Below are 72,089 nucleotides of genomic sequence, written 5' to 3'. Positions count from 1 at the left end.
TCCTAGATCCCACATCTAGGTGGCGACTCTGTCATTCTCTTTCGTGTGGAGTTCGGATTGCCTTAGTGATCCCAAGTTCACATGAAAGATGAATTCAAATCAATATTAAAATGCACACGCCAATCACGTGGATACGAGAGACCAAGAAGAGAGAGCGCGGCGGCTCGCCCCACGCCCCTCTAGCGGAATCTGGGTACCACAGAAAGAAACATAAAAAGGATAAAACGAAGAAGAAAGAAGAAAGTGAAGTAGAAAGAGGAATAAGGTGCTATAATTGCAAGAAGGCCGGACACAAAAGACCGGATTGTCCACTTCTCAAGTCATCTTCCTCAAAATACAAGGGAAAGAAGGAATGGAAGAAACATAAAGCTCTTGCCGCCGAATGGGATGCTACTAGCACCTCGGGAAAGAGTTCAAGCGAAGGGGAAGAAAAGAAAGACGATCTTTGCTTCATGGTACTCACCCATGAAGACGAGGTAAACTCTAACCCTTCATGTTATTCATCTAGTAGTGATAGTGAAAAAATATCATATGATGAATTGTGCTCAACCTTGCACTCTCAAATTTCTAAAAATAAAGTTCAAAAGAAATCCATTTCAAAATTAGGAAATGAACTTAATTTTCTAAAAAATGAATTTTCTTCCAAATCTCAAGCACAACTTGAAAATTTTAAACTTGAGATTGAAACCCTTAAGGGTTGTTTGGATGAGAAAACTTGCCAAATTGCAAAACTCCAAGATGTGGCAAGCTCTTCCAAGTCGTATGAAGATGAATTTAATGATTTTCTAAATCAAATAACCCATCTTCATAATGAAAATGAAAGGTTAAGATTATGTCTCCATGGATTCTTAAATGGTGACAAAATTATTGACATAATCTTAAAGAAGACTAGTCAAAGACCTAAACATGCATATGATAGGACTAACGTATCTAACCCTCATGTTAGATGCCATTATTGTGGAATAAATGGTCATTACCAATTCCAATGTGCATCTAAGATTAGGGAAAGTGTTGGAACCAAAAAATCTTGGGTTCCCAGAGCTCCCATATGATTTTCATCATATGTGATTAGATTAGGGGCTTGCTCTAAAATTGAATATCTTTTTCAAAGTTAATTAAATATCCCCTCTTATGTTGAATAAAAATTCTAAATAGGGGGAGTTCTAGGTTTGTCTTTTACCTTGAAAAAGGGGGAGCATTAAATTGAATATTTCATCCCTTTGTTTCTCTTTTACCCCAATCTTTTTGATTGATGCCAAAGGGGGAGAGAATTTAGTATTAGGAAAAATATATGTGCTTTTTATTGGAAAATCTCTTGTGCTTGTCATCATAAAAAATGGGGAGATTGTAAGCCCAATGGTTTCCACCTTGGCATTCCCATCTTATTTTGATGATTCCAATACACAAGTGATTTATGATCACTAATGTGTTTGATTATCTAAGTTGTAGATCACATTGGTGCTAAGACAACATTGCTTGGATTGAGGCCAAGAAGCACTCATTGGACCACTTCATGAAGGCCAAAGACATCAAAATCCAAGACAAATGAAGACTTGAAGAATCCATTGAAGATCAAGTTATATTAGATTGTATTAAGATCCAATCTTAGTTTTAGATTTGAAAGGCATAATTAAGTAAATAAACACACACCCTAAATATATAAGTGATTGTCTTTGTGGAGTTCCAACACCTTGGAACCCTCATAGCAATCCCAACTTGGTGTTAAGTTGGAAGCCTAAAAACATGAAGTGAAAATCTGCTCTTCATAGGCTTCTCGGAACTCCGAGAGATATTCTCGGAACTCCGAGAAATGGTCTAGTAGACTTTTTTTCATCTTCTGTTTGTATTCCCGGAACTCCGAGATTTTTTCTCGGAACTCCGAGATTTTTTCTCGGAACTCCGAGAACACTATAACGGTCATATTTTGAGCCGTTGGGAATTTTGCTGGAATTACCACAATGCCATTGAACGGTCATATTTTGGTTTTTCTATATATATGGGCATTCTAAACTTCAAGACTATCAATCCTAACACTCTAAAAACCTTCTTGAACATCCATAGAGTGAATCAAACTTGTTTATGCCTCTCATTATCTAAAGATTAGGATTTGGATCATAGGCTCAATTTGTACATCTTCTACCATCTTGTAAACCCTTGTCAGGGATTGTTTTTGTTCTTTCTTTCTTTTCAAGAACTTGTATTGGGCGAGTGTTCGGAGAAGCGTAGCCCACTCTCCGTGGTGAAGATCGCCACCAAGGTTAAAGGCGGTTGGAATTTGTAATCGGCATCGATCTTCGCCGAAGTTAAGAAGATCACATAGTGAAGCCATCAACGGGTTTGGCTGGTGGAGTGGAGTAGGCCTCACGTTTGGAGGACCGAACCACTTTAAATCTCGGGTGCAATCTCTCTTACTCTTGCTCTTTATTTTGCATTTGCACTTTAGATTTAACTTGCGTAGTTGAATTTAATTGTTGATCTCTTAATTTCTAAAATTGGGTTTGAGTTTTCAAAAGAATTAAAACTTGTTATCAAACTAATTTCGCACTCCTCATAAGTTGCCGTACTCGGGACCACCCTTGGAATTTTACTCTTGATTCATGGACGAGCCCGGAATCGAGACGTACCTAAAATAACTCAGAGTAACCATCCAGGGAAGTTGGCCCTGGAACCCATACTATGCTCTGTTGCAATGGATAACCAGAGATATAAAAGGTTCGTGCCTGGTTACGAATTTGGAAGGTCCGAAAAGCACCTCATCCGCCCAAGTGCAAGCACCTGGTCTCTTATGCCATTTATTTATTGATTTTGAAGAGTTTTGGGCAACAATCATGTGAAATGGGAACATATATCTCCGAGAAGACGTCTATCTAATCATGCATGTTTCGGAGATGAATAATAAGCACACACAAAAGAAATGAAAGAAATGTCACCTAAGAATAGCTAGGTTATGAGTGTCATGCCTAATTGGTGTCTAAGTTCAGATGGGCAAATACATGCATGCTACAACTAAAGGTATAAGGTCTGCACAGGATGAGAAATCTAAAACTAACAGTTAATCATGAAATGAATTAAGAATGTAAACGAAATAAAGAATAAACAAAATGACAGGCAGATAAAAGAATAATGAAATAAAACCTAAGGCGAACACATAGGACCTAATATAATATAAGATCATAAGACATCCCATCTACAAAGCAGTAAATGACAGGATAAGATAAGCAATAATGAAATAAAACCTAGTACGAACACTTAGCACCTATCTACAGTACGGTGAACACATAGCGCCTAATATAATATAAGATCCTAACACATCCCATTTTAGAAAGCTGTAAATGACAGATAGGATAAGCAATAATGAAATAAAAACCTATGGTGAACACATAGCGTCTATCTACATTAGGGCGAACACATAGCGCCTAATATAATATAAAATCCTAACACATCCCATCTAGAAAGCAGTAAATGACAGATATGATAAGTAGTAAAGCGCTACAGTTAACTGATAATCAAAGCAGGTAAGTGCTACAGCTAAGCATGTAATCAAGACAAATAAGTAGATAAATGCTATAGTTAAGCATGTAAGTAAGCAAAGAAATGAACACACGGAATCATGATCCTATGCAAAAATCATCATCAATATACAAACACAAGCCCTAAAGTGCTAATAACAGACCCTAAGACTCTAATGCTTAAGCCCGAGTCTTTAGATGATCTGATGTTCATCCAAAGAGGCCTACGTATCCCCACCTCTTACAAGAATCAAGACGACGTAGTTCTTCCCCCTATTCTAAACTATGATGCCTAACTCATTTAGGATTGCTATCCTAGACTCGATCAAGAAGACTTGACCTGTTGTTAATAGCTTCTTTTGCGATTATTTAAATTCAAGTAAATTTTGAATTTTAAGGACTTCTTATAGGCCTTAACTAGATGCAAGTTAACCTAGTCTAATGCAGGTGGGCCATACATCTTATGTATAAATAGGCTGTGTCCCTAGGGAAAATAATGGGATCACTAGTGCATCATAGTCTAGTCATCTGTCGGCGATGTGGATCGCCAATTGACCGGACAGAGGCGTAACATACTCCTAGTTAGGACAGACTCCTAACTCTAGAACAAACACAATCAGGACAGACTCCTAACTCTAAGACACCCCAAACATCTACGACAGACTTCTAACTCTAGGGGAAGATCTTTTTGAAAAGGTTTTGAAGAATTTTTGTATTTGTGGAAGGTTTAAAATGTTTATTTTTGAAGGTTTGAAATATTTATTTTTGAAGGTTTAATTGGACCTGGGATAAGAATCCCAAGCTGCCTACGTACCTCCTGGAAGAGAATCAAGCCAATGTAGTTCGGAAACAGACTCTCCTAACTACTCCTAATGACTCGAGACTTTTGAGATATTTTTTGGATTTTATTTTAGAAATATTTTTGATATTTTTGACTCAAGAGGACAGATTCCTATCATCATAAGGGTATGACAGACTCCTAATATCTCGCAAAGGTTGGACAGAATCCTATACTTTGCGGGGGGGGGGGGGGGTGTGGACAGAATCACGACTTTGCAAGGGTTGGACAGAATGCTATGCCTTGCAAGGATTGGACAAAATCACATGACTCTCCTAACTACTCCTAATGACTCGAGACTTTTGAGATATTTTTTGGATTTTATTTTAGAAATATTTTTGATATTTTTGACTCAAGATGACAGATTCCTATCATCATAAGGGTAGGACAGACTCCTAATATCTCGCAAAGGTTGGACAAAATCCTATACTTTGCGCGGGGGGGGGGGGGGGGGGGGAGGGGGGTGGACAGAATCACGACTTTGCAAGGGTTGGACAGAATGCTATGCCTTGCAAGGATTGGACAAAATCACATGACTTATGAAAGGTTGGATAGAATCATAACTCCCTATGATGATTGGACAGACTCCTGAAACTGAAGGACTAACTCTTATGCTAAAAACTGACTCTCTAGCTAATGACATACTCATATACTAAAGGACTGACTCCTAGTGCATAACCTAAAGGGGAGTGCTAATGAGGGTGGGCTAGTCTCCTAGAAGAAAAGGATAACTGGAACAAATGAGACAAAGCCTATCTCCTATGGGGGAACAACTAACTCTAATGAGATTGAATGTCTCCTATGGAGGGCTCCAAGTAGCTTTATCATTGCCCTTGCAACGATAAATGGAATTGGCAACTTCAACTAGTAGAAGATGTTCTATTTAAGACTTGGACTATCTCCTATGGGTAGACTCACTAATGAGACAAGGCATGTCTCCAAAGGGTAAGCTTTCTATGAGACAAAGCATGTCTCTCTTAAGGGTGTGACTTTCTATGAGACAAAACATGTCTCTCTAAATGGTGTGACATTTTTACACAAGACATAGCTTGTCTCCTAAAAGGGGTTTGATTTTTCTGTTGAGACAAAGCTTATCTCTCTAAATGGTGGGCTCTAGATAACTCTTTCATTGCCCTAACAATGAGAAGGATAATCTAATTATTTAAATGTATCTAAAAGACTGGGCAAGTCTTCCAAATTAAAGAGGGGAGTGCTATTTGGACTGAGCAAGTCCCCTAAGGATGGGCTTGGGCTAACACCTTCATCGCAGACTAGGCTAAGCATGAATCAAGCATCAAAAGCACACATTTGCATTTTATATGGAAGCTGAAAATTTGTATTTAACATTAAACCATCCAAATGGCAAAACTAACAAACATGGTACACATCAAAGTTGTAGGGGACATATCAGGAAAAAATTGATTAGTTATGCACTTCGGCCGGTTCTCGCAGGAAGGGGCCAGAAAATGACCATCGCCGGGCAAATTTCAGATTTCAATTCTGCAGTTTTTTTTTTCTACCTGTAATTTAGTGAAAATTTTAGAATAAAATCTAGACAGCATATAATTTAACACAATTTCATGACATTTCACATCAAAACTTCATTCAAACACAAGATCTATGAGAATTTGACACATATATATGATAATACATGCTGATTAGGCTTAGATCTAACCATGTTAGTTTTAGTTTTGAAGATCTTTAAGGAATTTTTATAAAAACACACATAGATTCACCATTTTGGACCGAATTTTGAGCTGAAATCTTAAAACGGCCACAACTTCTTCGTTTCTTGGGCAATTTTGGGCCTTTATACGCCAAATCGAAGATCTCAACGAGTACTACACCTTCACCTGTGAAATTATTATGAATTTCAACAAAAAATTGAGGAAAGATGGCAAAAATGAGGCTGGACAACACTTAGTTTTGTCATTTTTACATCGAAATTCAACTATAACTCAAAATTTGAGGTGAATTGCTTTAAATCTTCAAATGAGACATGTTTTTAAACATATTTTGGTAGATTTTAACCCTAGGTTGCCAGATCCAACCATTTTAAAGCATTTTTCACTTAGATTTTCCATTTTAGGCTAGATTTTCAAAGAAAACACAAAATCAAACTCAAAATCTACTAACCTTGAGCTCTTCTCATGGATCTCTTCTTAAAAGCTTCTTTCTCTCTCTGGTTCTCCTTCTTTCTCTCTCTGGATCTCTTTCTTTCTCTCTCTAGATCTCCTTCTTTCTCTAGAATTCACTCTCTCTCTTTCTAGAAAGCTCTCTCTCTAGAATCGTCTCTCTCTCTCTCTCTAAAAAGCTCTCTCTCTCTCTCTAGAAAGCTCTCTCTCTAAAATTAGAATAAAAGCCCTAATTTCTTTCAAATGAGAGCCCAAATGCTTTATTTATAAAGTTTTTTCTTAATTTTTGTCCCCCATTAGTTTATAGGACAACCCCTTTTTAAAAATTTTCCTTTGGTTTTGGTTGCAAAAGGGTGGGCATTTGGAAAAAAGTTTAATGAAAAATTAACTAAAAGAAATTTTTCGCCCCTTAAGTTACCTTGGATAACCCCCTATTCATGTATATGTTGTATTTTAACTAAATGAGCGGTATTTTCCAAATAAAACTCTTCATGGGCGACATTACAGGGATAATGCACCCCCCGTTTTACTCTAGTGTAAAAACTGGCTGCCTTACAGGATATTTCGATCTCTTTTCGCACTACAATTCTAATTTGGCTCGTCTTATTACGTATTTTTGCTCGGATTTTGGTGAAATTTTGCAGCGACATAGTTGGGACCCTAACCTATCCTAGGGTGAAAGTTGGGGCCCTAATTCATTGATTTGAAGGGTTTTCTATTTACACAAAAAGGTTTAGGACACGGTTAAAATGGGGTGTCTACAGATGCCCCTCTTTAGTAGAGCGTGCTTGTCGCGCGAATGTCAAACCTGAACAGACATCACATTTTGACTGGCCCAAGATTGGTTAAGGAAGAAAGAATAAAGGAAAATGATTTTGCATAGATTGAACTTTTGAAAGGATCAGATACCTCAGGGGTCTTGATATGGAATGGATGCCCCAGGTGTATTCAAATGGAATAGGTGCCTCAGGGGTCTTCAAATGGAATTGGTGCCTTAGGGGTCTTCAAATGGGATGGGTGCCTCAAGGGTCTTGAAATGGGATGGGTGCCTCAGGGGTCTTGAAATGGAATGGGTGCCTCAGGGGTCTTCAAATGGGATGGGTGCCTCAAGGGTCTTGAAATGGAATGGGTGCCTCATGGGTCTTGAATGGAAGGGATACTCTGGTTGTTTGCTCAGGGTAGGTGCTCTCAAAGAGAATTTGGTTCTTCGTTTAGGGCAGATGCTCTCAGGGAGAATTCGGTTCTTCCCTCGGGGCAGATGCTCTCACGGAGAATTTGGCTCTACGCTCGGAGCGAATGTTATCAAGGAGAATTTGGTTCTACGCTCGGGGCGAATGGTCTCAGGGAGACTTTGGTTCTACGCTCGGGGCGAATGTTATCAAGGAGAATTTGGTTATATTCTCGGGGCGAATGCTCTCAAGGATAATTTGGTTTTATGCTCGGGGCGAATGCTCTCAGGAAGAAATTTGGTTCTATGCTCGGGGCGAATGCTCTCAAGGAGAAATTTGTTCTACGCTCGGGGCGAATGCTCTCAGGGAGAATAAGGTTTTACGCTCGGGGCGAATGTTATCAAGTAGAATTTGGTTTTACGCTCGTGGTGAATGCTCTCAAGGAGAATTTGGTTTTACGCTCGAGGCAAATGCTCTCATGGAGAATTTTGTTCTACGCTCGGGGCGAATGCTCACAGAGAGAATTTTGGTTTTACGCTCGGGGCGAATGCTCTCAGGGAGAATTTGGTTTTTGCTCAGAGGCAGGTCCTCTCAGGGAGACTTTGGTTTGGGTGCTCTTAAGGAGACTTTGGTTGGGTGCTCTCAGGGAGACATTGGCAGGATGCTCTCAGGGAGACTTTGGTAGGAATGATGAGATAGACTCTCACTGGAATGATGAGACAAACTCTCAATGGAATGGTGAGACAGACTCTCAATGGAATTGTGAGACAGACTCTCAGTGGGATGTTGAGACAGACTCTCAATGAAATGGTGAGACAGATTCTCAATGAAATGGTGAGACAGATTCTCAATTGAATAGCTATCTCTTGCTGAGAATAATTGGGAGTGCATGATATATGTTGAGAACAGAATTCATGTAACTTGACGGGTTTTCAAGTATTGACTCTTTTCAGAAGGTGAACAGCATTCTGCTTAGGTTTTGAAGACTGTGGGAGCTAATTATAGACTCCGCTAGAAAAATTGATTTTCTAAACATTGACTTTGCTGAGGATGATTTCAATTGAGAAATTTGGCTCAAAGTAATGTACTCAAGCTTCTCTTGTCTCTATCTGCTGAGAATAGAAATCTAGTTATCTTTGTGTACTTAGTATCTTTTATGACCTGATAGGTCATAAAAGATGCCCCTAGCGTGATGTACTTCCATGACAAAAGTCTTAAGAAAGCAGAACTAGAATATGTAGGAAACTTTTGTGTTTGCATGGGTTTTTTCTTTGGTTTGGTGGTAGGACAGTCACCACAATGGCTGAGTCTAAAAATTTTCTTCTGTTACTGCTCACTGCTTGAGGCTCAGATGTTTTTGGCAAGTCTGAACAAGATATCTCTTGGCTCTTTAATTGCTGAACCAGGATCTATTCTGGGTTTTTCTTTTCATTTCAGAAGGTATATACCTGCTCTCCTAGTGCCAGACAACTCTTGACCATGAAAGAAACAAATAAGAATGAGGAACAGACTTCCAATGACTCAATCAAAGAAGACTCAGATGATTCAAGGGACTTGACTCACTTTTGATTCACCCTTAGATATGATGTGTTATTTTTTTATGGTGAGGCTAGCCGCTCTTGGAGTAATATCGAAGACTATGTCAACAGGCTCTAATTTCTTCCATTGGGATTTTCGTCATTGTTATTACCCCCTTTGGATTGCTCAGTTTCGATGCCCCTAGTTTAGAGAGGTATCAAAGTAAGTCATGTTGACACTACTCGGATTCCGAGATTATACCCTATGTAGAAGACTGCTTCTCCATCTCATTGATTTCTCTCTTTGCAGGAAGTCACAACTGATATCTCCCAAGTTTTCAGTCTTGCAGACTACTCGTCTCAACTTTCTCCTGGATTACTTGTACTACTCGAATTCCTGAGTTCTTCATGACTGAGGAACTTCTTTTGTATCTCATTAACTTTTTGTCTATGGGATCTTGCCTTGCTTAGAGATTACTTCTCCATCTCATCGGTTCGCTCCTTACAAGTACTCATGACTCTTGCTTCCCAGGTTTCTGGTTCAGTGAACCACTTGTCTTAACTTTTGTTTGTACTCTTTGCACTGCTCAAACTCTAGAATTCTTCTTGACTAAAGAACTCCTTCTAAATCTCATCATCTCACTCTTCATGTGAAGTCCTTGCCCCTGACTAGATTGCCTTCTCAGGTTTTCAATCCAGTAGACTGCTACCCTTACTATAGCATAAGCCAATCCCTTTGGTTATTGACTTAGCATGTACATGACTTTCACTTTTCTCTAGGCCGCCCTTTCGGATTTTCAACCTAGTAGGTTTTTAGACTCTCTTTATTTTCTTTTATTTTCTGTTTTTTCTTTTGTTTGCCTTGAACATTTGCACGTTTTAACAGGAGGACTTTCTATGTAGACTTGGGTTCAAAAGAGTAGAATATCTTTTAGGTTCAAATGATTTCGACCGAATTTGGTCTTGCCAGATTGCCTACGTACCCCAAAAATAGAGGATCAGGTCCGCATAGTTCGCTTTTTGGGGTTTGTCAAAGAATGGTTTAGCTTTTAGCTTCAAATGTTGAAAGGGAATAATTTGATTTTTTTCCAAAGGTTGACCGAACATGAATTGATCAGCCTGTCTACGTTCCCCTGAAGAGCTGGGGATCAGGTCTGACGTAGTTCGGGTGCATAATGCCCCCGGTTTATAATGTGATTGAAAGAAGTGTTTCGTTGTACTTTCCGGCTCAAAGGTTTACAAACGAATTTTTAGACGTCAAGATTTTGGCTATAAGGGCTCAAACGTCCAAGGATGGCCTCCTGGTATTTTAATGTACAAGCTTTGAAGAATAAGGTTCAACGGCTTTGAATATTTTTGTCGAGGAGTCTGGCGGTATGCATGGCAAGACTTCAACCACAATGCTTCCCTTGAATTTACACTTGTCTCGGAGATCTTGACATTATGTTCAAGACTCTACAACTCTCATTTGTCTCCAAATAGTGAATACGATTCTCATATTCTATCTATCTCGTTGACTTCATCATTTGGGTCTTTGGTATTCTTAAGGAGTTGTCTTAGGGACACATTCCCTTCTCATTCTTGTCTTTCTCTCATATTCCTCTTTTTCTTTTTTAAGACATTAAGAATGTTCTTACTCTTGAAGTATTCCACCTCGAAATCTCATTGAAAACATGCAGCCCAAGTGCTCTTTTAAGGCTCAAATCTATGACTTCATTTTCTGAAAGTCTTCTCTAAACTTGTCATCAGCTCGACTGGATGTCTGATGCTTCACTCTCTTGAATTTTGCTTTTCGACTGATGTCTAAAGCTGATTGAGTCTTGCTTTGCTCAATGACAGGGCATTCACCCGGTTTATCCTTATAGGATCAAGCAAGAATACTCTGAACCCCTCTAAGCAAGTTTATCAATTCCTCGCGCTCCTCGGGAGATAAAGTTTTGCCAATCATTCTTTCCCGAGTTTCGGATTTCGATACCACTATCGATAGCTTCGATTTCTTCTTTGAGTGGCTATGCATGACGCTCTTCCTCTCGCTTGACCATCTTTTAGATCTTGAGGGGAATTTCGTCCGCATTCTCATCCGAGAAGGGTGTCTTTATTTTGTTAGACATTAGATCTAAGAGTGAATCACAAGAATACTGATGATGCTGGAACCAAGAGTTTATTTCAATAGAAATTTCAAGTACATGGATGATGATTTTTTTACGTGTCTCAATGAGCTCTATATTGAATTTTGACAAAGGACTGGAAATTGACTCAATGAGAAAGACTGACATAAACTTCATGCTAGAGTTGACATTGACATATCTAAACCTTACAACTCTGATAGTACAGGGTTGGTGTATACTCAAGCAAAGATAAATTTCAAAAAACACAGGACACTTTTTCAAAGGTAATGAATTGGCACTGAAGGTTCACAGGTAGCATGCCTTCCTCTATGATAATGATGACTAAAGAGTTCGATTCTGGAGTAGGAATCGAAGAAAAGGTAACCCCACTAGACCTAGGTTAAGTGAGGCAATAAAATGCTATGCTGGCAATGTAAGGGAAGCAATAAATTGCCTGGATGAAATGTGTTTGGAAATGGTTAGTCTTTTGGATGGATAGTCATCTGCTGGAGTCAGACTTTTGAATTTGAAGCACATACACTAGATCCATAGTCATGGGATAAAATTCCGAACAAATCGAGATAAGAGCGAACTTAAGCATGTCTATTGGTATTTTGAGTTGGAAGGTCAAAGAGAGACTGTCTATGAAGATTAAAGGAAAAATAGGCAGTGATAATACGACCTACATCAACAAAGAAATTCTCAATCTACTCCTTTAAGTCTTCCCTGGACATGACTGTTCTCTTTTAGGTACAAAAGAGTAGGAACAATTAACACCCTTATTGTAAATGGGTTTTGATCTCAGTAATAATAATCATGCACTCATGGGATAGATGGGCAAGATTTAACTAATCCACTAGTGGCCACGATTTAAGAGTGGTACATCTATGATAGAAAATATGGATCAATTTATGTACAATAGATCAAGGAATAGATTATGACTAAAGAGCCAATAATCTAATTGTAATCCACATAATGGATAGATAGAAAGAATTGACTAGATTAAGAGGGAGAACCTAACTAAGAGATAAGCCCTAATATAATAATGTAGAATATGGATCAATGATACAAGTATGAATCAGATCTATGAACAAAGGATCAAGGAATAGATCATAGCCATAAGGATGGCAAATAGAAACCACTGACCTGATCTAAATCTGAATAATGAATGGATCTAATAGATTATATTAGATAAGGAAACCTCATTAAGGAGTAGGTCCTAATCTAATAATCAATATACATAGATATATATATATCCTAACCAGGGACACCAGCTCTACTCTAATCTAGCGAAGTCAAGGAGGTCTTGACTTATGACAGACTGATGAGTGTACTAGAACCGTCTTGTAACCATATAAGGTGAACTACCCTAGTCTATAAATAGGACAAGGCTCCTAACTCTAGGCTCCACATGTGTAAGCAACACATGTTCGTCTCTACATGCAAACAAAAGTACAATGCAATATATGGAGGGGGTAAGGCTGCGAGGTCCACCTGGCCGGGTGCATAGTTACTTGTACACTGTGAAATAGAGTCCAGTGCACGAACTATGTCTGTTTTACACACGAAGTGTCCAGGTGCTGAGTATACTACTGGTACGGTGGCACTAGAAGGCGGGTATAGCCCTCACGGCTCCTACTCATAGTATCTTACCGAAATAGGTCAATTTGATATCCATCCACAACAAACCATAGCAGAAAGTAACCACAAAACAGGATATAGGGATGAGAGTGAGTGTGTGATCCCTTGCTTTATTTACGCACAGCCCCTGGATTTCTAATGAAAAGATTCCCATTTAAGATGATTTTGGCCCAAATTTCTTCGAAATTAATTAAAATGGCATTTTTATCAGAGTTAAGCAATGTTTCAAGAACTCCCTAGCAGAGTCGCCGGCCTGTGGACCTTGATCCCGAAGACGGTGGCGAGGACACGAGATCCACGTTGATCCTTTGAGATCTCCACATGTGAAGGAGATCTCTACAAAGGAACTCTCGAAAGAGTGCCCCTCATAGCATGAGTGGCGATGTGAAATGAGATACTTCTTGATTCAGGGATGAACCCAGAACCGAGACGTACCTAAAATAACTCAGAGTCGCCATCCAGGTTCGTGCCTGGTTACGAATTTGGAATGTCCGAAGAGCACCTCATCCGCCCAAGTGCAAGCACCTGGTCTCTTATGCCATTTATTTATTGATTTTGAAGAGTTTTGGGCGAAAATCATGTGAAATGGGAACATATATCTCCGAGAAGACGTTTATCTAATCATGCATGTCTCCGAGATGAATAATAAGCACACACAAAAGAAATGAAAGAAATGTCACCTAAGAATAGTTAGGTTATGAGTGTTATGCCTAATTGGTGTCTAAGTTCTGATGGGCAAACAAATGCATTCTACAACTAAAGGTATAAGGTCTGCACAGGATGAGAAATCTAAAACTAGCAGTTAATCATGAAATGAATTAAGAATACAGTAAACGTAAAACAAAATGACAGACAGATAAAAGAATAATGAAATAAAACCTGCGAACACACAACGCTTATCTACATTAGGGCGAACACATAGCGCCTAATATAATATAAGATCCTAACACATCCCATCTAGAAAGCAGTGAATGAGAAATAAGATATGCAATGATGAAATAAAACCTAGGGCGAACACATAACGTCTATCTACATTAGGACGAACACATAGCGCCTAATATAATATAAGATCCTAACACATCCCATATAGAAAGCAGTAAATGACAGATATGATCAGCAATAACGAAATAAAAATCTAACACATAGCGCCTATCTACATTAGGGCGAACACATAGCGTTGTGGGACCTGATCCCGCGAGAGGGGTGGGGCGCGAGCCGCCACGCTCTCTCTTGTCTCTCCTACCCACGCGATTGGCGTGTGCTTTTTACTATTAATTTTAATTACCCAATCAAGCAGGCAGCAACCAAGCCATAGGGTACAAACAAACGTGCAACCTAGTACCCATAAGGGCAGGGGTAAGCCGCCGAGCCTAGCGAGGTGTGATTTAATTCATCTTTTCCGTGAACTTGGGATCACTAAGGCAATCCGAATTCCACGCAATAGAGAGTGACAGAGTTGCCACCTAGATGAGGGATCTAGGACCCATAATTGACCAGAAATGTAGACTCGTTACCTGGTTACGAGAATGGAAGGTATGGGGAGTTACCACCACATGCATCATTCCTACCCGATAATCGGTCTTCAATTCCAAAAGTTAACTCTTTTGAATTTCTTTTAAATAGCTCATTTAACTCTATAGTAATGTGCGAACTATGTGACATGCATCCTAAGATCTAATTTCAATGTAATTCCTAAATGTGTTTCTTAATTTTCTTAATTTGTTTGAATTCAATCTAAGTGAAAGTTCTCCTAAAATTCTAATTTCATGGAAAGTCTTAAGTGATTTAATTGCTTTTAATTTAAGGATTAATGTACAAAACCCCACTTATGTGTGGAGCCGATTCGTGATTGGTATGCCATCAAGCATCCAAGCTGCATACGTACCAAAGCCTCACTGGGATCAGAGTCGATGTAGTTCGGTGCACCTGAACTAAGCTACTTATGCCTAACTCATCTAGGACACGGATCTAGACTGGATTGACTGTTTCAACAGTTTTAAGAGAAATTATTTAATTCAAGTTGAAGATTTTATTATCCTAGGACTTCATCTAAGATGCTATATGGTCCTATCTAAGTGCAAGACATCCCTTTGACTAATGCAGGTGAACCTACATCCTAGGTAACTAGGCTTGTCCTATGAGAAAAGTGAGGTGACTAGTGTAACTAGATCTATGGCACGGTTGCTATCCATAGCAAACGCCCGTGATGAGGCTGGACTCCTAACTCTAGGACTCCCTAAAACCTAGGACACGACATGACGCAAATGTTCCTAAATAGGGCTCTAATGGTTCTTACGATGGAAACCGCAATCCAACGGTTCCGAAAGACATGATGTAAATTGATTCAATTTGCTGAAGTTAATGATTTTCATATTTTAAGGATTTTCGGTTCCTAAACATCTAAGGAATACCAAAGGCTCTATGGTTCGCAAGTTTCGACCTCGAATCACAACCATGGAAGGGAATCGTGCTCTCAACCCTTGTATAATTTAGCACGTAAATTATAGTATCTTATTGCCTGGCATATTTCTCAGGATTTCTGTGGACAGTGGACATCGGAGCCAATATCATACTATAATTTATGCACTCCAATTATCCTGGATCGATCGCAATTAGTATACGATTATGGTTACGATCTCGGCAGTTAAATTGTCACAGCATAGCCAATTTACAAAGGCAATCTATGAACCCTAAAGTTTCTGTTTCAAAAAGTTAGGGATTAAATTTATGATGAAAAGTTAAGGTTTTTTGGAGATTTTTACTGACTTTTGTATTGATTTGCTATTAAATTGTGATTTAATATCATTAAGACCAGATTGTTAGGAATACACAGTAACCCTAAGCAATCAAACTCCAAAACAGTTAAAACTTTTCCAGTAACAAGATATGGGTAATTGTAGCTTACTGGAAAATTTGTATGAATTATCATTAAGATTTGATATCAATTTCGGATTTTCCAAAATTTAAATCAGATTATAGTAACACATCAACGTTTAGCATATCAATTTCAAATTAATCCAAACTTTCACAGAATAAAGATAATCATGAGATTAGACTATTGTATCACTTTCATGAACTTTTATTAGGATTTGATGCCAATTGAAATTCACACAAAAATCGGATGAAACCAAAGAATTACTTAAAAAGCAAACCTAATAGTATCCTAAAATCAAATAAAAAATTCCAGTAGATATATAATAGATTATACAATTTTCTATCAAAATTTCAAAACTTAAAAATTAAATCTCCTCCATAAAATCGATTTTTAAATAGAAAAGGGGAATTTGTTTCCTAGAAATTGAAACCCATTTATTAAAATAAATTACAAAACCATATTAAAAGTTTACAAAACCAATTTAAAATTTTTATCTGATATTCCAGTAACTTAAGTTACTGGTTTGTAAAGAGAAATTTCAAAAATTTACTAATTTAATACGAAAAAGAATTACGGCACGTAAAACGAAAAAATGATTAGAAAACAAATAAAAAAACCCTTTTTCAAAAAACAAATCTCATGAAAAATTCAATTTGTTATTGAAAATTAATTCTGGAGAGTTTCATTAATTTTTAAAATATTTTGATATTTATTAAAAATGGCCGAAATTTAAAATAATTTAAAACCGGATTAAAAAAATTCAAAAAAATCCGAAATTGTTTGGGTATTCTGGAAATCAAAACATTAGTTTGGAAATAAAATTTATAAATTTTGGACATGGTTTGATATACTTTTGGATTCGTTCATTGAGAAATAACCCCTTTCGGGGTTATTGTTTGAAAATTAGAATGAAAATTAAAACAGCCAAACCGTGATTGAAAATTAAGTTTCCAGTAGTATTTTATTTTATAGAAATTCCAAAAAATATCAGTTTTTAAAGAAACCCACGTTTTCTAACACTTGCTTTGATAATCTGATTTAAATCCATATTGAATAAAATACGAAAGAAAATCATTATTAAATGGAGGAAATTTAATTTTTGGATCAAATTTTGGATTTTGAAATTTTGGATCAAATTTAATTTTGGAATTTTAAGAAAAATTCATTGATTTGATCTATCAAAAGTAAAACCGTAGCATGCTTTTCTATTTTTGATATTACAAAGATAAAGATCCTACCGTTGATCGCGCTCCTTGTCTCTAGGGTGCGTAGATCCGAGGTATACGCTTTGTCGCACCCTTTTATATGATGAAGAAGACCCAAAGAACACTCCAATAATTCTTGATTATGTGATGCCTTGGAGAAGAAGAAGGAATTCAAGAATTCCTTTTGTGAAGAACACTTGAGAGAGAGATCACACTTCAAGAGAAAAGAGATTTTTTTTTCTACTTCTTGGGAGGAGAGAGAAAAAATGAATTTTGATCTTTTTCCAATATTTTTTAGGATTGTTTGCTTTGATTTTTATACAAAAAAGCTAGGGTTAAGAGAGAAATAGTAGTTCCCAATGTGAGAGCTCTCATTTTTGGCTTGTTTCCAAATTTCCCCTCTTGCTTGCTTTCTTTCTTGTTTCCAAATTGGATTTGATTCCAATCTTAATTTATTGTCAATCAAGACATGCTATTCTTTATTCCACATTGCTTCTTTGAAAGAAAACCATTTTTAAGCAATCATTCATCTTTTCCTTCTTTCCTTCTTTTCTTTTTTTTTATTCTTTTTATTTTTCTTTTAACAAATATGATGTCACCATTGTGACATCATCAAGGTTGGATGCTCAATTCATGTGGGTCAGCCATGTGGGACGCCCACCATGGTGGTCGACCCATATGGGTGAACCCACATGAGCTCCATCTTTACGGGCTTTAGCCCAATGGGCCATTTCACACGGGTTTCGGGTTTTTCCGTAAAAATTCAATAAAATCTTTCTAAATTCAACATTCTATATATGGACCCAACCCATTTGACATTTATGGTGCATCCTTCACACATGATCGAACCATCTTTTTTTGGGAAAATAATTTTTCGGACCAAAATGCCCCTATTTGACAATTACACATCCAAATGTGACCAAAATAACCTTAAATTGGTTCATCCCTAAAGGGAAATGTTAAAAATGGAATGTCTTTGTGGTCAAGCTTAAAAAATAGAAACTTTTAAAATTGGGTCCTTTCGGTGAGCAATATTAAACAGAATCATTTGGTATCCCCTGAAAATACTCAAAATGCCCTCAACACTTAGAATTTCCAAATTAAGCGAAACTCCTGATAAATTCTAAATTTAGCAGGTTTTTCAAAATTCAGGAAATCCTTCATAATCTCTCAGACATATTTCGGTGATCAAAAGAAATACACAGGAAAAGATCAAATTACCCCGAGGTTCTAGAATTTGGCGAGACTAGGGAAAACCCTGAGAAATTCTAAAAATAACAGATTTTCGAAAATTTATGAACGGACTCAAGATTTCTTAGACACAACTTAGGGACCAAATATGATATGTTTGGAAATGTCTAAAATACCCCCGAAGTGCAAGACTAAGAGAAAATCTTGAGAGATCTAAATTTAGCAGGTTTCTCAAAACTTACGAAATTACTCATAATCCATCAGCCGTACCCTCGAGATGGTTTTGGACATATGAGAAATGATTGAAATATTCATAAGATGATGAAAATGTGGAAGCCCCATGATTTTCTAAAAATAGCAGCTTTTTCAAAAAATTGTAAAATCACTCAAGATTTCTCAAATATAACTCGGGGGTCAAACGAGACACATCGGGAATGACCAAAATACCCCAGCAGTGCAAAATAGGCAAAAATGAGGGAAACCCTGAAAATTCTAAAAATAGCAGGTTTTTTCATTTGCTTGGAAACTTGAACTTTCATCTTTCAGAGGCCAAAGGAACCCCCTAGAGACCTTCGGGATTGCGAATCAACTTCAAAACTCCCATAATGAGGTGAAATCTATCCTAAAATGCATAGATGCCTAATCTAATGCTGAATACGGACTCAAGACTCGATGATACTACCGAATCTTTCACTTTTTAAAGCATAGAAAAATGGGGGTGTCTACAGATGCCCCTCTTTGGTAGAGATGACGTAGTCATCGAATACCAAAGCAAAAGTGACAGAGCCATTTTGCGCAGCTTTATTCAACAATGGATTCACTAGGCAATGCAACCTAACGTAATGCAAGACCCTAGATGAAGTCCTAGAACATAATCACGATCATTTACTCTAAACATCGTAACTTGATGGTTCAGACTAATAAAGAACTGGATTCAATCTGGGTGTAAAAATCATGCAACCTAGACGTGGCGCCGTTTTCAAACGGGCAACGACGGAAGGAGGCACCGTTCCTTGAACGGGCTCAGAGAAATCAGAGAATTAGCCTATTCGCTAGTGAGATGGGGGCTAATGGATTTAAGATCGGATTTGACAATTGAGAATGAGACTGGAAATGATAATTTAATAACTGGAGGACTCGATTACCGGAAAATTAGAGGCTTAAGGACTTGAGAACCGGAGAATTGAGAAACCGAATAATCCAACAATGGGTGGACTGGAGAATTGGAAGATTGGATAACTTGAAATTGGAGGATTGAAGATTTGATGAACTGAAGAATTGAAAAACTGGAGAAGTAGAAAATTTAGGGACTGGATATTTGCAGAGCTGAAAATTGGAGAACTGGATGATTAAGGGACTCAATAGTCGGATAACTGAAGAATTAAAGAACTGAGAAGTTAAAGAGCTAGTTCACTGGGAATTGTAGAACTTGATTACTGGAAAACTGGAGAGTCAAAAATTGATAATTGGTGAACTGTGGATTAGATTGGATTGACATTTTGATTGATTCAATTGGGATTGGAATTTGATCACTAGATGTTAGGACAGGAAACTGGAAACTGGAATCTTGATCTAAACATCGGGAACCGGGAATCTAGAACGAAGACATACTGGTTACTAGAATTAGAGTACTGAAACACTGGATTTTCGGACACTGGAACTGGGTGTTGGAATTGGAGAGTCGAAATACTGGGAACAAGAATACGAGTAAAGGAAAATTGAACAATGGAATACTGGTGATAGGGATACTGGACACTAGAACTGTGATACTGGAATATTGGATACTGGAACTGGAGACTAGAACTGGCATAGTGAAATACTGGAATACTGGAATTGAAACTGGATACTGGATGCTGGAACTGGAAGACTGGAATTGAAACTGAATACTGGATGCTGGATGCTGGAACTGGAATACTAGAGTACTGGATATTGGAACTGGAATACTAGAATACTGGATACTGAAATTGGAATATTAGAATACTGGATACTGGAACTGGAACTGGAATACTAGAGTACTGGATATTGGAACTGGAATACTAGAATACTGGATATTGGAACTGGAATACTAGAGTACTGGATACTGGAACTGGAACTGGAATACTGGAATACTGGAATCGGTGAACTGGTACTGGCGAATTAGGAATTGGTAATTGATGAACTAGTAAACTGGTTCTTACACAAGTTTATTAGCATTTTGAATTGTTTACTGGGGATGAACAAGAAAGTCTCACAGGGCTTGAAATTTCTTAGATCAAGATCTTCTTTACCGGGGATATGAATTGGGACCTCGGAATATTTGGACACTGGTACAGAGGATTCTTCTTTTGACAAGCATTCAGACAAATATTCAACTGACTGGAAGGAGATTCCGATTCGTAATGGTTCATCTTTATGAGAAACTGGCTCAACCACCATTGTATCTAAGGCTCTTCCAAGCTCAAGGTGCTTTTCTAGGGTATGATCTTCTTATGGGAACTGGTTTTTCAGATTTTTCTGCTTCTGGATTCTTCTGGAACTGACTTTGCTTAGACTGGATTTTTTTTCTTAACTCCTGAAATCCTTGCCTGCGGATTAACTTAGCTCTGGAACAATTACAGGGGGTTAGCTACACCAGGCATCTTTTACCGAGACAGTTGCAACATTTGACTAACTGGACAATGATCGACTCTACCCAAAAGGGAAAAATGGTAAAGAAATTATTTGAGGAACGGAAAGTTTCTGAAAGAATGAGCTAAAACGAACATGAATGGATTGACTGGACTGATATAGAATGATGCTCCTGACTTAATTAACATTTTGTTTGGTAAGTCTAGCCTTTCAAAGAGTAGTTTCTCAATCGATAAACACTGGACTTCTTCTTTAAAACGGCAAAGCCTCAAGGAGTTGATTACAACTCATTCGATTGCTTGGTTTCAATGCCCCCAATTTCTAGGATGACACTTGAACTCGCTTGAACTTATTTTCGATCTTCAGTCTTAATACCGGCTGTAGCATTCTTATAATGATTCTCTTATTGTGACCAAGTCACCTTTTTAGAATTTTTAACTTGGCGGACCGTGTTAGCCTTAACTTTTGCCTGAACCACCTTTCTAGGTTTTCGATCCAGCAGGCTATCCCCTTAGCTTTTGCCTAAGCCGCCCTTTCGGATTTTCAACTTAGCAGGGGAATGATCTTAAATTTTGCCTATACCACCCTTTCAGGTTTTCAACCTAGCAGATCTTCAAACTCCATTCTTTTTTTTTCACTTTTTGTGTTTCGGGACCTAGATCATTAATTTTGAACACCGGAAGGACTTTATAGGTAGGATAGGGCTTTTCAAAGAACGGCTTAAGGTTCAATAAAGATTTTGACCGAACCTGTGAACAGGTTGCCTACGTGTCCCAGGGTAGGAATCAGGTCGTGCGTAGTTCAGGGCGAATGCCCCTAGTTTGAAGATAAATTGTTTGAAGGTTAATTGATTTTTCTTTTTTTTTCTTTCTGGAATAATTAACTTCCCTTCTTTTGGAACTTGTCGCTCTTTTTGTTGAAAGGATTGAATTTCTTTTTTTTTTTTTGAATCGACTGAACTCGGTTTAACCGAGCTGCCTACGTACCCCAGTGTAGGGATCAGGTCTCGCGTAGTTCGGGGCGGATGCCCCTAATTTGATGGGTTTTCAAGAAAATTTCATTCAGGCTCGAAGGGTTTGCAAACCGGTATTCTTTTGACGTTGGGTTCTGATTTTGGAATTTATTCGGCCAAAGGAGGCCTTCCGATGTTCAGATTGGGAATCGATATAGGTTACTAGAGTCCCTCTGGTACTGATTATTTATTCTTTTTTTTCTTTTTTTTTTCACGGAGTTTGACGGCATTTCCCGGTAAGAGATAATGATTCTTCTTCCTTTTGGATATTGATAAGTAATTTGACCTTGAGGGTGCATACCGATTTTTGGACATCATTTCATCCTTGAATCGGTGGCCCTTGATATTTTGATGATCGCTCTGAGATGATTGCTCTTGCACTTTTCATATTAAATTTGATGGCTTTACATTGTCACCGGTGAAACCTGTGACCGGGGCCATTGACTAGAGATATGGAAGTTGTTTCGAATCCATGTCCCTTATATAGCATGTGACATTTACTTCATTCTTTCTTGAACCTTCTATCTGGGTCTTTCTCCTGGCATTAATGATAGCGCTTACTGGACCATCTCTTTATTCTCGAAATAAGTTTATCAATTCCTCACATTCTTCAGAGGGTAATGTATTTTCAATCGGCATTCACTGAAACAAAGTTTCAATGCCAGTTGTAGACACCCCATTTTGACTGAACCCTAATAAGCGTCGGTAGGATGAAGACCCTATCAAACTAGTGTTTTAGTGTCCCAAATTTGTTCCCAAGCCAGGTTAGGGTCCCACTAGAATACCCATAAAATTTCATCAAAATCCATCGTGGTCTGCCTAGCAAGCGGACAACATTTGTAGAGTAGTGTAGTGTAGGAATAAGGGTGGCGATTCAGCCAGAAGCGGGGGTGTGCAGGAATCTAGAAAACCAGTTCAAATTTTCTGTAATAGGTTGTCCAGGCAGAAGCAGGGGTATGCGGATTAGTGTACAGCTTAATTGAGGGGTGCATTATCCAGAAGTGGGGCAATTATGTAATTAAGAAAGATTCTTTTCTTTCTTTTCAAGTAGTGTTTAGGGCTTAATCTAGCTTAAGGGGGGGAGTTAAGGACTAGAATTAGTCAGAGAAGGAATCCTAGGCAATTAGGCTTCCTTTGATCCTAGCCCTTAAACAAAAGCGGATTTGAAGGGCTAGGATCAAAAGGAGGGAGATATTTTCCATAAAATTTTCCCCCTCCGCCATTGCCCGAGACCCCTTGTAGGTTAGGAAATGTACGAAATGCATTGATAGGGGGCTGTCCAAAGGAGAGAAGGGGGGGGGGCAGAATATATCATCTTTTTCTGGACCATTTCTTTCCTGGGCCCCCCTGTTGAGAAAGGAGTAGTCATAAATATGCATAGAGGGTGGTTGTCCTGGAGGAAAGGGGGTCGAATTTATTATTACCCTATATAATCACCTAACGAATTAGGGCTACAGGGAGGATTTTCTTTTTTTCGTTCGAAGCAGAGAAAAAAGAAAACCGGCGAGAGAGGGAAAACACAGAGAGAAAAAGAGAGAGAGAGGAGGAAGAAGAAGAAGGAGGAAACCACCTCCATACCCATTTCCCTAAATATCCAAACCCACCTCCAGCCACCACCACCATCTCCCATCTAAACCCATCTTTTCTTCATTTTCTACCTCCCAAAACCCATCTCTGTAAACCCCCATCGCCTCCTCCACTAACCATCACCGGTTGCCATTAAATCTGGCCGAGCCACCTCCTTCACCGGCACCACCATCTTCTCAGGCCGGATTGCCGGAATCCGGCTAAGGTACCTCACAGCCACCCCATCCTCGCCATTTTCTCCTTCTTCTACCACCATCTCACACCCATCCTCTGTTTTATCCAAAACCCATTCCCATTTGAAACCCATTTCCACTGTCCTTTTCTTCTTCACAACCCACTAAAATCCATACCACCGAAATCCGGCAATAACCCACCGGAATCTGGTAACCCCATTAAAACCGATCAAACCCCATCACCTAAACCCATATTCTTCAAACCTTCTTCAACCCCACTCCATTTTCTCCACCACCTCCTCCACCATTTTCTTCTCCTACCTCCATTTCTCTTCCCAACAGTCACCAACCGCCACTTGAAACCCATTATCAAACCTACTTGGAACCTTTCTCATATTCAGCTCCAAAGGAATTCGAGCGTGAGAAAAAGCCCCAACAGAAACTCGAAATCCCTTTTTTAGAAAGAGGAGAGGCACATGGTTGGTGAAGAACCTTCAACAGAAGGAATTAAATTTCTGCTCGAGTTCTTCTGGTTCCGAAAGGGCGTGGGTTTCTTCTTCTTTTCGTGGGATTGTGAGAAGGCAGAGAACAAGAATCGAAACAGGAGAGAGGGGGGTTTTTCATTTCCCAAAAATCAGAGAGAGGCTTCGGCTTTTTCTCTTCCTCGAGTTTGGTAGAGATCCGATTCCAGTCATTTTTCTTGGCCAAATGTCCCTGCTCTGGTAAATCAGAGCTCAGATCGTTATCCATAGCATTGAAATCTACTCTGTTGGCTTCGTCGGCATTTATGATCATGGTGGTCATCTTCGTTGAGGGCTTCTAGCAATTTTGGTAATTCGCAGTGCTATTCTGAACCCAGCAAGGTAACTCTTCTAAACCTTTGTATGGCTGGAATTTTGCATAGATATCCACCTTGTTTTTCGGGTATTGTAGCAGCAATTCATGAATTGAGTGCTAATTTGGCTCTTGAATGTGAGATGGCAATTTTTTATTTTGGTGATGAATGGATGGTAGAGGGCTGTGGGTTTAATTGATGTAGGAAATCAGATTATAACTCTACTCCATGTCATGAGTATGAGTATCATCTGATTTCACAGGAGACCCCATGTCGAGGGTTTGATTGTGTTCATTATTTGATCTCGTTTCTTTACCTCATATCGAAGGAATAAATGTTTGAATTATCAGATGATAGGGTGTGTTGTCATTTGGATGGTTACTCCCCTATTAGATCTATCATTTGTATTCTTGTTTTCTTGGAAGATTTAAAAAAAAATCCATGTGGATATGATATTACTGAAAAAAAAAATATTTTTGTTTTGGATTTGTAATGGCCTCACAACATAGTGGGTTGAATGCCTTTTCTTGTGAAAGCTAAAAATAAAAGCATGTTGTTATCACCAAATGCTGTGAGTGAATGAAAAATGGATCGCATGTTTCCCTTCACTGATTGGTCTATGATTGTTTTCTTTGAAAAATCATAATTTTTCCTGGATATTACTTTATTGAGTTCATCTTGAGGATCGATAGTGATGATGTTGTGATAGTAACTATGCCTGATGGTCTTTAGATCTTACAGTTGTTGAGTGTTTTGTTCAAGGCATGATGGTCATGATCAGTAGTGTATGAGAGTTGTCCCGTGGTTACCTTGTCTTCCCAAGCAATTCTCCTTAACTTTCGTAGGAAATAATATCAATCAAACCATCTATTGTTGAATATATGATTCTCGAATAGGTTTTTTGGGACTAGTTTTATCTTGCTTTTGATCTTTGATCTGTGAGGAGGGGCTTAATTCTTTACTTTAGTTTGGTTTGGATTTGAGGCTCTTAGCATATATTTGATGGAAATGTCTCTTTTCTTGAAAATTGGTGTCTATATCCCGATATTTCTATAAGGACATTAGCCCGCGCGCTCAGAGCCCCACTCTTCTCTTCTTCTCCTGCTCTCCCCTCAGGTTTTGTGTTGATATCTGAGTCTCGTTTCTGAGCCTCTTCCCGTATGCGTGATTTTCATCAGAGTTTTGAATTGTCTCCAGCATTTGATCTTTCCGTGGGTTTTCAAAAATCTCCCTCTCAGATTAGGGCGATGAAGGCGCTAGCCCAAGCCCATCCTTAGGGGACTTGCTCAGTCCAAGTAGTATACCCCTCCTTTGTATATAGGAGACTTGCCCAGTCTCATCAAAACCCTTGTTTGCATCGTTTGTGTCTCGGGGACAAGCCTTGTCTCATATAGAGAGTTTCTCCTTTAGGAGGCTTACCTAGCCTCGTGTTAGAGTGGCCTCCTCTTTTAGAGCGAGTCTTTGACTTGGTAGTGTTATTAGAGAGTCTCTGACTCATTTGTACTCCCTGACTAGTGTCATTAGTTAAGAGTATTTCCATTCAAGACTAACTCAGTCTTATTAGGGCCTTCCCTGCTTGGGATCTTAAATTATTTTCTCTGTTCTTGGGACGCTCGTTTACTTGTTGTGGTTCGTCTCTTTGAGACCTTAGTTGTTTGTGCGGGATTTTTCCTTTTGATTTAGGGCTTTGCCCTAGTTTGTGGTTGTACTTGCGTGTTCCCTTTGAGATTGAAAGCATCTAAAGATCCAAAAGCATTGGAATATTTTAAAATCCAAAAACATTAGAAATTTAAAATTCAAAAATATTTGAAAAACATTAAAACCGTTAAATCATTTGAAGTGTTAGGTTTTAGTTATGAGAGTTCGTTTCGAACTACGTTGGCTTGATCCTCTTTCACGAGGTACGTAGTGCAGCTTGGGATTCTTATCCCAGGTCCAGCCAAACCTTTGTAAATAAATCATTCAAACTCTTTAAAAAAGTACAAAAATATTTTATAAACCTGTTTTCGAAAAATCTTCCTCTAGAGTTAGGACTTTGTCCTAGAATGAGAGTTTTAGAGTTAGGGGTTTGTGTTTGGTTTTAGTCTTTGATTTGTTATGTGCTTGTTTACGTTTGTTTTAGGGTTAAGAGTTCCGTCCTTGGTGTGTTGTTTGATTGTTGTGTGTTTTGTTTGTGTTTGTGTTTGTGTTAGAGTTAGGAGTCTGTTACGCCTCCGTCCGGTCAGTTGGCGATTCACATCACCGACTGATGACTAGGTCTAAGATGCGTTAGTGATCCCATTGTTTTCCTTAGGACGCACAGCCTAGTTACACATAGGTTGTAGGAACCACCCGTATTAGCTTAGGGCTAACCCGCATATAGCTAGGGCATATAGGGTGTCCTAAAATCCACAATCCACTAGAATTTAAATAATCGTTCAAGAAGCTTTAATAATTAGTCCGGTCTTTTAGATCGAGTCTAAGATAGAGGTCTAGGTGTCTTAGGCATCATAGTTTAGAATAGGTTCGAAGAACTACGTTGCCTTGATTCTCGTGGAGGCGGGGATACGTAGGCTTCTTTGGATGAACATCAGACCATCCAAAGACTCGGGCTAAATCATTTAGAGTCTTAGGATTTGTTGTGTTGTTATATTGTATATCTTGTTGTGTTTTCTTACTTTCTTATGCAGACCTATACCTTTAGCTGTAGCATGCACGTGTTCGTCCACCAGAACTTAGACACTTGTTAGGCATGTCACTCACAATCTAGTTGTCATTAGGCGACACATCTTTTATCTTACTATTGTGTGCTTGTTATTTCATCCCCTGGTCATGCATGATTAGGTAGACGTTTTCCGGGGGATATTTGTTCCCATTTCACATGATTTTACCCGAAATTCTTTGGAGTTAATAATAAATGGCATAAGAGACCAAGTGTTCGCACTCGGGCGAATTGGGGGTGCTCTTCGGACCTTCTCCATTCGTCATCAGGCACGGACCTTTTGTATCTCTGGTTATCCATTGCAAACAGAGCATTTGTTTTGGTTCCATGGCGCATCCATGGATGGCGACTCTGAGTTATTTCTAGGTACATCTTGGTTTCGAGCCCTGGCTCCGGATCAGGATGTATCTCTTTCTTTTTATATCGCCACTCATGCTATGCTATGAGGGTGGCATCCGTTTCGAGAGTTCCTTGGTAGAGCTCTCCTTCACACGTGGATGATCCAGAGGGTGTTAGGGACTAGTTCCCTCACCGTCCTCTCAGGATAGGGGTCCACAGGCCCCTAACACCCTCTCAGGATCGGGGTCCACACCAGTGCTTACGATTTCAATTTTCTCTTTGAGAGGCTGAGCTCGGTGCTCCTCCTCTTGTTTGAGCATATGCTGCAACTCAGGAGGAGTTTCGTCTGCATCTTCTTTCTCATTCGAGGAGGGAGTATTTTTCTCTTTGTTTATTAAAGTCAGAAGCACATGTTGGAATGTATAGAGAAAGCAAGTTTCACTGAATTGAAAATGACTACATCTGATAAGACTTATCCTGAACAGACTCAGGATTTACATTATTGACTCAAAAATAAAAGTAAGAAAAGACTCAACTGGACTAGAAATTTATTCAAACCTTTAGAAGATTGCACTCGATAACTGGACTCGACATCGTAACTGGACTTAATTAAAATAAAAAAAGGACTAAGACTGCTACAACTGTTTGGCTTTGGAGGCTCGGCGAAAACTTAATTATCATCATAACAAGTGCCTTTTAACTTCTGGTTCTTCTCTATCACTGCAACTGAACCTGAGCTTCTCAAACCCCAAGTGTTTAAACATCATCCAGCGGCGGTACAACATGGTTTTGCATAGGATTATCAACAATATTTGGCGCTTGCTGAAATGGTAGCTTGCGCTCATCGATCAACTTCTGGATCACATGCCTCAGAGTTATACACTGATGAGTATTATGCCCCGATCCTCGATGAAAATCGTTGTGCTCTTCCGTCCTCCATGTCCTGGGGAGCGGATTAGGAGGTTCCTTAATGCGAGGTAAATAGATATCGCCGGATTCCAATCCTTGCTGTAGTATGACAGATGGTGGAAACAGGAGAGGGGTGAATTCCCTATTGGGCTTTTGCTGAGCTGCAATCCCTGATTGATTATATTTGAATATCATAGGGTTCTGTGACAGGTTAGTCCTTGATACATTATCAACTTCGGAGATCTTAGCTAGAGTTTGTGTCTTAACTTCTTTTGAATTGGGGTTACCTCTATTGTAAACTCCTTGTGCCATTGCTTCCTCAATTTGCATACCAGCATTGATGAAGTGTTTAAAATCTGGATAATACTGAAGAGACATGTGATATTGGAGCTGAGAGGATATATTCTTCATAATCATTTGGACTTGTTCCTCTTCTGAGGGACCCTGCATCATTTGAGCCGCTAACCTTCTCCATCTCTTGACGAAAGTTAAGAATGACTCTTTTGAATCCTGCTTAGTTCTCTCAAGATCCTTCCTAGTGATTTCGGTTCCATCATCATATTTGAATTGCTTGATGAACTGCTCTCCAATATCCTTCCATGTCCTATAACGAGTCTTGTCTAGGACCATGAACCACCTTCTAACGACCTTTGTCAGAGAAACCGAGAACAATTGAGCCATTTGCTCAGCAGATAGACCTTGAGGCTGGCACATGATAGTGAACATTTGCAAGTGTGTGATCGGACAACCCACACCGTCATATTTGTCAAAATCTGGCATCTGAAAGCTTGCGGGGAGATAGATTTCGGGAAACAATGTAAGATCACTTGGGTTGAAACCACCCTGGTCCTGAAGCTGGATGTCTTGAACTTTCCTGGTAAGACTTTCTAATTTCTCCATAACCGTCTTATCAACCGCTGACTGAGAAGGCTTATTGTGACCTTCGCTGTACTGTTCTTTTTCTAACTCTTCTTCGATTTTATCTGGGATAGGGATGAACACTGGCTGGGCAGGTGCTGCTGAAGTAGCTGTATGGTGCATAGGCCCTTTATCTTTGGAAGACGATGGCGCCAACTTCTCGGAAAGCTGGGCCTTGATAACTCGGTTCTCCTCTTTGAGCTCTTGAAGTTGCTGGAGAATTAAGGCGAGAGTATCGGTAACAGCAATAGGTGGAAGATTATCTTGGTTTTTTGCCATTGGCGAGGATGATGATGAGAAAGGAGGAGATGCTGGGGTTCTCAGAGAAGGTGGCGGAGAGACAGATTTCCTCTCTAACTGTGAAGAAATTCGAACCCAAGGAGTAGTAGGCTTAGCTATGGTGCCAACTTCCTGTCAAGGAAATAATGAACACGAGGTAAATGAGCTTGACATTCATAGAGTGTTTCTTCTCATTGACTGAAAAATATTATGGAGTAAGCAAGTAATTGGGACAATAAGATGAATCCTAAAAGACCAAAACATGACAATTATGACAAAATCGTATAAGGAAATGCCCCTAGTTCAAAGATCATGAGAGTGAACTCTGAAGGACTTAGCAAAATATTCTTGAAACAGGTTGCCCTTAGAGTAAGAAGAGACTAAGGGTACAAGTACGATTAGATCACCAAGGATACAAGAATTGAAACACAATTCTTGCCAATTGAGAAAGGGAATGAAGATATAATCGAATCACACAAGAGGCGAATGATAGATACATGATCAAAAGATTAGATGAGATTACATAAGATTGCTTTCAACGGGTAGATCAGGAATGACTAATCCTATGAGATCTTTGGAAATGATGGGATTTATATCCTAACCCCAAAGGGAAAGTTTTTAATCTTCGTACATTTTAACAGTGTTACCTGAAGGCATCAAACCCTAATCCTAATCTAGCGGAGTGGAGAGAGGATCTCGACTCATGACTTTGTTTGTGTACCTAAGGACAGATCGTAGCCATTGGAAGATGGACCACGGCCTAATCTAGACACAAATGGGTAGGATATCCTAAACTAGGCTCACACACGTGATGCACGTGTATTCGTATACTACATGCATGTGTGGGTTAATCTAGGGGTAAGGCCAAGAGTTCCCTTAGCGCGAATCCGTGCTCAATATATTGTACCAGTGTCCGGTGTATTAGTACGTGAACAAGAGATCCGTTTACGTACAATAAAGGTACTAGGCTAAGAGTGGAATGCTTCTCTAGCACAGAGGCACCAGGTGATGAAATCTCAGTCAACCATGCTAGATAACACTCCGGGTACCTAAAATAGGATGTGTGTGCATGTGAGATGCAAGAGTTTAGATGCAAGTGATGTAAGTGTGAGCAATATGTTTGCGCAATCTATGATGCCTTCAGGTTTTGTTAGATTAAATTTGAGTAAAATGTGATGAGAAAATAAAACATACAAACTAATCTAACAAGTATATAAGAAAAAGAATTTTCATGAGCCAGTTAAATTAAATTCAAATGAGTTATCCTTTGAAGTTTTAATGAAGTTAGGTGGTCCCCAGCAGAGTCGCCAAACTGTGGGACCCGATCCCGCGGGAGGGGTGAGACGCGAGCCGCCACGCTCTCTCTTGGTCTCTCGTACCCACGCGATTGGCGTGTGCTTTTTACTATTAATTTTAATTACCCAACCAGGCAGGCAGCAACCAAGCCATAGGGTGCAAACAAACGTGCAACCCAGTACCCATAAGGGCAGGGGTAAGCCGCCGAGCCTAGCGAGGTGTGATTTAATTCATCTTTTCCGTGAACTTGGGATCACTAAGGCAATCCGAATTCTACGCAAAAAAGAGTGACAGAGTCGCCACCTAGATGAGGGATCTAGGACCCATAATTGACCAGAAATGTAGACTCGTTACCTGGTTACGAGAATGGAAGGTATGGGGAGTTACCACCACATGCATCATTCCTGCCTAATAATCGGTCTTCAATTCCAAAAGTTAACTCTTTTGAATTTCTTTTAAATGGCTCATTTAACTCTATATTAATGTGCGAACTATGTGACATGCATCCTAAGATCTAATTTCAATGTAATTCCTAAATATGTATCTTAATTTTCTTAATTTGTTTGAATTCAATATAAGTGAAAGTTCTCATAAAATTCTAATTTCATGGAAAGTCTTAAGTGATTTAATTGCTTTTAATTTAAGGAATAATGTACAAAACCCCACTTATGTGTGGAGCCGACTCGTGATTGGTATGCCATCAAGCATCCAAGCTGCCTACGTATCAAAGCCTCACTAGGATCAGAGTCGACGTAGTTCGGTGCACCTGAACTAAGCTACTTATGCCTAACTCATCTAGGACACCGATCTAGACTGGATTGACTGTTTCAACAGTTTGAAGAGAAATTATTTAATTCAAGTTGAAGATTTTATTATCCTAGGACTTCATCTAAGATGCTATATGGTCCTATCTAAGTGCAAGACATCCCTTTGACTAATGCAGGTGAACCTACATCCTAGGTAACTAGGTTTGTCCTATAAGAAAAGTGAGGTGACTAGTGTAACTAGATCTATGGCACGGTTGCTATCCATAGCAAACGCCCGTGATGAGGCTGGACTCCTAACTCTAGGACTCCCTAAAACCTAGGACACGACATGACTCAAATGTTCCTAAATAGGGCTCTAATGGTTCTTACGATGGAAACCGCAATCCAACGGTTCCGAAAGACATGATGTAAATTGATTCAATTTGCTAAAGTTAATGATTTTCAGATTTCAAGGATTTTTGGTTCCTAAACATCTAAGGAATACCAAAGGCTCTATGGTTCGCAAATTTCGACCTCGAATCACAACCATGGAAGGGAATCGTGCTCTCAACCCTTGTATAATTTAGCACGTAAATTATAGTATCTTATTGCCTGGCATATTTCTCAGGATTTTCGTGGACAGTGGACCTCAGAGCCAATATCATACTATAATTTACGCACTCCAATTATGCTGGATCGATCGCAATTAGTATACGATTATGGTTACGATCTCGGCAGTTAAATTGTCACAGCATAGCCAATTTACAAAGGCAATCTATGAACCCTAAGGTTTTTGTTTCAAAAAGTTAGGGATTGAATTTATGATGAAAAGTTAAGGTTTTTTTGAGATTTTTACTGACTTTTGTATTGATTTGCTATTAAATTGTGATTTAATATCATTAAAACCAGATTGTTAGGAATAAACAGTAACCCTAAGCAATCGAACTTCAAAACAGTTAAAACTTTTCCAGTAACAAGATATGGGTAATTGTAGCTTACTGGAAACTTTTCATGAATTATCATTAAGATTTGATATCAATTTTGGATTTTCCAAACTTTAAATCAGATTATAGATTAACACATCAACTTGTAGCATATCAATTTCAAATTAATCCAAACTTTCACTGAATAAAGATAATCATGAGATTAGACTACTGTATGACTTTCATGAACTTTTATTAGGATTTGATGCCAATTGAAATTCACACAAAAATCGGATGAAACCAAACAATTAATTAAAAAGCAAACCTAATAGTATCCTAAAATCAAATAAAAAATTACAGTAGATATATAATAGATTATAAAATTTTCTATCAAAATTTCAAAACTTAAAAATTAAATCTCCTCCACAAAATCGATTTTTAAATAGAAAATGGGAATTTGTTTCCTAGAAATTGAAACCCATTTATTAAAATAAAATACAAAACCATATTAAAAGTTTGCAAAACCAATTTAAAATTTTTACCTAATATTCCAGTAACCTAAGTTACTGGTTTGTAAAGAAAAATTTCAAAAATTTACTAATTTAATACAAAAAAGAATTACGGTACGTAAAACAAAAAAATGATTAGAAAACAAATAAAAAAACTCTTTTTCGAAAAAAAAATCTCATGAAAAATTCAATTTATTATTGAAAATAAATTCTGGAGAGTTTCATTAATTTTTAAATTATTTTGATATTTATTAAAAATGGCCGAAATTTAAAATAATTTAAAACCGAATTAAAAAAATTTTAAAAAATCCGAAATTTTTTTGATATTCTGGAAATCAAAACATTAGTTTGGAAATAAAATTTTATAAATTTTGGACATAGTTTGATATACTTTTGGATTCGTTCATCAAGAAATAACCCCTTTCGGGGTTATTGTTTGAAAATTAGAATGAAAATTAAAACGGCCAAACCGTGATTGAAAATTAAGTTTTCAGTAGTATTTTATTTTATAGAAATCCCAAAAAATATCATTTTTTAAAGAAACCCACCTTTTCTAACACTTGCTTTGATAATCCGATTTAAATCCATATTGAATAAAAAACGAAAGAAAATCATTATTAAATGGAGGAAATTTAATTTTTGGATCAAATTTTGGATTTTGTAAACTCATAATCTATATTATAACATACTGGAATTTCAAGAAAAAATTCATTGATTTGATCTATCAAAAGTAAAACCCTAGCATGCTTTTCTACTTTTGATATTACAATGATAAAGATCCTACCGTTGATCGCGCTCCTTGTCTCTAGGGTGCGTAGATCCGAGGTATACGCTTTTTTGCACCCTTTTATATGATGAAGAAGACCCAAAGAACACTCAAATAATTCTTGATTGTGTGATGCCTTGGAGAAGAAGAAGGAATTCAAGAATTCCTTTTGTGAAGAACACTTGAGAGAGAGATCACACTTCAAGAGAAAAGAGATTTTTTTTTTCTTCTTCGGAGGAGAGAGAAAAAACAAATTTTGATCTTTTTCTAATCTTTTTTAGGATTGTTTGCTTTGATTTTTATACAAAAAAGCTAGGGTTAAGAGAGAAATAGTAGTTCCCAATGTGAGAGCTCTCATTTTTGGCTTGTTTCCAATTTTCCCCTCTTGCTTGCTTTCTTTCTTGTTTTCAAATTGGATTTGATTCCAATCTTAATTTATTGTTAATCAAGACATGCTATTCTTTATTCCACATTGCTTCTTTGGAAGAAAACCATTTTTAAGCAATCATTCATCTTTTCCTTCTTTCCTTCTTTTCTTTTTTTTATTTTTTTTATTTTTCTTTTAACAAATATGATGTCACCATTGTGACATCATCAAGGTTGGATGCTCAATTCATGTGGGTCAGCCATGTGGGACGCCCACCATGGTGGTCGACCCATATGGGTGAACCCACATGAGCTCCATCTTTACGGGCTTTAGCCCAATGGGCAATTTCACACGGGTTTCGGGTTTTTCCATAAAAATTCAATAAAATCTTTCTAAATTCAACATTCTATAAATGGACCCAACCCATTTGACATTTATGGTGCATCACTCACACATGATCGAACCATCTTTTTTTGGGAAAATAATTTTTCTGACCAAAATGCCCCTATTTGACAATTACACATCCAAATGTGACCAAAATAACCTTAAATTGGTTCATCCCTAAAGGAAAATGTTAAAAATGGAAAGTCTTTATGGTCAAACTTAAAAATAGAAACTTTTAAAATTGTGTCCTTTCGGCGAGCAATATTAAACAGAATCATTTGGTATCCCTGAAAATACCCAAAATGCCTTCAATACTTAGAATTTCCAAATTAAGTGAAACTCCTGAGAAATTCTATATTTAGCAGGTTTTTCAAAATTCAGGAAATCCTTCATAATCTCTCAGACATATTTCGGTGATCAAAAGAAATACACAGGAAAAGACCAAATTACCCCGAGGTTCTAGAATTTGGCGAGACTAGGGAAAACCCTGAGAAATTCTAAAAATAGCAGATTTTCGAAAATTTATGAACGGACTCAAGATTTCTTAGACACAACTTAGGGACCAAATATGATATGTTTGAAAATGTTTAAAATACCCCCGAAGTGCAAGACTAAAAGAAAATCTTGAGAGATCTAAATTTAGCAGGTTTCTCAAAACTTACGAAATTACTCATAATCCATCAGCCGTACCCTCGAGATGGTTTTGGACATATGAGAAATGATTGAAATATCCATAAGATGATGAAAATGTGGAAGCTCCATGAGTTTCTAAAAATAGCAGCTTTTTCAAAAAATTGTAAAATCACTCAAGATTTCTCAAATATAACCCGGGGGTCAAACGAGACACATCGGGAATGACCAAAATACCCCAGCAGTGCAAAATAGGCAAAAATGAGGGAAATCCTGAAAATTCTAAAAATAACAGGTTTTTTCATTTGCTTGGAAACTTGAACTTTCATCTTTCAGAGGCCAAAGGAACCCCCTAGAGACCTTTAGGATTGCGAATCAACTTTAAAACTCCTATAATGAGGTGAAATCTACCCTAAAATACATAGATGCCTAATCTAATGCTGAATACAGACTCAAGACTCGATGATACTACCGAATCTTTTGCTTTTTAAAGCGTAGCAAAATGGGGGTGTCTACAAGCGCCTAATATAATATAAAATCCTAACACATCCCATCTAGAAAGCATTAAATGATAGATATGATAAGCAGTAAAGCAATAAAGCACTACAGCTAACTGATAATCAAAGCAGGTAAGTGCTACAGCTAAGCATGTAATCAAGACAAATATGTAGATAAATCCAGTAGCTAAGCATGTAAGTAAGCAAAGAAATGAGCACACACTATCATGATCCTATGCAAAAATCATCATCAATATACAAACACAAGCCCTAAAGTGCTAACAACAGACCCTAAGACTCTAATGCTTAAGTCCGAGTTTTTAGATGATTTGATGTTAATCCAAAGAGGCCTACGTATCCCCGCCTCTTACAAGAATCAAGGCAACGTAATTCTTCGCCCTATTCTAAACAATGATGCCTAACTCATCTAGGACTGCTATCCTAGACTCGACCTAGAAGACTTGACTTGTTATTAATAGCTTCTTTTGCGATTATTTAAATTTAAGTAAATTATGGATTTTTAGGGCTCCTTGTATGCCCTAACTAGATCAAGTTAACCTAGTCTAATGCAGGTGGGTCATACATCCTATGTATAACTAAGTTGTGTTCCTAAGGAAAATAATGGGATCACTAGCGCATCATAGTCTAGTCATCAGTTGGTGATGTGGATCGCCAACTGACCGGACAGAGGCGTAACATACTCCTAACTAGGACAAACTCCTAACTCTAGAACAAACACAATCAGGACAGACTTCAAACTCTAAGACACCCCAAACATCTAGGATAAACTTCTAACTCTAGAGGAAGATCTTTTTGAAAAGGTTTTGAAGGACTTTTGTATTTTTGGAAGGTTTGAAATGTTTATTTTTGAAGGTTTGACTGGACTTGGGATAAGAATCCCAAGCTGCCTACGTACCTCGTGGAAGAGGATCGAGCCAACGTAGTTCGAAAACAGACTCTCCTAGCTACTCCTAATGACTCAAGACTTTTGAGATATTTTTGATATTTTTGACTCAAGAGGACAAATTCCTATCATCATAAGGGTAGGACAGACTCTTAATATCTTGCAAAGGTTGAACAGAATCCTATACTTTGTGAGGGGGTGGACAGAATCACGACTCAGCAAGGGTTGGACAGAATCCTATGCCTTGCAAGGATTTAACAAAATCACATGACTTACGAAAGGTTAGACAGAATCCTAACTCCATATGATGATAGGATAGACTCCTGAAACTGAAGGACTGACTCCTATTCTAAAAACTGACTCTCTAGCTATGGACATACTCATATACTAAAAGACCGACTGCTAGTGCATAACCATAAAGGGAGTGCTAATGAGGCTGGGCTAGTCTCCTAGAAGAAAAGGATAACTGGGACAATTGAGACAAAGCCTGTCTAGGGGAACAACTAACTCTAATGAGACACTGAATGTCTCCTATGGAGGGCTCCAAGTAGCCTTATCATTGCCCTTTCAACGATAAATGGAATTGGCAATTAATAGACCAAGTTGGTCTTCAACTAGTAGAAGATGTTCTATTTGAGACTTGGACAGTCTCCTATGGCATCCTCACTAATGAGACAAGGCATGTCTCCAAAGGGTAAGCTTTCTATGAGACAAAGCATGTCTCTCTAAAGGGTGTGACTTTCTATGAGAGAAAGCATGTCTCTCTAAAGGGTGTGACATTTTCACACAAGACATAGCTTGTCTTCTAAAAAGGGTTTGATTTTGCTGTTGAGACATATCTTATCTCTCTAAATGGTGCGCTCTAGATAACTTTTTCATTGCCCTAACAATGAGAAGGATAATCTAATTATTTAAAGGTATCTAGAAGACTGGAAAAGTCTTCCAAATTAAGGAGGGGTGTGCTATTTGGACTGAGCAAGTCCCCTAAGGATAGGCTTGGGCTAACACCTTCATCGCCGACTAGGCTAAGCATGAATCAAGCATCAAAATCACACATTTGCATTCTATATGGAAGCTGAAGATTTGTATTTAAAATTACACTATCCAAATGGTAAAACTAACAAAAGTTATACACATCAAAGTTGTAGGGGATGCATCAAGAAAAATTTGATTAGTTATGCACTTCGGCCGGCTCTAGCCGGAAGGGGCTGGAAAATGACCATCTTCGGGTAAATTTCAGATTTTAATTCTGCAGTTTCACTTTTCAGAAGTTCTGATTTCATTTTGCAAAATAGAGCATCAAAAAAATATTTTCAAGAACAGTGTTCAACTACAAAGTTTTAGAACATTGATCAAATAAACTTTTCTCGATTGACAAGTTTGGTTTGATATTGCTGGAAGTGGCTAGAAAACTGCCATTTCCGATGAAGTCAAAATCTGGAAATGTAGTGTTTTTGGCTGATATCTTAAAAGTAGCATAACTTTTTTCATTTTTCATCTTTACGAGGCCCGGAAGATCTCAAATCGAAGATTTTGGAAAAATATACAACTTTCGTGTGTATCACTATTGCTAGATCTAACCGTATTTTAGTTAAAATTTAAAAATAAAATCTGGATAGCATGTAATTCAACACAATTTCATGACATTTCACATCAAAACTTCATTCAAACACAAGATCTATGAGAATTTGACACAAATATATGATACTTCATGCTGATTAGGCTTAGATCTAACCATGTTAGTTTCAGTTTTGAAGATCTTCAAGGAATTTTCACAAAATTACACATAGATTCACCATTTTGCACCGAATTTTGAGCTAAAATCTTAAAACAGCCATAACTTCTTCATTTCTTGGCTAATTTTTGGCTTTTATAAGCCAAATTGAAGCTCTCAACGAGTACTACACCTTCGCATAATAAATTACTTCAAATTCTAACTAAAATTGATGAAAAATGGCAAAACGAGGCTATACAGCACTTAATTTTGTCATTTTTACATCGAAATTCAACTAGAACTCAAAATTTGAGGTGAATTGCTTTAGATCTTCAAATGAGATATGTTTTTAAATATATTTTTGTAGATTTTAACCCTGGTTGCTAGATTTAACCATTTTTAAGAATTTTCCACTTAGATTTTTCATTTTAGGCTAGATTTTCAAAGAAAACTCAAAATGAAACTCAAAATCTACTAACCTTGTGCTCTTCTCTTGGATCTCTCATTGAAAGCTTATTTCTCTTTCTATATCTCCTTCTTTCTCTCTCTAGATCTCCTTCTAGATCTCTTTAGATCTCTTTCTTTCTCTAGTATTCTCTCTCTCTCTAGAATCTTCTCTCTCACTCTCCCTCTAGAAAGCTATATATCTCTAAAATCTTCTCTCTCTCTCTAGAGAGCTATCTCTCTCCCTCTCTCTAAAATTAGATTAAAAGCCCTAATTTCTTTCAAATGAGAGCCCAAATGCTCTATTTATAAAGTTTTTCCATAATTTTTGTCCCCCATTAGTTTATAGGACAACCCATTTTCAAAAAATTTGCTTTGGTTTTGGTTGCAAAATGGTGGCCATTTGGAAAAAAGTTTAATGAAAAATTAAGTAAAAGAAATTTTTCGTCCCTTAAGTTACCTTAGACGACTCCCTATTCATGTGTATGTTGTATTTTAACTAAATGAGGGGTATTTTCAAATAAAACTCTTCATGAGTAACATTACAGGGATAATGCATCTCACTTTCTGCTCTAGTGTAAAAACTGGCTGCCTTACAGGATATTTCACTCCCCTTTCGCACTACAATACTAATTCGGCTTGTTTTATTAGGCATTTTTGCTTGGATTTTGATGAAATTTTGCAGGGACATAGTTGGGACCCTAACCTATCCTAGGGTAAAATTTGGGGCCCTAATTCCTTGATTGGAAGGGTTTTCTATTTTCACAGAGGTTTAGGGCACAGTCAAAATGGGGTGTCTACAAACTCATTTGCTCCTTCTTTAGAGTGTCTTTGACATACTTATACTCTCTTTAGTGTGCTTATTTAGGAGTTTATCTTTTAGATAAGTGTTTGTCTTTTAGTGTTGTTGCAACTCCTCCATTCCTAGAGACTATCTTACTCATATTAGAGCTTTTCTTGTTCGGGATCTTAGATCATTTCATTGTCTTTGACACTAGCTTACCCGGCTTAGGGGCTTCCCCTGTTAGCCCTAGGATGTTGCTTTGTGTGTTTCCTTTGGGTCTTTGACTAAAAGGGTGAAATCATTTAAAAATCTAAAAGATATTTGAAATCATTTTAAAACTCAAAAAAATATTGAAATCTGAAAGCCTAGAGTTTAAGGTAGTTAGGAAATTTGTTTTCGAACTACGTTGGCTTGATCCTCTTCCACGAGGTACGTAGGCAGCTTGGGATCTTTATCCCAAGTTCAACTAAACTGTTGTAAAAAATATTTCAAACTTTGTAAATAAACCATTTAAACCTTTCAAAAACACAAAAATATTTCAAAACTTTCTCGATAAACTTTGTTTTCAAAAAGCTCTTCCTCTAGAGTTAGGAATTTGTCTTAGATAGAGTGTTTTGATTGTTGTGTGTATGGTTTGTGTTTGTGTTAGAGTTATGAGTTTGTCCTAGCTAGGAACGTCTCCGTCCGATCAGTTGGGGATCCACATCGCCGATTGATGACTAGAGTAGGGTGCGTTAGATAGCCCACTGTTTTTCTTAGGACACATAGGTTATAGAGACCACTTGCATTAGCTTAAGGTTATAAAACTTGCATTTAGTTAGGGCATATAGGGAGTCTTAAAATTCACAATCCACTTAAATTTGAATATCGCTCAAGAAGCTTTAAAAATTAGTCTGGTCTTTTAAGATCGAGTCTAGTTTAGTGGTTTAGATGTCTTGGCATCATAGTTTAGAATATGTGCGAAGAACTACGTTGCCTTGATTCTCGTGGAGGCGGGGATACGTAGGTGGCTTCGGATGAATATCAGACCATCCGAAGAATCGGGCGAAAACATTTAGAGTCTTAGGGTTTGTTGTGTTGTGTCGTGTGTGGTATCGAATGGTGTTGTATGTTTTGTTGTGCTTTCTTACTTTTCTGTACGGACCTTATACCTTTAGCTGTAGCATGCATGTGTTTACCCACTAGAACTTAGACACCCATAAGGCATGACACTCATAACTTAGCTATAATTAGGTGACACTTCTTTTATTTATTTTTGTATGTGCGTATTATCCCCGGATCATGCATGTTTAGGTAGACATTTTTTTCTCGGGGATATGTGTTCCCATTTCACCTGATTTTCACCCAAAACTCTTCAAAGTTAATAAATAAATAGTTGTGGACCTAGATCCAAGAGAGGAGGGGGACGAGCCCCCGAAAAGTCTCTAGATCATCCACTTGAAGGAGAGCTCTACCAAGGAACTCTAGAAAAGACTGCCTCTCACAGCATGAGTGGCGATGTAAAGTGAGATACCTCTTGATTCGGGGACTAGCCCGGATTCGAGTTGTACCTTAAACAAAGAAGAGTCGTCATCCAAGGAAGTAGGCCCTCGATCAAATACTATGCTCTATTGCAATGGATAACCAGAGATATAAAAGAAGGTTTGTGCCTGGTTACGAATTTAGAAAGTCCGAAGAGCACCTCGTCCGTCCAAGTGTAAGCACCTGGTCTCTTATGCCATTTACTTATTGATTTTGAAGAATTTTAGGCGAAAGTCATGTGAAATGGGAACATATATCTCCGGGAAGACGTCTATCTAATCATGCATGTCTCGGAGATGAATAATAAGCACACACAAAAGAAATGAAAGAAATATCACCTAAGAATAGCTAGGTTATGAGTGTCATGCCTAATTGGTGTCTACGTTCTGATGGGCAAACACATGCATGCTATAGCTAAAGGTATAAGGTCTGTACATGAAAGTAAGAAAACACAACAAAATACACATCACAACTTGACTCCAAACACGACTCGACACGACAAATCCTAGACTCTAAGGTGATACTTGACTCGGACCAAGATGGCCATCCATCCCGGCTGCTCTACATATCCCGGCCTCGGGAAGAATCAGAGTCGACGTAGTTCGGTGACCTATTCTGAACTACGATGCCTAACCATCTAAGACCGCTATCCTAGACTCGATCAACTAGACCTAACTAGTTTTTAAAGCTTCTTGTGCGATTGCTTAACTTCAAATGAATTGTAATTTTTAGGACTCCCTATATGCCCTAACTAATGCAAGTTGATTAGCCTTAAGCTAATGCAGGTGATTCTTATATCCTATGTGTAACTAGGCTGTGTGTCCTAAGGAAAATCATGGGCTAACTAAGTGTTTCCTAGTCTAGCCATCTGCTCGACTAAGTGTCTAACCGACCACGACTCGAGGCCTCCTAACTCTAGGGACACTCACACGACAAGACACACAAAGCATCAACATAATCAGGACAGACTCTTACCTCTAAAACACCCCAAAAATCTAGGACAAACTCCTAACACTAGAAGGAGATCTTTTTGAAAAGGTTTGTAAGATTTGTATTTTTTCTAAAGTTTGAAATGTTTATTTTTTAAAGGTTTGGCTGGACCTGGGAAAAAGATCCCAAGCTGCACTACGTACCCTGTGGAAAGGGATCAAGCCAACATAGTTCGGAAATATATTTTCCTAACTACTACCTAATGACTCAAGACTTTTGAGATTTTTGATTTTTCAGATATTTTTTATGTTTTTTACTCAAGAGGACAGAATCATATCATCATAAGGGTAGGACAGACTCCTGATATCCCGCAAATGTTGGACAGAATCCTATGCTTTACGGGGAGGTTTGGATGGAATCACATCTCTACAAGGGTTGGACATTATCCTATACCTTGCAGGATTGGATAAAATCACATGATTTGATGAGAGGTTAGACAGAATCCTAACCCCTATGATGATAGGACAGACTCCTGAAACTGAAGGACTGACTCTCTAGCTAAGGAGAGATTCATGTGCTAAAAGACTGACTCTGAAATTAGTAATTCTAAGAAGGAGGTGAAAATGAGACATGGCATGTCTCTTAAAAGAGAGGGAGGATAACTATGACCAATGAGACAAAACCTGTCTCCAAATGATTTGACTTTTCAACCGAGACATAGCTTGTCTCTTTAAAATGGGTGGGCTCTAGATGACTCTTGCATTGCCCTAGCAATGAGAAGGAGAATCTAATGTCATAAAGGAAATACATCTAAAAGACTGGGCAAGTCTTTTAAATAAAAGAGGGGAGTGCTACTTGGACTGAGCAAGTACCCTAATGATGGGCTTGGGCTAATGCCTTCATCGCCATTGAAATAAATAAGACAAACTCCTTGAAATTAATGAAATTCTTGACCCTAGAGACACATATATAAAATACCAAAGCCAGGTTTACCTGTGAACCAAAATAAAATCCTAAGTCTTTGACTTAATTCTATCTTTATCTCATTATAATACTAATTTTGGGGAGACCAGACCGAACCTGCTCTACCTAACACATGAATTTGATCGAAATATATAAGTTTTACAATTTATGATCTAAACTCCTTCCAGATATAATTTATCAATCACAATAAGGCTGACCACAAATAGTTAAGATGTAAAGGTTTTATGTCTAGAATTTCATGCACACAAAACATCAACAACCTATTATAGTAAAATCTCATGAACATCAACTTTGAAAATTGTCTTAAAATCTCATCACAGTTTTTCACCAAAAGAGCAACACACTCCTTAATTTTCAACAGCTCAAACTTAAATAATGAACTTAGAGTTAAAGCTAAGTGAGAAAAAATTTGCAATTTGTATGAGTGATTATCCTCACAATGCCCACACAACATGATAAAACCCTCAACAAAACAGAGGCTCGATAATACAAACTCAAATATGTGAAATTCACTCTCTATTGTTAAACCTGGATGTTTTATTTAAGTATTAAACTAAAAATAAATTTAGGATAACCAACCTATGTTCTAAAATATTCATGACTCAGATATTCCATCAAAATGGTAATATAAATACCCACAAGATCACAACTTGAAACTGTACATATCATGAGAGAACAATTTTCAGGTTATACATAAAAGAATTAAGTCAATCTGTTATCAAACCACTCATCAATTCAACCCAAATACTACATAAAACAATATGATACTCAAGTTATATGCTCAAGCAAAATGAAGGACAATGACCCTATAAATGCCCATGGCCAAGAACAAAGGGAAATATGAAGCTAGTTGAACTTTTATTTTCTATTGGTTCAAAAGCACAGCCAAAGAGATAATGAATCAAAATTCCAACCAAGGTGAGAATTATTCATTTAAGATATCTATGGTATTTAAAATGTCATGACAAATTGGAGAAGTGTTTATGCTCAATCAAATGATTGTAGGGGTTGATGTTGTAGAATGTTATGTATTTAAAATTTAAAAGGTGTGTGTCATTTGTTTTGTCATCAGATTTCATATTAATAAAAAAATGCTTCCCTAACTGTATGTATTGCATTCATTGATCTGTTACGGATGTACCTTCTAAAATGAAAATGGACCTTATGTATAAACTGATGTAATGAAATGATAGGAGCTTTTATATCCACATCTTCTATTGAAAATTTCAATATTTATTATTAATAGGCTGATTGTGAAGGCCGAAATTAATTTCTGTCAATTAATTGTTTACAAACAGTTATGTTAACTATATTATTTAGGAGGGGCAATGGTTTATGTTGGTATTGATAATTATTCGTGCTACATTATTATGATGGGATAATTGCATCCAATCAATTTGGTCTTTTTCAAGAAAATGGTATTGTCTATATTATTAAATTTAAGGTCTGTAAAGTATCTTGCTATGTAATGTTTGAAGAGCTTGAAAATTTTTTTTAATGAATTGATAGACCTCTATGTAAGGTTTGAGATGTGTTGGTCTGATTAGGAATCTGGTTCATCTGTAGCGTAAGGTTAGAGGAAAAAATTAAATTAGGACTATAACCTGAATGTATATGTATGATTTCTTAAACTTATGCATTGTCAGACTCATATTAATTAAAATGCCCCTGTAAATTCTTCATTTCTTGCTTATAAATTCTCTAGATATTTTGCACATTATGTCGAAGTGACTTTGCTTGAATTAGCATAGTTCATTGGTTTTATTTCTTGTTCTCTTTGTCCCAAGTTTAGTTTTAAGTATCATACAGTATTCATATTTTGGATACTATTATTATGCATGCATGTTATTTTCTTAGGATATGCTCATTTGTTTATAGAAGCTCTGAGTCATGGCCATATTTAAGGAAAAATTTTATTCTTATTTTATCTAATTACATAAGCTATATTTTCTTGCTCAGTGTTTTCTCCTGAATATTTCATGAGAGTTGTTGATATTACAGTAATTTATTTCTTTATATTGTTGGGATTCACATATGATATTATGTCATATACTCTTTAATTAAATGCAAATATAAAAACAAGGCATTGTTGGCATTTGATGTGTTCCAGTTCATAATTATTTTTCAATTGTTTTGTAGAAGCTTTTCAGGGGTTACGATAGCTCGTAATAATTCATTTTTTAGGATAAGTTCTTGTTGGACTTTTTGGGAACAACTAAATGCAACTATCATAAGACAAACTGAATTTAATGCAAATCAGCTTATACACCTGTGTTACATGTGGCAAAATAGACAACTCTGAGCGAACAATTCTCGCAGATGTGGATACTATGTAATAAAGTTGTCCACTAAAAAAAAATTATACAAGCCAATATAGTAAGTATCATACAAACCAAAGCTGTAAAATATCAAAGGCCATCCTTATGAAATGTTTTTATCAAAATAAGAGGAAGTTGCTTTATTTACCTAAATTTTACTGATACTAATTCACCTTTGTATTTAACAAAAAATAAATTTTTACTTATCTTCACTCTCAGAGTATAAAGAAAATATTGTTTCATCTCTTCCTAGATGAGGACATCTATAAACCAATAAAATAAGTAAATCCACTAGGACAATTTGAATAAACTAATCTAAACCAAACATTACCGATTCTAATCAAATAACATGTGAATTTTTTGTACTACTATCATGAACTGATGTCTAAAAAAAAAAGCATGTTATCTGCGCCCAAGGAGATTTCTGAAGAATACATTTAACCAAAAGTTTTGAATCTCTTTCATTTTTCTTGTAACAATTGTACAAATGATAATGTTCTCACTCATTAGAGTATAATTTACACTTCAATTACTCATCAGTGATAAAAAAAAATGTAGATTTAGAGCTTGAGGAGTAGAACAGTTGAAAAAATGAGATAATTCTTCTTATTTTTGCCTTACTCCTCAGTTCACTAACATCATAGTTTCAGAAATCATATTACAAGCATAAAATCCATTTTCTAAATAACAGATATCAACAAATTCACCATAGATCTGAATTAAAAAGATTATTATCCATAAAAATATGAAGATCTTCTTTAAAAAAAAATAGTACCTGTTGAAAACGATCCTTAGAATTATCCACGAAAGCCTTTTCTAGCAGAACTTTGAAGAAATCTCTCCAAAACGGGAAACGACCAGAGAAGAAGATGATCGATAAAGGAGGGGAAAACGGTAGAAATCGGCCGGATCCTAGCCGGAGGTATGACCGGAGAAGATGATAAAAAAAATGGTGAAGAAAGATTATTCTCTCTCTCTCTCTTTTCGCTCTGATTTCTCCCTCAATTTCTATCTGAAATGGAAAAAATTGGGTGATCTTTAGGTAAGGGGTAAAAATGAAGAAGAAGAATCGGAAATGATGGAGGCTTGAAATAGATCGTCGGATCTATGGAAAATTCGTCGGAATATTAGAAAATCAGCCATAAAAGTTTATCGGAAACTTAAATTCCGGCAAAGAAACGTCTGAGAAGAAGATCTTGATGTGAAAAGTTAAGGTTTCTAGTTAAAGAGAATAGCAAGATCTGCTAAAAGGATGAAAGTGAAAAAGATTTATAGTGATTGAATGAGCAAGAGCATAGGCCAAGGTTCGCCGGAGATGGGAATCCGGCCGGAAAATCCACCGGAAAACGATCGGAGAAGAAGAGTAATGGTTAGGGTTTCGAGCTTTGGGGATTTCTCTATCTAGAAAACCGAGAGCTTCTCTCTCTAGAAAATAAAAAAACTAGATCTACTAAAATGAGGGCCGTGACCTCTATTTATAGAAAATTTCATTAATTTTTGGCCCCATAAGTTGTCTCGGACAACCCCCTATATTATACTTACACTTGCTTTGGATGAAAAAAAAATGGTCGGCAAGAAAATGATTAATGAAAAAATTAGAGATAAATTCGGCCTTTCTAAGCTGCCTGGGACAACATCCTTTCATGCAGAGATAGTCTAACTAGAACACCTGCTAACTGGATAAAACGCTCCCCTTCTGCAATTGGACTTTTGGAAGAATCAGATACCTCAGGGGTTGTGATATGGTACGGATGCCTCAGGTGTATGGAAAGGGAATAGGTGCCTTAGGAGTCTTCAAATAGAATGGGTGCCGCAGGGGTATTGAGATGGAATAGGCTTTGGTTGTTTGCTTGGTGCTTTCAAAGAGATTTTGGTTCTTTCTATGCTCGGAGCGAATGCTCAGGAATGATTTGGTTTTACGCTCGGGGAGAATGATTTCAAGGAAAAAAATTTTCTTCTTTCTATGCTCGGGGCGAATGCTCTGAAGGATAATTTGATTTTACGCTCGGGGCGAATGCTCTCAGGGAAAAATTTGGTTCTATGCTCGGGGCGAATGCTTTTCAGGAGAAAATGGTTTCTACGCTCGGGGCGAATGCTCTCAGGGAAAATTTGATTTTACACTCGGGGCGAATGTTCTCAGGGAAAAATTGGGTTCTACTCTTGGAGCGAATGCTTTCAAAGAGAATTTGGGTTCTACGCTTGGAGCGAATGCTTTCAGGAAAAAATGGGTTCTACGCTTAGAGTGAATGCTCTCAAAGAGAATTTGGGTTCTACGCTTAGAGCGAATGCTTTCAGAAAAAAAATGGGTTCTACGCTTGGAGCGAATGCTTTCAAGGATAAATTTGGTTCTACGCTTGGAGTGAATACTTTCAAGGAGAATTTTGGTTCTACGCTTGGAGGAATGCTCTCAGGGAGAATATGGTATTTCGCTCGGGGCGGATGCTTTCTGGGATAATTCGGTTTCTTCACTCGGGGTGGATGCTCTCAGGGAGAGTATGGTTTCTTCACTCGGGGTGGATGCTCACAGGGAGAATTTTGTTTCTTCACTCGGGGTGGATGCTCACAGGGAGAATCTGGTTAGGTTTGAATGCTTGGTTTGATTAGAAACTTCGTTTGTGAGTAGAAACTCCGCTGGGGATTTGGACAACAAATATTGCTGAGGACTTTTTGAGTTCAGACCTTGCTGAGGGTTGAGGATGCCTTCAATTGAGGAATTCGGCTAAAAGAAATGTGTTCGAGAATCTCCTGTCACTATTTACCAAAAATAACCATTCCAGTTATCATTGCATGCTTGGTATCTTTTATGACCTGATAGGTCATAAAAGATGCCCCTAGTATGATTTTACTTCCATGACAGATTCATAGGAGTGCAAAAAGTAACAAGGAACAACAAAAGGCTTTTTTATTTCATGAATATTTAAAATTACAAGGATTTCAGGTTTACAACAGACTGTATCTGCCTGAGAACCTCCTTTCATTTCTGATGATCTCTACCATTTCATATGGGCTTGAAAGCCGGCCAGATGTACTGGAGAGTTCGTCATCTTCTGAACTCTGTTCTGCTTTGTATCACACTTGAGGAGACACATTCATCATTTTTCACCTTTGCCTTCTTGTTACCCCATCTTGGGAGGGATATTGGACTACACAGGACTTCTCACACATGACTGAAGCTTGACCTTAACTCGACAGAGAAAGGACTTTGACTATCAACAAACGAGGACTTCGACGGACACAATGACTTAGACTCGAAGAGAGACTGAATCTGCTTCTTAGTCTGATAAGTGTTTTAGGATGGTACAGTCTACCACTCTTAGAATCTTTTAAAAGCCGTATTTAAAGGTGTTTCATTCCTCTTTTCGGTATTTCCATCATGGTTATTATCCCTTTGGGTTGCTTAGTCTTAACCCTCTAGCTTAGAGAGTGTCAGAAGAATCTCTATTGGCGCTTACTCAGACTTTGGAGTAATACCACAATTGTTGGCTTTGGAACGAAAGTCTTGTTGGCTTTCAGAGGCTTTGTCCTTTTTAAAGTCACTGTCATGACCAAATTGCCTTTTCAGGTTTTTGATTCGGCGGACCGCATGCCTTAATTTTTGCCTGGACAGCCTACCCTTGTAGGTTTTCCATCCAGCAGGCTCAACACCCTAATTTTTGCCTAAGCCGCCCTTTCAGGTTTTCAACTTAGCGAGTGAATGACCCTAACTTTTGCCTAGACCACCCTTCGGGATTTTCAGTCTAGCGGGTCTAAGACTCCATCATTTTTTCTTTCTTTCTGTTTCTTTACAAACCTGTGCCTAAATACACTAAAAGGACTTTTAGGTAGGCTTGGGTTCAAACAGGTTGACCTTTGGTAAGTTTTCATGTATTTGACCTAATCTGGCCCTCCAGACTGCCTACGTATCCCCAAAGAGAATGGGAATCAGGTCCGCGTAGTTCGCACATTTGGGTTTCAAGGATTGTTTGCTTTGTTTCTTTCATTTTTTAAGGATTTGAAAGATTTGACCGAACCCGAATTGATCAGGTTGCCTACGTACCCTGTAGAAAGGGATCAGGTTCAATATGTTTTATGACGCAACTCATAAAAGATGTCGTTGGTTTGAATTTGTCAAAGGAGTTTTTTTTAGGCCCAAAGGGTTCGTAAACGGTTTTTGACTTTGAGGTTGTTGGCTTTTAAGCTCTGATCGACCAAGAATGGCCTCCTGGTATATCTAAGCATAGTACTTCTTTAGTTGGTCCAGGTTTGTAGGTTCTGTTAATTTTTCTCCATTTTCATCGAGGAGTCTTACGACTTTTCCAGGCAGGACTTCATCGACGATGTAAGGACCAGACCAGTTTGGATTGGACTTTCCTCTGGGATCAAATACCAGTGCCCTGTATGATTTTAGAACAAGATCTCCTGGCTTTAGATATCTGACTCGGACTTTCTTGTTGAATGCCCTTTCGATTCTTCTTTGATACCCTTGGATGTGGTATAAGGCTCTCAGCCTCTTTTCATCTATCATCTGTAATTCCTGATGTCTGGCTCTGGCCCACTCATACTCTGGCAGATTCGCCTCCATCATGACTCTTAACGAAGGGATTCTCAGCTCAAGAGGGAGGACTGCTTCCATTCCATACACCAGAGAGTATGGAGTTACACCTGTAAAGGATCTAATTGATGTCCTGTAAGCCCATAAGGCAAAAGGAAGTTTGTTCGATCAATCCTTATAAGTCTCGGTCATCTTACTGATTATGACCTTGATGTTCTTGTTCGCTGCCTCTACAGCCCCGTTTATCAGAGGTCTATAAGGAGATGACTTGTAATGCTTGATCTTGAACTCTTCGCACAGGTGCACTACCTCTTTCTTGTAGTGAGATCCATTATCAGAAATCAATTCATGAGGTACTCCGTATCTGCAAATGATATTTGCACGAATGAACTTCACAACTGTATGCGAAGTTATGGAAGCATACGAAGCAGCTTCTATCCACTTCGTGAAGTAATCAATGGCTACTAGAATGTACTCATGCCCACTTGACAATTTTGGATAAACTTTGCCAATGATATCAATCCCCCATACAGAGAATGGCCATGGCGACGTCATAGAATGTAACTCCGATGGAGGCACTGAATGAAATGCGCATAGACATGGCATTTATGACATTTCTTCACGAATGCGAAGCAGTCTGCTTCCATTGTGGGCCAATAGAATCCAAGTCTTAGGATTTTCCTTGACAGCATCTTACCATTCATGTGAGGGCCACAAACACCTTCATGTGTTTGCTCTATGAGCTCTACAGCCTGATCTTCATCAACACAGATAAGTTGTATCCCATCAAATGACATTCTGTACAATTCTTCACCACAAATGATGAAGTTGACAGCAAACCTCTAAAGAGTTTTTCTCTCCTTGCTGGAAGCCTCAGGAGGATGCCCCTTGCCTGAAATGAGATTTCTAATGTCTGTGTACCACGGTTTTCCATCCGTACATCTAGCAGATATCTCTATGGCATTCACATGAGCTGGAGCCCATTGTAACTGTAAGCCCAATGGTTTCCACCTTGGCATTCCCATCTTATTTTGATGATTCCAATACACAAGTGATTTATGATCACTAATGTGTTTGATTGTCTAAGTTGTAGATCATATTGGTGCTAAGACAACATTGCTTGGATTGAGGCCAAGAAGATCTCATTGGACCACATCATGAAGGCCAAAGACATCGAAGTCCAAGACAAATGAAGACTTAAGAATCCATTGAAGACCAAAGTCGTATTTAGATTGTAAAAGATCCAATCTTAGTTTTAGATTTTAGAGGCATAATTAAGTAAATAAACAAACACCCTAAATATACAAGTGATTGACTTTGTGGAGTTCCAACACCTTGGAACCCTCATAGCAATCCCAACTTGGTGTTAAGTTGGAAACCTAAAAACAAGAAATGAAAATCTGCATGAAATAGGCTTCTCGGAACTCCGAGAGAAATTCTCAGAACTCCGAGAATTCTCGGAACTCCGAGAAATGGTCCAGTAGACTTTTTTCCAACTTCTGTTTGTATTCCCGGAAATCCGAGAGTTTTTCTCGGAACTCAGAGAACACTACAACGGTCGGATTTTTAGCCGTTGCGAATTTTCCAGGAATTACAACAATGCCATTGAACGGTCATATTTGGTTTTTCATATATATATGGGCATTCCAAACATTACAATGATGAATCCTAACACTCTAAAACTCCATTTGAACATCCAAAGAGTGAATCAAACTTGATTATGCCTCTCATCCTCTAAAGCTTAGAATTTGGATCATAGGCTAAATTTGTACATCTTCTACACTTTGTAAACCCTTGTGAGGGATTGGTTTTTGTTCTTTCTTTCTTATCAAGAACTTGTATTGGGCAAGTGTTCGGAGAAGCGTAGCCCACTCTCCGTGGTGAAGATTGCCACCAAGGTTAAAGGTAATCGGAATTTGTAATCGGCACCGATCTTCGCCGAAGTTAAGAAGATCACATAGTGAAGCCATCAACGGGTTTGGTTGGTGGAGTGGAGTAGGCCTCGCGTTTGGAGGACCGAACCACTTTAAATCTCGGGTGCAATCTCTCTTACTCTTGCTCTTTATTTGCATTTGCACTTTAGATTTAACTTGTGTGCTTGAATTTTACTGTTGATCTCTTAATTTCCAAAATTGGGTTTGAGTTTTCAAAAGAGTTAAAACTTGTTAGAAACCTAATTCTTCCCTCCTCATTTGTTGCCAATTCGGGACCACCCTTGGAATTTCATTTGGTATCAGAGCAAAGGCTCTTAAAAGATTTTCTTTTTTATAAATCTTTGGTAAATTTTTCTTTAAAAATTTCAAACAAGGGAAAGATCATAAGATCTTTGGCAACTTTCTAATTGTGAAATGGCGGATAGAAATGGAACCGGACTTCCGGAGGGCCATTCCACAACTAGACCTCCCTTCTTTAATGGGTCCAATTATGGACATTGGAAGACAAGGATGCGCATCTATCTTCTTTCGATAGATGTGGAACTTTGGCACATTGTTGAAAATGGATACATGTTGCCTTCCAAACCATTTGAAGAATGGAATGTCATAGAAAAAATGCATGCAAATTTAAATTACAAAGCTATAAATTCCTTGTTTTGCGCCGTATCTACGGAGGAGTTTAATCGAGTTGCTCTTTTTGATTCCGCCAAGGTTATTTGGGATACACTTGCCGTTACCCATGAGGGAACATCTCAAGTTAAGGATTCCAAAATAAACTTCTTAAAGAGCAAATATGAAATGTTTAGAATGGATCAAAACGAAAGCATTTCCGAAATGTATACCCGTTTTTCTAAAATTTCTAATGAATTAGCAAATCTTGGTAAATCTTATCCTATTGATGAGCTTGTGAGTAAGTTGCTTAGGTCTCTTCCTCCATATTGGGATCCAAAGGTAACTGCCATACAAGAATCAAAGAATCTCAAGACGCTAACCATGGAGGAGCTTGTAGGATCTCTCATCACCCATAAGATGCTCCTCACTAGCCGACAAGAGGAGAAGAAACCGAAAGAGAAAGAAAAAGAGAATCGATCTCTAGCTCTAAAAGCCTCCAAAGCAAACTCATCATCCTCTAGCGAGGCGGATAGCGATGAAGAAGAAGCTTCAAGAAAATTTAAAAGCTTATGGAGAAAGAAACATAAAAATGATAAAACAAAGAAGAAAGAAGAAAATGAAGTAGAAGGAGGAATAAGGTACTATAATTGCAAGAAGACCGGACACAAAAGACCGGATTGTCCTCTTCTCAAGTCATCTTCCTCAAAATACAAGGGAAAGAAGGAATGGAAGAAACATAAGGCTCTTGCCGCCGGATGGGATGCGACTAGCACCTCGGGAAAGAGTTCAAGCGAAGGGGAAGAAAAGAAAGATGATCTTTGCTTCATGGCACTCACCCATGAAGATGAGGTAAACTCTAACCCCTCGTGTTATTCATCTAGTAGTGATAGTGAAAAAATATCATATGATGAATTGTGCTCAACCTTGCACTCTCAAATTTTTTAAAATAAAGTTCAAAAGAAATCCATTTCAAAATTAGAAAATGAACTTAATTTTTTGAAAAATGAATCTTCTTCCAAATCTCAAGCACAACTTGAAAATTTTAAACTTGAGATTGAAACCCTTAAGAGTTGTTTGGATGAGAAAACTTGCCAAATTGTAAAACTCCAAGATGTGGGAAGCTCTTCCAAATCTTATGAAGATGAATTTAATGATTTTCTAAATCAAATAACCCATCTTCATAATGAAAATGAAAGGTTAAGATTATGTCTCCATGGATTCTTAAATGGTGACAAAATTATTGACATAATCTTAAAGAAGACTAGTCAAAGACCTAAACATGCATATGATAGGACTAGCGTATCTAACCCTCATGTTAGATGCCATTATTGTGGAATAAATGGTCATTACCAATTCCAATGTGCATCTAAGATTAGGGATAGTGTTGGAACCAAGAAATCTTGGGTTCCCAAAGCCCCCATATGATTATCTTCATATGTGCTTAGATTAGGGGCTTTTGCATTAAGATTGAATATCTTTTTATGGGTAGTTAAAAATCCCCTCTTGCATTGAAATTGTTTTCTAAATAGGGGGAGTTCTAGGTTTGTCTTTTTTCTTGAAAAAGGGGGAGCTTTAAATTGAATATTTCGTCCCTTTGTTTCTCTTTTACCCCAATCTTTTTGATTGATGCCAAAGGGGGAGAGAATTCTAGTGTAAGAAAATATGTATGCTTTTAATTGGAAAATCTCTTGTGCTTGTCATCATCAAAAAGGGGGAGATTGTACGCCCAATGGTTTCCACCTTGGCATTCCCATCTTATTTTGATGATTCCAATACACAAGTGATTTATGATCACTAATGTGTTTGATTGTCTAAGTTGTAGATCACATTGGTGCTAAGACAACATTGCTTGGATTGAGGCCAAGAAGATCTCATTGGACCACATCATGAAGGCCAAAGACATCGAAGTCCAAGACAAATGAAGACTTAAGAATCCATTGAAGACCAAAGTCATATTTAGATTGTAAAAGATCCAATCTTAGTTTTAGATTTTAGAGGCATAATTAAGTAAATAAACAAACACCCTAAACATACAAGTGATTGACTTTGTGGAGTTCCAACACCTTGGAACCCTCATAGCAATCCCAACTTGGTGTTAAGTTGGAAGCCTAAAAACAAGAAATGAAAATATGCATGAAATAGGCTTCTCGGAACTCCGAGAGAAATTCTCGGAACTCTGAGAAATGGTCCAGTAGACTTTTTTCTAACTTTGTTTGTATTCCCGGAACTCCGAGATTTTTTCTCGGAACTCCGAGAACACTACAATGGTCAGATTTTTAGCCGTTGCGAATTTTCCAGGAATTACAACAATGCCATTGAACGGTCATATTTGGTTTTTCCTATATATATGGGCATTCCAAACATTACAATGATGAATCATAACACTCTAAAACTCCATTTGAACATCCAAAGAGTGAATCAAACTTGATTATGCCTCTCATCCTCTAAACTTAGGATTTGGATCATAGGCTAAATTTGTACATCTTCTACACTTTGTAAACCCTTGTGAGGGATTATTTTTTGTTCTTTCTTTCTTATCAAGAACTTGTATTGGGCAAGTGTTCGGAGAAGCGTAGCCCACTCTCCGTGGTGAAGATTGCCACCAAGGTTAAAGGTAATCGGAATTTGTAATCGGCACCGATCTTCGCCGAAGTTAAGAAGATCACATAGTGAAGCCATCAACGGGTTTGGTTGGTGGAGTGGAGTAGGCCTCGCGTTTGGAGGACCGAACCACTTTAAATCTTGGGTGCAATCTCTCTTACTCTTGCTCTTTATTTGCATTTGCACTTTAGATTTAACTTGTGTGCTTGAATTTTACTGTTGATCTCTTAATTTCCAAAATTGGGTTTTAGTTTTCAAAAGAGTTAAAACTTGTTAGAAACTTAATTCTTCCCTCCTCATTTGTTGCCAATTCGGGACCACCCTTGGAATTTTAATAACCTCACAGCTAAAGGTTGAACCTCCATTGTCGCAGAAATGTCTAACATTGAAGCCAAAGTAGCTAGTGCATTAGCAAAATGATTCCTTGTCCTCGACAAATGAGTGAAGGTGACACTCCTAAACTTCTTGACCAAAGATTCCAAATATGTGTGATATGAGATCAACCTCACCTCTTTTGTTTTCTAATCCCCATTTATTTGACAAATGATCAAGATTGAATCTCCGAACACATCTATGTCTTGAATTTGCAAAGCCAAAGCTGCCTCAAGTCCTGCGATGCATGCTTCATATTCTGCCATATTATTGGTGCATTCAAACTGCAACTTGATGGAGATAGGGATATACTCCTTCTTTGGAGATACCAAAACTGCCCCTATTCCTTGACAATGATTATTAACAACTCCGTCAAAATACATAAGCCACATGGTACTCAGAGTCTCTTCTTCAATGTCCATGATCACTTCATTAGGAAAGTCTGCCTTTAGAAAAGCATTCTCCTCAACAGGAGCATCAGCCAACTGCTCAGCAATGACTCGTCCCTTAATTGATTTCTGAGTGACATAAGTGATGTCAAATTCAGACGACAATAGCAGCCATCTAGCTGTTCTTCCAGTAAGAGCGGGTTTTTCGAACAAATACTTCAACGGATCCATCCGTGAGAGCAAAAGTACCTTGTTCGACAATAGGTAATGTCTAAGCCTTTGCGTCGCCCAAACTAATGCTAGACAAGTCTTTTCCAAAATAGTATACTTGATTTCATACTCTAGCATTTTCTTACTGATATAGTAGATAGGCTTTTCCTTCTTAGATCCTGCATCCTGCTGAGCAAGCATACAACCCATTGCCGTATCTGTGATAGATAAGTACAACAACAGCGGTTGACTAGGAATGACTGGTGATAAGACAGGAGGTAAAGACAAGCACTGCGTGACTTTTTCAAATGCTTCTTAACATTCATCATTCCATTTCTTGGAAGAATTCTTCTTCAATAACTTGAAGATGGGTTCACATGTCATGGTTAGATGAGATATGAATCTCCTCAAGTATTGCACTTTGCCAAGGAATCCACAAATCTGTTTTTCCGTCTTTGGTGGTTGCATTTCTTGGATAGCCTGATAGGTAGCACTAGCATTCTTAAGACCAAATGGCATTACTATGTAGTAATATGTCCCCCATTGAGTAATGAATGCTGTCTTCATCATATCCTTAGGCGCCATTTTAATTTGGTTGTACCCTGAGAATCCATCCATGAAAGATAAGACTGCGTGTACAGCTGTATTGTCAACCAGGAGATCAATGTTCGGAAGCGGAAAGTCGTCTTTCGGACTTGCCTTGTTCAAATCTCTGAAATCAATACACATCCTGACTTTCCCGTCCTTCTTGGGCACCGGTATGATATTTGCAAGCCATTCAGGATATTCAACTACTTCGATGAATTTCACTTCTAGTAGTTTCTTAACCTCATCATGAACTTTCAACTCCCATTTTGTTTTAAGTTTCTAGAGTTTTTGCTTCTTCGGCTTGATGCCAGGGATTAGAGGTAATTTGTGTTGGACAATGTCGTCACTCAATCCTGGCATGTCATCGTAACACCAAGCAAAAACCTCCTTAAACTCTTTTAGCAAGGTGATTAATTCTTCGCGCTTCTCAGGAGATAAAAGTTTGCCAATCCATATCTCCCGAATTAAGGCTTCATCACCTATATTTACGGTTTCAATTTTCTCTTCGAGTGGTTTTGCTCTGCGACTCTCCTCTTGTTGAATCATATGTTTGATTTCAAGGGGAGTTTCGTCAGCTTCCTCATTAGAGGGGGAGTCTTAATTGTTATTATTAGTTACTTGATCAGGTTTAGAAGCAGAATCAGTAGAAGAGACAAGTACAGGAATATATACAAAAGAGTCTTTTATTTCATCAGAATCAATGATTACATCAGTAAGATAGCCCACAGCAGGCTTTACAGACTCTGAAACAGAACGAACAGACAAGTCGACATCAGTATCGACACAACTAGAAATATGTACAGATGAAAAATTAATGAAGACGTCCTCGAACTCGGACTCGACGCCACCAGGGACAGACTCGTCACCCACTCCAGAAGTAGACCCGACCTCTACAGTACCTGCATAAAAAGAAAAGTTAGAAATGACAGACTCTGGGTCAGACTCAGAAACTGACACAAAATTTGAAACGACTGACTCTTTTGAAGGGACTGGACTATGCTAAAGGACTACTTGGGGTATAACCTGTGAGGTCAAATTATCCAAAGGTCCCACGGCTGGGGTGATGCAGCTCTTTGGGTTCATGAAATGTGTGTCTCCTCCAATCATCGCAATGATTGGTGCCTCAACTTGGAACAAGGAGTCTAGGAGTTCAGATTCAAAGTTCTCAACCCAATCTATCTCTGGCTCAGCTGTCTCTGCAATCTGCTCAAAGAAAAAGTCCTCTGGTAGCTCATCAGTAAAGAAAATCTGTAGTCCTGGCAATTTTGCCCCATTCTCATTATACAATGACTCAGGAAAACCGTAATATGGACAATCAGCCCCTTCCTTTCTGAATTGGCCGTTCATGACCAGACTGTATGGTCCCATCGGAAATTCTAGGCCCCTGCGACGGCATGCAGCCCATTTTAGCATGTAAGCTTTCATTTCCTGGACTTCTTTTCGAGTTGGCTGATACCCTAACCCGAATATCCATTCACCATCTTCATTTCTCGCCATTCCGTCAGGCCTTGCAAATTTCTCCCCAGGCTAGCTCCCTGGACATACCCATGCCGTCGCATTATTCTTGCTAGATGGACATTGGTGCTTGTTAAAAACATGATTTCCTCATTCATGGCGTCCTCCATAGTAATAGTAGAGACTTCTAGTGAGAATCCTGTCAGGCTAACATCCTTGGCATGTTCGACATTTGATTCACCAGTTATCTGTCCAATTTTGGATTCTGGATCTCCTCGCATTGTAATCACTTTGTTATTCCGGATGAATCTCAGTTTTTGATGTAGCGTTGAAGGAATAACTCCGACCTTATGCAGCCATGGTCTGCCTAGGAGGAGAAAAAAAGAGGTTTTGATATCAACCACTTGGAATTCGACTTCAAAAGTTTCTCCAATCTCGATCTCAGTGGCTAATATCCCGATCACATCTCTTCTAGTGCCGTCATATGCCAATATGCATTGTTCAGATGGTATGAAACTATCTGGCCCAAATCCCAAGGTAACGGCGGTGCTCAAAGGACATACGTTCAAGGCTGACCCGTTATCCACTAGCACTTCAGGCACTCTCTTCTTGTTGCAAATTATGGTAATCCTGAGAGGACAGGTATGGTCTCTTCCTTCTGGAGGTAGGTCTTCGTCAGTAAAAGACAACACCTTGGAAGCTTTGGCCACGACCACTAAGCTAACCAACTCGTCAGGGGTGATTTCAACTGACACTCGGGACACATTCAACTCATGGAGTACTACTTGTCTATGCTTTGGCGATGCCATTAATAGACCCCATATGGAAACATTAGCTTGCGTCTTCTTCAATTGCTTCAGCAAATTGTCTTCTTCTTCATCCAGACTCTGTTTCTGCTTTTGGTTTTCTGATGCCCTTGCTACTTCGACAGGCTTCTCGACTCGTAGCTCGGCCGGTTTAAAGACACGTCCACCATGTGTAACATGGCGGAGTTCATCACATGAGTCATTCAGAAGTAACAGATCTTCATCCTCCAACCTTAAAACATAAGGAACTTTTTCTTTGCTCTCTTCTTCTCCATACTTGAGGACATATGAACATTCGGCAGATTCTGCAAATCCCCCATCTCGAGTAGACAGTACATAAGGCTTCTCGTTTTCGGTATCTTCATCTTCCTCTTCCCATCTCAGAACATATGGTTCCTCAGAGATTACAGCACAGATACGGGAATGATCCAAAACGATTTCTTCTATAAGGATCGCATAAACATTTGGCGGAGGAATGGCATGTGTCGGCAAGGGATTGCGAGTAACATTAGGAGCTTCAACAAAAAATTTCTTCGCCTCAATCATGTCTTGAATCTTATGCTTCAATGCCATACATCTATCAATTAGATGTCCGACACTCTGATGGTATTCACAATAATAGTCCTTCCTCCAGTACCTTGGGAGAGGGTTTGGAACCTCTCTGGTTTCTAATAGTTCGATCTTCTTGTCTCTCAACAATTTCTTCAATGCCACTGAAAGGGAATATGGCAAAGGATCGAATCGTCTCGGTTCCTTCCTCTCTGGGAGACCTTCACCAAAGTTTACCCTCCTTACTGGCGGGGCAGTATTCACATTATGAACCTCTTTAGGTGCTATCATAGGTCTTTTCCCTTCTCTTGAATCAGAAGAAGTTCTTGACCTTAGGCCCTTGGACAACGCATCCTCTATTTGGGTTCCTGTCTTAATGAGATGATTGAAATCAAGGAAGTATTGGATGACCATGTGATGAAAATACTGCGGGGACAGATTCTTGACGACAATCTTGATCTGGTCTTCATTTGACAATCGGTGGGTCATCAGAGCTGCCTTCCTTCTCCATCTTAGGATGAAGGAAGTGAAGGTTTTATTATGGCCTTGCTTCAATGCTTTCAGATCCCTCTTAGTTACGTCAATCCCCTCCTCCATGGAGAACTGCTCGACGAACCTATTGGCAATATTCTCTAAGGTTCGGATCTCTTCGGATTTTAGGCTCAAAAACCATTTCTTTGCGGTTCCGACTAGAGATCGAGGGAATAGGAGAGCAATCTGCTCTGAAGATAGACCATGCTGCTGTAGAAGTGGAAGAACAGACATTAAATGGCTTCTAGGACACCCTGTCCCATCACACTTATCCATACTAGCACTTTGAATCTCAGAGGCAGTGTGACCCGTGGGTATATCATAAAATCAGTCATATTTAACTTCTTCGGGCCTTGGAATTTTATATTCTCCATCTCTTGAGTCAGCTTGTCTAATCTGTCTGTTATCACCTTGCCTTTATCAGCTCTATCCAGATGAGGGTGACAATTCTCTTCTGCATACTGTTCATCATCAAAGTCATCCTCAACAGTGAACACTGCTGGTCTAGTCGCCACAGGAGGTGGAGGCATAATCGGGGTTTGCTGGGGTGCATGTTCTTTAGAAGTGGAACCTCTGTCATTTTTTAGCCTGACTATCTCATCACTCATATTATTCATTTGTTGAACCATAGTCTTCATCAACTCATTCATCTAGGCCAGAGCGGTTCCAGACTCAGCCATTTGTTCAGGCGTGGGTTGAATGGGTGAAAGAATTTCCTGAAAATTTGAAATAGGTAACAGAAGAGAGGTAAAAGAAGTAGGTGAAGAAGAATATCGACTCAGCTTGGAATCAGATGTCTGACGGGACCAGGTTGGTTTTGAAATTGTAATTTTCTTTGGAGCAATGGCTGCTCAATCAAGAATCCTGAAATGGAAGTATAAACACTAGATTAAAACATTGATAATCGTGATAAGATATTTTGATCAAATAGTGACAAGAGAAACAGAAACACACTTTCATTAATGAAATTCAAACTGTGATTACAATTGACGAAAAATACTAATCTGTGATCACAACTAGATAAGCAAACTAACAATAACGGGAAATGAAGAAATCAAGATAACAAAACATGATAGAGATCTTCAAGGTCCCTCATTCCGAGCTCTCCGACTTGCGGGCTCTTTAGATGTTTTTTCATGTCGGACTTTAGCTGCTAAAGAAAATCTCCTCTCTATATTTTTGTTTCCCCAAGCAGCCACAATGGATCTAATGAGATCAGGAGTGCGATCTTCACAAAGAGGAGGGACTATGGCTCCGGGAGGACATGGAATTCCCGTAACCTGATGGAGAAATTGTGTGGGTGCATAAAAAGAAGATTTCTCGATACCCATGAGGTAAACAAACGGATGTGGGTAGGTGCTAGTGAAAACTTGGAAGCATGAATGACTCACCCAGCAAAAGTGGCTCTCCTCTACATACTGCAACCAATTGTGCCATTCATCAATGGACTGAGGTTGATTAGCCATTGGTTGCCATACACGAAAATTCCTTAGGGTATACGGATTTTGGTTTTGTCACTGAAGAACCCTAAGTTTTTCACCAAGCCAAACATATAACAATTTAACACACCCACAGAAATTATTTTTGACCTCTTGAATAGCGATAAGGTCTAGTCCTAAGAAGGTCTCTGCTAACATGGTGAGTATAAGATTCCTCCCTTCATTAATTTTGTTTACCACGGCTAACAAGGTTAACGGGGCAACACGAGGGTTTTTTCGAATGACATATCGCACAAAGACACCAAAAATCAAAGCATTACGTCGACAACTCTGAAACTGGGAGTTGGTAGGATCGACGTTTTCTGAAAAAAGTGTAATGAGGTTTTGAACTTGCACACACGTATCCGTTAAGCATGGAAGAGCATCAACGGTTTGATTTTTGAATAGCTTGCAAAAAAGAAAATGAGAGGAATCTATATTCGAAGATCGTATCCAAAGTTCCTCGGTTGGGAGCTCTAATAAAGCACACAAATCTTCAAATATAGGACATAGCTCAAAGGATCCAAATCGAAAAATGTGAAGATTAGGATCTCAGAATCCAGCGGCTGCTTGGAGAAACTTCCAATTTATATCGGAGACACTCAAGTGATTGAAGGTACAGATGAACTGATCAGCCATACTCCTTTCCGAAGGTTCCCGCGGAAGAGCACTAATAGTCTCACTTATCCAGCTTTTCAACACATTATTCGCCATGATTTGACCTAAACACAAAGAATAGGATGGGATAATTAGGAAATGAAGATAACCTGGAAGAAACAAAGAATAGAGATAATCTTAGCAATCAATCACAAGAAGGATACAATTAGCAACACCGAATGTTCCATTGATGATCAGAAGCTCAGAAAAGAGACCACGGTCACAAAATGGCAAAAGTAGATCATAGACCGGGTCTAAATCTGGAAGATGGACGTCAAACTATATGATCAAAAGATCGATAATGATAGACTATGGCCATAGAGACAGCGGACAAGCCATCGACCATATCTAAGACAAAACAAGCAAAAATCTGAGTAATACATATGCAATATGAATCTATGACACAACAAAAGAATGGATGAATGAGGTTTGAATTCGAAGGATAATAATAAGTAGAATTTATCATCACTAGATCAAGGAATAAACCACGGCTATAAGTATGACTAGTAGGAGTCACCAACCGGGTTTAAATCTGAAGGATGATTTATATGATTGATTGCTTCACACTAGGAATCCCCACTAGAAAGTAGGTCCCGGTCTTATAATCAAGGAAGTATACAGACGGATTTTCCAGGAATAGATCAAAAGATAGATCACGGCCATGAGAGTGGTAAATAAGAACCACTGGTCGGGTCTAGATCTCGGAGATGGATTGATGGAATTGATTAGATTAGATAAGGAAGCCTCACTAATGAGTAGGCCCTAATCTGATAATCAATATATACATATATATACATATATATCATAACCAAATGCACCAGCCCTAAATATAATCTCGCAGAGTCAAGACACTTGACTCAAGACAGACATGTGAGTATACTAGGACTGCGTTGTAGCCACATAAGGTGAACTACAATAATCTATAGACAGGACAGGGCTCATAAATCTAGGCTCCACATGTGTAAGCAACACATATTCCTCCTTATATGAATGCAATACATATATAAGCACATGCGACTCCTAATTGGGTTTTACTAAATCAGCAAATATATTCATGTACATAATATATGTAGAATGAAAGTAGAGCTCCTGACTCAATCAATCAGGCACTACGCATATGATCCATACTTTAGATGTATAACACAAGTACACCGAGTGTTATACATAGTATGCTTCATTGCTCACCTGCTGCTGTAAACACAAGTACACCGAGTGTTTACGACTGCAGCACTGGCGCATAGCTTGGAAATAGATACAACATCACTATCAGGGTAATGACATCCCATCTGGCACGCACTGTATCTATCCCATGGAGCCAATAAAGAAAAATAATGAAAGAAATAAAAAAAACAATGAAAGAAGTAAAGAATATGATAATGCATGATGTGCAGTGTGTGAATCCCTTTGTTTTAAACACCTATTTAGTGCCCCCGGATTCTAAGCGAAAAAGTTCCCATTTATAATAATTTCAGCCCAAATTTCTTCAAAATTAATTAAAATGACATTTTAACTAAGTTAGGCAATATCTTAAGAAATCCCAAGCAGAGTCGCCAGCCTGTGGACCCTGATCCGAGAGAGGCGGGGGACAAGCCCTCGAAAAGTCTCTAGATCATCCACGTGAAAGAGAGCTCTACCAAGGAACTCTAAAAAAGAATGCGTCTCACAGCATGAGTGGCGATGTAAAGTGAGATACCTCTCGATTCGGGGACTAGCCCGGATTCGAGACGTACCTTAAACAAAGAAGAGTCGCCATCCAAGGAAGTAGGCCTTGGATCCCATACCATGCTCTGTTGCAATGAATAACCAGAGATATAAAAGAAGGTTTGTGCCTGGTTATGAATTTGGAAGGTCCGAAGAGCACCTCATCCGCCCAAGTGCAAGCACGTGGTCTCTTATGCTATTTATTTATTGATTTTGAAGAATTTTGGGCCAAAGACATGTGAAATGGGAACATATATCTCCGAGAATACGTCTATCTAATCATGCATGTCCCGGAGATGAATAATAAGCACATGCAAAAGAAATGAAAGAAATGTCACCTAAGAATAGCTAGGTTATGAGTGTCATGCCTAATTGGTGTCTATGTTCTGATGGGCAAACACATGCATGCTACAGCTAAAGGTATAAGGTCTGTACATGAAAGCAAGAAAACACACATCACAACTTGACTCCACACACGACTCGAAACGACAAATCCTAGACTCTAATGTGATACTTGACTCAGACCATGATGGCCATCCATCCCGGCTGCTCTACGTATCCCGACCTCGGAAAGAATCAGAGTCGACGTAGTTCGGTGACCTATTCTGAACCTATTCTGAACTACGATGCCTAACCATCTAAGACTGCTATCCTAGACTCGATCAACTAGACCCGACTAGTTTTTAAAGCTTTTTGCACGATTGCTTAAGTTCAAGTGAATTGTAATTTTTAGGACTCTCTATATGCCCTAACTAATGCAAGTTGGTTAGCCTTAAGCTAATACAGGTGGTTCCTATATCCTGGGTGTAACTAGGCAGTGTGTCTTATGAAAAATCATGGATTAACTAAGTATTTCCTAGTCTAGCCATCGGCTCGACTAAGTGTCTAACCGACCACGAATCGAGGCCTCCTAACTCTAGGGACACTCACACGACAAGACACACAAAGCATCAATATAACCAGGACAGACTCCTAACTCTAAGACACCCCAAAAATATAGGACAGACTCCTATCTCTAGAGGGAGATCTTTTTGAAAAGGTTTGCAAGATTTGTATTTTTTTAAAAGTTTGAAATGTTTATTTTTGAAAGGTTTGGCTGGACCTGGGATAAAGATCCCAAGCTGCACTACGTACCCTGTGGAAAGAGATCAAGCCAACGTAGTTCTGAAATTCATTTTTCTAACTACTCCTAATGACTCAAGATTTTTGAGATTTTTAATTTTTCAGATGTTTTTTATGTTTTTGACTCAAGAGGACATAATCCTATCATCATAAGGGTAGGACAGACTCCTGATATCCCGCAAAGGTTGGACAGAATCCTATGCTTTGCGGGGAGGGCCGGATGGAATCACATCTCTGCAAGGGTTGGACAACATCCTATACCTTGTAGGATTGGATAAAATCATATGATTTGATGAGAGGTTGGACAGAATCCTAACCCCTATGATGATAGGACAGACTCTTGAAACTGAAGGACTGACTCTCTAGCTAAGAGAGATTCATGTGCTAAAAGACTGACTCTGAAATTAGTAATTCTAAGAAGGAGGTGCTAGCATGTCTCTTAAAAGAGAGGGAGGACAACTATGACCAATGAGACAAAGCCTATATCCAAATGATTTGACTTTTCAACCGAGACATAGCTTGTCTCTTTAAAAGGGGTGGGCTCTAGATGACTCTTTCATTGCTAGGGCAATGAGAAGAAGAATCTAATGTCTTAAAGGAAATACATCTAAAAGACTGGGCAAGTCTTTTAAATAAAAGAGGGGAGTGCTACTTGGACTGAGCAAGTCCCCTAATGATGGGCTTGGGCTAACGCCTTCATCGCCCTTGAAATAAAGAAGACAAACTCCTTGAAGTCAATGAAATTCTTGACCCTAGAGACACTTCTATAAAATACCAAAGCCAGGTTTACCTGTGAATCAAAATAAAATCCTAAGTCTTTGACTTAATTCTATCTTTATCTCATTATAATACTGATTTTGGGGAGACCAGGCCGGACCTGCTCTATCTAACACATGAATTTGATTTAAATATATAAGTTTTACAATTTATGATCTAAACTCCTTCCAGATATACTTTATCAATCACAATAAGGCTGACCACAAATAGTTAAGATGTAAAGGTTTTATGTCTAGAATTTCATGCACACAAAACATCAACAGCCTATTATAGTAAAATCTCATGAACATCAACTTTGAAAACTGTCTTAAAATCTCATCACAATTTTTCACAAAATGAGCAACACACTCCTTAATTTTCAACAGCTCAAACTTAAATAATGAACTTAGAGTTAAAGCTAAGTGAGAAAAAGTTTGCAGTTTGTATGAGTGATTATCCTCACAATGCCCACACAACATGATAAAACCCTCAACAAAACAGAGGCTCGATAATACAAACTCAAATATGTGAAATTCACTCTCTATTGTTAAACCTAAATTTTTTTTTAAGTATTAAACTAAAAATAAATTAGGATAACTAACCTATGTTCTAAAATATTCATGACTCAGATATTCCATCAAAATGGTAATATAAATACCCACAAGATCACAACTTGAAACTGTACATATCATGAGAGAACAATTTTCAGGTTATACATAAAAGAATTAAGTCAATCTGTTATCAAACCACTCGTCAATTCAACCCAAATACTACATAAAACAATATGATACTCAAGTTATATGCCCAAACAAAATGAAGGACAACTACCCTGTAAATGCCCATGGCCAAGAACAAAGGGAAATATGAAGCTAGTTGAACCCTTATTTTCTATTGGTTCAAAAGCACAGCCAAAGAGATAATGAATCAAAATTCCAACCAAGGTGAGAATTATTCATTTAAGATATCTATGGTATTTAAAATATCATGACAAATTGGACAAAGCTATAATCATCTCATCCTAAAAAATGAATTATTACGAGCTATCGTAACCCCTGAAAAGCTTCTACAAAACAATTGAAAAATAATTATGAACTGGAACACATCAAATGCCAACAATGTCTTGTTTTTATATTTGCATTTAATTAAAGAGTATATGATATAATATCATATGTGAATCCCCAACAATATAAAGAAATAAATTACTGTAATATCAACAGCTTATGGCAACTCTCATGAAATATTCAGGAGAAAACACTGAGCAAGAAAATATAGCTTATGTAATTAGATAAAATAAGAATAAATTTTTTCCTTAAATATGGCCTTGACTTAGAGCTTCTATAAACAAATGAGCATATCCTAAGAAAATAACATGCATGCATAATAATAGTATACAAAATATGAATACTATATGATACTTAAAACTAAACTTGGGACAAAGAGAACAAGAAATAAAACCAATGAACTATGCTAATTCAAGCAAAGTCACTTCGACATCATGTGCAAAATATCTAGAGAATTATAAGCAAGAAATGAAGAACCTACAGGGGCATTTTAATTAATATGAGTCTGACAATGCATAAGTTTAAGAAATCATACATATACATTCAGGTTATAGTCCTAATTTAATTTTTTCCTCTAACCTTACGCTACAGATGAACCAGATTCCTAATCAGACCAACACATATCAAACATTACATAGAGGTCTATCAATTCATTAAAAAATATTACAAGCTCTTACATAGCAAGATACTTTACAGACGTTAAATTTAATAATATAGACAATACCATTTTCTTGAAAAAGGCCAAATTGATTGGATGCAAATATCCCATCATAATAATGTAGCACTAATAATTATCAATACCAACATAAACATTGCCCCTCCTAAATAATATAGTCAACATAACTGTTTGTAAACAATTAATTGACAGAAATTAATTTCGGCCTTCACAATTAGCCTATTAATAATAAATATTGAAATTTTCAATAGAAGATGTGGATATAAAAGCTCCTATCATTTCATTACATCTGTTTATACATAAGGTCCATTTTCATTTTAGTAGGTACATCCGTAACAGATCAATGAATGCAATACATACAGTTAAGCAACCATTTTTTTATTAATATGAAATCTGATGACTAAACAAATGACACACACCTTTTAAATTTTATATGCATAACATTCTACAACATCAACCCCTACAATCATTTGATTGAGCATAAACACTTCTTGTTGGACTTTTTGGGAACAACTAAATGCAACTATCATAAGACAAACTGACTTTAATGCAAATCAGCTTATACACCTGTGTTATATGTGGCAAAATAAACAACTCTGAGCGAACAATTCTCGCAGATGTGGATACAATGTAATAAAGTTGTCCACTAAAAAAAATTTATACAAGCCAATATAGTAAGTATCATACAAACCAAAGCTGTAAAATATTAAAGGCCATCCTTATGAAATGTTTTTATCAAAATAAGAGGAAGTTGCTTTATCTACCTAAATTTTCCTGATACTAATTCACCTTTGTATTTAACAAAAAATAAATTTCTACTTATCTTCACTCTCAGAATATAAAGAAAATATCGTTTCATCTCTTCCTAGATGAGGACATCTATAAACCAATAAAATAAGTAAATCCATTAGGACAATTTGAATAAACTAATCTAAACCAAATATTACTGATTCTAATCAAATAACATGTGAATTTTTCGTACTGCTATCATGAACTGATGTCTAAAAAAACGTGTATGTTATCTGCACCTAAAGAGATTTCTGAAGAATACATTTAACCAAAATTTTTGAATCTCTCTCATTTTTCTTGTAACAATTGTACAAATGATAATGTTTCTCACTCATTAGAGTATAATTTACACTTCAATTACTCATCAGTGATAAAAAAAATGTAGATTTAGAGCTTGAGGAGTAGAACAGTGGAAAAAATGAGTTAAATCTTCTTATTTTTTCCTTACTCCTCACTTCACTAACATTATAGTTTCAGAAATCATATTACAAGCATAAAATCCATTTTCTAAATAACAGATATCAACAAATTCACCACAGATCTGAATTAAGAAGATTATTATCCATAAAAATATGAAGATCTTCTTAAAAAAAAATAGTACCTGTTGAAGACGATCTTTAGAATTATTCACGAAAGCCTTTTTTAGTAGAACTTTGAAGAAATCTCTCCAAAACGGGAAACGACCAAAGAAGAAGATGATCGATAAAGGAGGGGAAAATAGTAGAAATCAGCTGGATCCTAGTCGGAGGTATGACCGGAGAAGATGATAAAAAAATGGTGAAGAAAGATTATTCTCTCTCTCTCTCTTTTCGCTCTGATTTCTCCCTCAATTTCTATCTGAAATGGAAAAAATTGGGTGATCTTTAGGTAAGGGGTAAAAATGAAGAAGAAGAATCAGAAATGATGGAGGCTTGAAATAGATCGTTGGATCTATGGAAAATTCGTCGGAATATTAGAAAATCAACCATAAAAGTTGATCGGAAACTTAAATTTTGGCAAAGAAACGTTTGAGAAGAAGATCTTGATGTGAAAAGTTAAGGTGTCTAGTTAAAGAGAAGAGCAAGATCTGCCAAAAGGATGAAAGTGAAAGAGATTTATAGTGATTGAATGAGCAAGAGCCTAGGCCAAGGTTCGTCGGAGATGAGAATATGGCCGGAAAATCCACCAGAAAATGATCGGAGAAGAAGAGTAATGGTTAGGGTTTCGAGCTTTGCGGATTTCTCTCTTTAGAAAACCGAGAGCTTCTCTCTCTAGAAAATTAAAAAAAAAACTAGATCTGGTAAAATGAGGGTCATGACCTCTATTTATAGAAAATTTCATTAATTTTTGGCCCCATAAGTTGTCTCAGACAACCCCCTATATTATACTTTCACTTGCTTTGGATGAAAAAAAAATGGTCCTCAAGAAAATGATTAATGAAAAAATTAGAGATAAATTCGGCCTTTCTAAGTTGCCGGGGACAACATCCTTTCATGCAGAGATAGTCTAACTAGAACACCTCCTAACTGGATAAAACGCTCCCCTTCTGCAATTGCATTACGATCACTCTCCCGGGTCGTTTGCTAGGCAAATCAGCTCGGATTTCGACGAAATTTTGCAGGGACCTTGGTGGGACCCTAACTTAGCTTAGGGTGAAATGTGGGACCCTAAGTCACTGATTTGATGAGTTTTTGCACAAAATTGGAAGGTCTAGGGTCCGGTCAAAATGGGGTGTCTATAATGGCATAAGAGACCAGGTGCTCGCACTCGGGCGGATTGAGATGCTCTTCGGACCTACCTCATCCGTAATCAATCACGGACCCATATATATTTCTGGTTATCCATTGCACAGAGGATTTATTTTTGGGGTTCCATGGCCTATCCATGGATGGTGACTCTGAGTTATTTTAGGTACGTCTTGGTTTCGAGCCCTGGCTCCGAATCAAAAGGTATCTCTTTCATTTATCGTCACTCGTGCTATACTGTGAGGGTGGCACCTGTTTTGAGAGTTATTTGGTAGAGCTCTCCTTCATGTGGATGATCCCAAGGACCGACAGGGGACCCTTTCCCTTGCCGCCTCCTCTGGATCGGGGTTCACAGGCTACCGATTCTGTTGGGGAGTTCTTGAAATATTGCCTAACTCTGTTAAAATGAAATTTTATTTAATTTTGAAGAAATTTTTGCCAAAATCATTCTTAATGGGAACATTAACGTTAGATTTCAGGGGCACCAAATAGGTGGTGCGTAAATAAAACAAGGGCTCACACACCACTTTCATCCCTGCATATATTATCCTGTTTTGTGGTTACTCTCCTGCTGTAGTTTGTTGTGGATATACTATCAGATGACATATTCGAGATACTATGAGTAGGAGCCGTGAGGGCTATACTAGCCTTCTACTGCCACCGCACTAGTAGTATACTCAGCACCTGGACACTTTGTGTGTAAAACGGACATAGTTCGTGCACTGGACTCTATGTCACAGTGTACAAGTAACTATGCACCCGGCCAGGTGGACCTCGCAGCCTTACCCCCTCTATATACTGCATTGTCCTTTTGTTTGCATATAGGGAGGAACATGTGTTGCTAACACATGTGGAGCCTAGAGTTAGGAGCCTTGTCCTATTTATAGACTAGGGTAGCTCACTTTATGTGGCTACAGACGCAGTCCTAGTACACTCATCAGTCTGTCATGAGTCAAGACTTCCTTGACTCCGCTAGATTAGACTAGGGTTGGTGCCCCTGGTTAGGATATATGTATATATATATATACTTGTACTTATATGTATACATATTATTTATTAGATTATGGCTTACCTTCTAGTTAGGTTTTCTTTCCTAATCTAATTAATTAATCCTATCCATCCTTTTCATGGAATATCATCAGGTCATTGGCTATTAGCCATAATCTATCATTTAGTTCATTGATCATGAGTCTGTTTCTATCATGAATTTACCTTTTTTATATCATACCATGACCATTAATGGATTTGTTATGTCCTGCCCATCTATCTCATGAGTGCATGATTATTGTTGAGATCTAAACCTATTTAGTTTATGGGTGTTTATCTTTCCTACTCTTTCATACCCCAAAAGAGAATAGTCATGTCGAGGGAAGACTTAAAGGAGCAGATTGAGGATTCCTTGAGACCCTGTTGATGTTGGTCATATTATCACTGCCTATTTTCCTTTAACCGTCATAGACAGTCTCTCTTTGACCTTTCAATTCGAAATACCCATTGATATGCTCAAGTTTGCTCTTATCTTTATTTGTTTAGAATTTTTTTCCCTTCACTATTGATCTAGTGTGAGTGCTTCCAAGTCAAAAGTCTGTGTTCAGCGAAAGACCATTTTTCCAAAAGACTGGCCATTCCCAAACTCATTCGATCTAAGCAGTATATTGCTTCACGCACATGGTCAACATTAGTCTTTTGTTGCCTCATTTAACTTAGACCTTATGAAGTTGCCTTTTCTGAGATTCCTACTCCGGGATAGAACTCTATAGTCATTATTGTCATGGAGGAAGGCATGTTACTTGTGAACCTTTAGTGCCAGTTCATTACTTTTGAAGAAGTGTCTTGTGTTTTGAGTCTGGCTTTTGTTGAGTATATGCCACTTCTCATTTCAAAGTTGGCAAGTCAAGTTATGTCAATATTAGTCTTGAGTGTATTGAGTCTGTTAGTCCTTCTCATTGAGTCAATGTTTAGTGCTTGTGAGGTTCGTTAAAAAAATGTGTCATGTCAATCAGTCTTTCTCGTTCAAAGTAAGTGTTTAGCTCTTTGATAAAATTCAATGTAGAGCCCATTGAAGCGCGCCAAAAATCATCAATGTATTTACAGTTTTCAATTCAATAAAGCATTTGGTTTCGTATAATTGATACTCTATGATTCACTCTTAGATCTAATGTTTAAACAAATAAAGACACCCTTTACGGATGAGAATGCAGACGAAATTCCTCTTAAGACCTGAAAAAGGTCAAACGAGAGGAAGAGTGTCGAGAATAGCCACTTGAAGAAGAAATCGAAGC

The 72,089-nt window shown here is 38.0% G+C and overlaps 1 protein-coding gene across 1 annotated transcript; it reads right to left on the bottom strand.

The window, feature by feature from the left end:
• Positions 1-57,959: 57,959 nt before the first annotated feature.
• LOC143869750 (uncharacterized) lies at positions 57,960-60,077 on the bottom strand. The gene has a single exon (XM_077376310.1). It carries the CDS (start codon positions 60,075-60,077, stop codon positions 57,960-57,962), a length of 2,118 nt encoding a protein of 705 aa, XP_077232425.1.
• Between the last annotated feature and the right edge of the window lie 12,012 nt (positions 60,078-72,089).

This window comes from Tasmannia lanceolata, unplaced genomic scaffold (assembly GCF_043159265.1).
Source record: "Tasmannia lanceolata isolate RefF3 unplaced genomic scaffold, GAP_Taslan_0.1 ptg000003l, whole genome shotgun sequence".
NCBI lineage: Eukaryota > Viridiplantae > Streptophyta > Magnoliopsida > Canellales > Winteraceae > Tasmannia > Tasmannia lanceolata.
Note: the sequence above shows the minus strand (reverse complement) of the source record. Positions and strands in the feature narration are given on the sequence as shown.

Excerpts from the sequence above, each read along its gene's own strand:
- LOC143869750 (XM_077376310.1), bottom strand. The coding sequence starts at position 60,077 with ATGTCTGTTCTTCCACTTCTACAGCAGCATGGTCTATCTTCAGAGCAG.